Genomic DNA, 59,857 nt, shown 5'->3' on the forward strand with positions numbered 1-59,857 from the left:
AGTAATTGGAAGTTGTATTCCAGAAGACAGAAGAGGGCAAATTGAGTTACAGACTCGGGATAACAGAAAAACCATGAAATAGCGATATTTAGGTAATTCCTGCCTTCAGGTCAGATGTCCAAAAGAACAGATCTAATGGTGCTACAGGGAAGCTCCAATAACCCCTTTCCTATTAAAATATTCCTAGAATCTAAACATTTTTGAAAAGTTTCATTAATTATTCCATCATTTATCCTAGTATATTTGAGTGCATCTGATTTTATATCTACACATGGATCCCCATCTTTATGAGTTTCTTTTTCTTTTGGAGGATGCTCTTATTATATTATGTTCATTTTTCCCAGGCTGCTCATCTTTCTTTCACACTTTGATCATCTTTCTTTCCAGTTTCATCAACTTTCTCCCCATCTTGCTCAATTTTCTTTTCGACTTGTTCATCATCCTTTCCGTTTTGTTCCTCTGTCTTGTCAGTTTTTCTTTTTCTCCTCTCCCTTCCTATTCATCTTTGAGCAGCCCATACTTTCATAGTCAGATGTTTATGTCCGGCATTTAGTTTTATTTTCATCTTCATTTCGTGACCTCTGTATAAATTGTGACAACCTCTACATGTCATAGAATAATCAAGGACTTACCCCACATAAGTGATTGGCTTGTCCGGTGAGCGTAAATGATTCCTCCACAATCATCTCGGCCTTCAAGAAAATCAAAGTCTAGATCGCAAATCCTCCAATTCCATTTTTTGTCCAACCGACTTTAATTCTGAACTATTAAACTTTTTCAAGGCTTGTTCACCAGATTTAGTTCCATTCTAAGTTCACAAAGATACATGTACTCACCTTGTGAGCCCCTAACACTTCTCATCTCAGGAAGTTCACAAAAAAGATATGAATTTGGATCTACGTTTACCCGAAGCTATCAATTCACCCATATTGCAGTTGTTTTCAATATAAGATAAAAAATGGAAGGTGGTTTGACATGTTTAGTTATTTTTTTAAATCTCGGAAGGTTGTATCCTGATTCAATAGTTTTTATTTGGAGACATAAATGAACAGCAGTTAAATAACAGTTTCAATGCAATTAATTTTAGTAATTAGACTAAATTGAAACTTTTGTTGTAATGGTGCCAATCACCACCTAATGTGAAGTCTTATTAAAATCCGAATAAATAAAGCAAATTATGATGAACAGAAATGATTCCAGTTGTATGTGGACATGTTACAGAATAATTCGGCAGGTTAGCGATATATAAAACAAGCAAAACTAACAGAACCATTGTCTAGGTTCAGATGTGTTTGATAGTTTAGCGCCCTTTTAGTCCAAATGATCTTCCTCAAATAGGATATAATGCATGTTTTTTAACTGTTAAGCTGGCCTAATATGCTGCATAAATGCTAAGACATGAAGAATATGCCACAGAAGAAATGCACTGTAATTTACAGGGTGTGTATGACACAGCATTTGGAGAAAATATCCAGTAAAATCTTCAATTAGGTAAGCTCTGAGATCCACTGACTGACAGCCTTGTTTCCAATTGACATGGCCATGTCTTGACAATTTCTAATGATAAATATCTTACACAACAATGGTGCGGATTCCACACTTACTTATTTTACAAAAAAATCATCAAAATAGCCCTTTTTATGGAAAATGATACCTACACACTTATTGTATGATATAGTTAGTACTGTACATACTTATTTTTAGACAGTAGTTCAGTATTATCTAAACGCTCCCTTCGCACTGTCTTTGAAGAGCTAAATCATGTACGGAAGTGCTAAATTTAATACCTAAAGCATGATTTTTGAGTATTAAACCACTAAATTGAGCTAATTATGTATCCGCAATAATAAAACAATAATTCATTTACAATAATTTTTTTGCATGTGCAAATAAAAATATGGCTGCCCTACATTTTGCAGTGTTTGGTTAGCATTTGTAGATGTGATTGTTCTAAAAAAGCATTTGTTTGTTTGCATATATGAATATTATTTAATATTGTATTTATAGAAACAGCTTTAGCTTTATCCTATACAGCTATCTGTTAACACTTTGGCCTTCCAATCTGACATGATGATTTTTGACCTTTTGATCTTTCTGTTCATATGACATCTGACTTTTGACCTCACTATAATGATTTGACCTTTTTGATCTCATAGACATTTTGACCTATTATGATACAGTTATCCCATTCATTTAACCCTCAGTAAAGATGGGGTCAGAAAGGGTCCAAGAATTTTAGAAATAATTTCGCTAAACAAATATTTCATGAATTTCAAAACTAAGTGCTGTTTTCATATTAGTGGCACTAGCAAGCAAGAGCTTATATGATGAAAGGGAAGGAGCGGTATACAAAGCATGCATGATGATACATTTCATCCATTATCTAAATTATCCTATCTTTAACAAGTATATAGGTTTGTGATGATGGTCATCAGAATTAGGAGAAACAGTCACACTGCATTTCCACAGAAACTTGCATTGCCCAAGCAATCACAGGCATAGGAATGATTTCAGATTGGTACATCAGGAATTCTTGTTTACAAGAACAAATAGATTTTGTGGGTATATTTGGAAGATGATTGGGGAGATAAAATGGGCAGGAACAGATTATTTCACTCCAACTCACGACAATAGCAACACAACATTATCAATATCACCTTAGGTCAGCCACATGTTTAAACTTATTACTGTAATATGATCCTAGCATATGGCTTTGGTTATCATCGATACCGAGATAAAATATTGTTTTGCTCATAATCACCAAAGTACACCTGTTGCCAAGACAACAAGGGAGTTATATGAATTGAAAATGGAAAGTTATAAGAGCATTTTAATTCTGTAGATCAATTTATAGACCAGTTTGATACTCCGACGGTGACAGTATTACAATATAGATTCACTAGGATCACACATACACAAACACACACCATCACATGTTTTACATTAATTTCATATCAAAACCAACATTTCAGAAGTTACACTAATCCAAAGACTTCGAGGAGATCACTGTTCTTTATATTCTCTTATGACATACAACAAGCCAACAACATCTTATTTGAAATATTTATTCCAACATTTTGGAATCAGAATACACTGACCAACATGATCTGAAACAGGGATGTCCTTGTTACATTTACAACAAGCCAACAATATCTTGGACGAAAACATCATCCATGTTAACAATTTAGGAAAACATCAGACCAGTAATATCAGGACCTACAATGAACATGTTCAGGAACGGGAACCTGTCCAGGCTGTACACAGCTTCACAAACAGCTAATCCACCAAGAAGCAGAACAAAGATGGCAGAAATATAAAGCATATGCTTTCTATTATAACATTAAAGATGTTTATAGAACATGCCATTGAATATAACTAATAAAGATGTCTTAATATATGTATATACATTTTTTTTGCGCATTTTGTTGGACATTGAAATTAAATATTACTTATCGATATATATATATATAGCCATGGTAAAGTTTCATTTAGAAAAATAGAATAAATGTGCTGAATGAGAACCATATGTGATTACACTGCCACTTTATAGTGCTGCATTAGTTTGATTGGCCACATGCAATTCTAGTGATTTGTATACCAGGTACAAACACAAATTCTTACCATGTCATATACTCATTTACTTTCCTGAAACACAATGATCATTAAACTAATGTTATGTTTACATCAATAAACACTTCAAATATGTCCCTCAAAATCATAATCAGTCAATATGGGTAACCTTTTCAACACCAAGATTTAAGTCATCATTAATCTTTCCCCATTATCCACTCATAACTAATCTGGTTGCCCCACTATCTAGTCATCACTAATCTGGTTGCCCCTCTATCTAGTCATCACTAATCTGGTTGCCCCTCTATCCAGTCACCACTAATCTGGTTGTCCCACTAATCAGTCACCGCTAATCTGGTTGTCCCACTATCCAGTAACCACTAATCTGGTTGCCCCACTAATCAGTCACCACTAATCTGGTTGCCCCACTATCCAGTCACCACTAATCTGGTTGCCCCACTATCCAGTCACCACTAATCTGGTTGTCCCACTATCCATCAGTCACCACTAATCTGGTTGCCCCACTATCCAGCCACCACTAATCTGGTTGCCCCACTATCCAGTCACCACTAATCTAGTTGCCTCACTATCAAGTCATCACTAATCTGATTGTCCCACTATCCAGTAACCACTAATCTGGTTGCCCCACTAATCAGTCACCGCTAATCTGGTTGCCCCACTATCCAGTCACCACTAATCTGGTTGCCCCTCTATCCAGTAACCACTAATCTGGTTGCCCCACTAATCAGTCACCGCTAATCTGGTTGCCCCACTAATCAGTCACAGCTAATCTGGTTGCCCCACTATCCAGTCACCACTTATCTGGTTGCCCCTCTATCCAGTCACCACTAATCTGGTTGTCCTTCTATCCAGTCACCTCTAATCTGGTTGTCCTTCTATCCAGTCACCACTAATCTGGTTGTCCCACTATCCAGCCACCACTAATCTAGTTGCCCTACTATCCAGTCACCACTAATCTGATTGTCCCACTATCCAGTCACCACTAATCTGGTTGTCCCACTATCCAGTAACTATTAATCTGGTTGCCCCACTAATCAGTCACCACTTATCTGGTTGTCCCACTATCCAGTAACCACTAATCTGGTTGCCCCTCTATCCAGTCACCACTAATCTGGTTGCCATTCTATCCAGTAACCACTAATCTGGTTGCCCCACTAATCAGTCACCGCTAATCTGGTTGCCCCTCTATCCAGTCACCGCTATTCTGGTTGCCCCTCTATCCAGTCATCACTAATCTGGTTGCCCCACTATCCAGTCACCACTAATCTGGTTGTACCACTATCCAGTCACCACTAATCTGGTTGTCCAACTATCCAGTCACCACTAATCTGGTTGTCCCACTATCCAGTCACCACTAATCTGGTTGCCCCACTATCCAGTCACCACTAATCTGGTTGTCCCTCTATCCAGCCACCACTAATCTGGTTGCCCCACTATCCAGTCACCACTAATCTGGTTGTCCCTCTATCCAGTCACCACTAATCTGGTTGTCCCACTATCCAGTCACCACTAAACTGGTTGTCCCACTATCCAGTCACCACTAATCTGGTTGCCCCACTATCCAGTCACCACTAATCTGGTTGCCCCACTATCCAGTCACCACTAATCTGGTTGCCCCACTATCCAGTCACCACTAATCTGGTTGTCCCACTATCCAGTCACCACTAATCTGGTTGTCCCACTATCCAGTCACCACTAATCTGGTTGCCCCACTATCAAGTCACCACTAATCTGGTTGTCCCACTATCCAGTCACCACTAATCTGGTTGCCCCACTATCCAGCCACCACTAATCTGGTTGCCCCACTATCCAGTCACCACTAATCTAGTTGCCTCACTATCAAGTCATCACTAATCTGATTGTCCCACTATCCAGTAACCACTAATCTGGTTGCCCCACTAATCAGTCACCGCTAATCTGGTTGCCCCACTATCCAGTCACCACTAATCTGGTTGTCCCTCTATCCAGTCACCACTAATCTGGTTGTCCCACTAATCAGTCACTGCTAATCTGGTTGCCCCACTAATCAGTCACTGCTAATCTGGCTGCCACTTTATCCAGTCACCACAAATCTAATTGCCCCTCTACCAGTCATAACTAATCTGGTTGTCCTTCTATCCAGTCACCTCTAATCTGGTTGTCCTTCTATCCAGTCACCACTAATCTGGTTGTCCCACTATCCAGCCACCACTAATTTGGTTGCCCTACTATCCAGTCACCACTAATTTGATTGTCCCACTATCCAGTCACCACTAATCTGGTTGTCCCACTATCCAGTAACTATTAATCTGGTTGCCCCACTAATCAGTCACCACTTATCTGGTTGTCCCACTATCCAGTAACCACTAATCTGGTTGCCCCTCTATCCAGTCACCACTAATCTAGTTGCCACTCTATCCAGTAACCACTAATCTGGTTGCCCCACTAATCAGTCACCGCTAATCTGGTTGCCCCTCTATCCAGTCACCGCTAATCTGGTTGCCCCTCTATCCAGTCATCACTAATCTGGTTGCCCCACTATCCAGTCACCACTAATCTGGTTGTCCTTCTATCCAGTCACCTCTAATCTGGTTGTCCAACTATCAAGTCACCACTAATCTGGTTGTCCCACTATCCAGTCACCACTAATCTGGTTGCCCCACTATCCAGTCACCACTAATCTGGTTGTCCTTCTATCCAGTCACCACTAATCTGGTTGTCCCACTATCCAGTCACCACTAATCTGGTTGCCCCACTATCCAGTCACCACTAATCTGGTTGTCCCTCTATCCAGTCACCACTAATCTGGTTGTCCCACTATCCAGTCACCACTAATCTGGTTGCCCCACTATCCAGTCACCACTAATCTGGTTGTCCTTCTATCCAGTCACCACTAATCTGATTGTCCCACTATCCAGTCACCACTAATCTGGTTGTCCTTCTATCCAGTCACCACTAATCTGGTTGTCCCACTATCCAGTCACCACTAATCTGGTTGTCCTTCTATCCAGTCACCACTAATCTGGTTGTCCCACTATCCAGTCACCACTAATCTGGTTGCCCCACTATCCAGTCACCACTAATCTGGTTGTCCTTCTATCCAGTCACCACTAATCTGATTGTCCCACTATCCAGTCACCACTAATCTGGTTGTCCCTCTATCCAGTTCACCACTAATCTGGTTGTCCCACTAATCAGTCACCTCTAATCTGATTGTCCCTCTATCCAGTCACCACTAATCTGGTTGTCCCACTATCCAGTCACCACTAATCTGGTTGCCCCACTATCCAGTCACCACTAATCTGGTTGTCCCTTTATCCAGTCACCACTAATCTGGTTGTCCCACTATCCAGTCACCACTAATCTGGTTGCCCCACTATCCAGTCACCACTAATCTGGTTGTCCCACTATCCAGTCACCACTAATCTGGTTGTCCCCACTATCCAGTCACCACTAATCTGGTTGCCCCACTAATCAGTCACCACTAATCTGGTTGTCCCACTATCCAGTCACCACTAATCTGGTTGTCCCACTATCCAGTCACCACTAATCTGGTTGTCCCACTATCCAGTCACCACTAATCTGGTTGTCCCACTATCTAGTCACCACTAATCTGGTTGTCCCACTATCCAGTCACCACTAATCTGGTTGTCCCACTATCCAGTCACCACTAATCTGGTTGTCCCACTATCCAGTCACCACTAATCTGGTTGCCCCACTAATCAGTCACTGCTAATCTGGCTGCCACTCTATCCAGTCACTGCTAATCTGGTTGCCCCTCTATCCAGTCACCAATAATCTGGTTGTGCCTTTATTTTCATTGTAATTTTATCAACTGCTGATATGACTGTCCATCTTCCTGTCACCAATCTAGTATTCTTCACTCATATTTATCTTTTAAGTATATATTTGGATGAGTTTGTCTCTTGAATAACTGGTAACTGAACAATCTTCATATACTGGTATAAGTGTCCAGCCAATCTGATTCGATAGCTATGTAAGATCTTAAGATCATCCACTAGCATCATCAGTAGCTGTCATAATATATTCTCAATACATTGATGTGTTTCTTCATCCATGCTTGAAACTACATTTCAAGGCCTTAAGTTCAGTTCAAGTGCATAGGTTTTCAAATGCAGAAGCATTGTTATTTACATGGTAGAGTTGTCTGATAGGTCAGAGTTCATGCTGAAGACTTGAAATAAACTTACAAGGTTTGGCGTAAATCTGTTTATCTAAATCACATTAACCTCCATACTGTTAAGTACAATAATACTTGGTATAGCTCAGCCAAGTGATCATGCATTGAGGAAGACATTACACTGAGTTTAACATCTCTCTGTAGAGTGACAGTATGTCTGTTAAAAGAACAATTTTTGTTTTTTTCGCGCAGCAGCCATTGTTGGCAAAAGAAGTTCCACTCACTTGTGCAGGGTTACCGATTCTTTCAGCATTGCTTTTTATCTGAATTGTATTTAAAAATTTTGAAATGTATTCTATACATAACACCTTCAGCTAAAGCATCATTCATTAAGACCTTTGAAGAACCAGGTAAAAACTGTAATTATTCTAAAATTATCACAGGAAAAATGTCTACCATTTCCCTCTCCCCCAATTTCATCCTGAGACACTTAGTTAATAGATTTAGAAAGTTATACTGTATAACTTGTCAAAACCAGTTTCCTGTGTATTTTAGCATATTTGTATGGTCTTTTTTTTTTTTTTAGTGATTACAACCTGTTTAATCCGTAAACCTGACTTTATCGACCAAAAATTCTGGACCCGATTACATTCACTTATGACAGGTTACACTGTATTATAAATGGAGTTTTACAAGATTCCTCCCAGATTTTTCTGTCATTATATCTCATAGACACAGCAAAATGTTACTACAACACCAAATTGACATGAATGTATATCCTTGATAGGTCATCATCACAAGAAATGAGTAACAGACCCCTTAGGCGCCTCATCTTGTAAGACGTAATTTTACAATTTTTTGCAAATGATTGAAAATCACCATTATCAATGGTCAAAGAAGTTATATTGAACCTGATTTCATAAAATCTGTCCACAGAGACCAAGTCTCCACTCTGACATCACTTTGGAGGTAGGGCTGCCAGATGTTGTTATGACCCTATCACAAATATATATAATGAGTGTTATAGGGGTATGGTAGCCTCTTATGATTGTCACTAAGGAAAAGTGGAGCAAATGCAGAAACCACAGCACTGAACTTGATATCAGAGCAATGGAAATCATATCATAGTACTGGTTGACATCAAAATAACTAAAACAATATGAGGTTAGTACATAAAACAGTAAAACATTTTCACACAAATCCATAGTTAGGTAGCACACCAAATCTAGTCCGTAACATCTTTAGATATTATAAAAAATAATCAAACACCCTCCCCCAGAATATCATGCCTTCATATAAAATCTGAGCGGGACGCGACATGAAGGAATTTAATGTGAATAACATACTGAACAATATATGCCTCTCTTTATTTCATTGTGACACACACAAACAAAAAAAAATATATCGACCAAATATTGTTGTGTCTGAATTTCTTTGTAGATCAATATTAGTTGAGTAATACCCCAGTTTTTGTTTTTGCCAAGATCCCAATTAAGTAAATTATAATAAATCAGAAAATAATTGAAGACTGGTATAAAAATTTTAAAAAGTTGATCATAATTATAAACCTAGAATAGTGTTACATCTAGTGTAAAGGAATCCCTCAAGAAAACTACAGTCTGAAAATTCTAAAAAAAAAATTGATAAAGATTTCAAAAGTCATGTTTTACTGGTATGGTTAGTAGTGGTTATACAAAATGTACTAGATTTGACACTTACCCGTTTTCTTTTGAAAGATGCACACATAGAGTATGTCGACCACAAGTCCGACAACAACCAGGACAAAACCAACTATGGCTAGGATCAGGCCTGTGTTGTCTACAACAAAGAACGAAAAATTGTAAACAAATCAAAAATGGGAAATTTTAGTCACAATATTGCATAATTATCTCTTTCATTACTACTGTATTGACATTATCTTATTCTTATAATTTAAGATCCTGGATGCATCAAAAACTGGATGGAGCCTTAAATGAAAGTTTTATGCCATATTTTTCATGTTATTTTCATAACACTCCAGTATTGTACTCAATACATATAAAAGAATAAGGTGTAGGGTGATTTTCCACTTCATTGTGGAAAACTTAAAAACTCAAAATTGTGCCAGAAAAAAATAAACCAAATATATTTTCTGTTTTTTTCCCCTACATATCGAATATACCTTTAAATATATCTTTCTTTGATCTTATTTAAGCAATTTTGCTTCTAGATCACTGGACTGTTCATCACTGGTGTCTAAATTTAATACAAGTGTAATTTAACAAAAAAAGTAATATTACACAAATTCATAATGCCACATCAACATCTCATCTTAATTCTGCTTGTAAATAATTTCTTTGTATCATCATTACCATTACAACATTGCGCCAATAAAGTCTTAAGTTTTGAACTGAGATTTTCATACTGATCTGTAGAAATTTACCATCAGATGATGTACACTTTTGACAAATGCTCATGCCGACTGCACAGAGGACCATTCCAATGACACAGCACAGCGAGATAGTGATGGTGACCACTGAAAAGGAGAAATGACAAAAAATATTGTCAGGAAATAATGTCATGAAATTTATATAACTTACAAGAGGTAATGTCACGCTCACTTACAGATGATCTACCATATTCAATCCAATAAGTGTGCATGTCCCTAAAACGCACCCCTTGTCGTTTCCAGGCCTCAATTTCAATTGCCAAGGCATACAGAAAGACCAAAACTGTATATAGATTTGTAATAATTTTGTCTTATTAAGCACCTTTTTATTTTTTTTCCATTTTGAAATGACCTGGGTGCTTATTTGGTCAATTATGGTAACTGGAACAAGTACATTGAAGTAACTTGTTCAAGTACACCGTGAAATAAACAACACATGCTTTACAAATAAAACTAGTTTTTGAAGGTCTCCTATGGCCAGTTATATATAAAAAAACCTTTGACCTATGTAAAGACCAATGAATCATATAGGATCCTTGTTTTTCTTGGATCGTTTTTACAAACAGGTTTAATTAACATGTGCAAGTATGCAGATTTTGATCTGTCTGACAACAACGAAATATGTATATATAGTTTAATTTCATAATATGTTACACTCATTTCTATTGGATGGACCTTTGAGGTTATTTTTCCATGGACTGAAGGATTGTACGGCGAGGATTGATGATGTCATACATACAAAACGTTTTTGCGGGGACCTTTAAAGCGGCGCAGTCATTGTCAAATTGAATTATTGGATAAGATATCGATTTGCTACAATCAAATTTGTTTTATTGTAAAAGTAAATAAAAGTATGAAAATTAATGCCTAATTACTAGTGCCTCATTGAATTATTCAAATTAAACTATAAGCAACATTCTCAATATATTTAGGGTTCCCAAAAGATATTGATAATAATGCTTAAATACCTAGTCACTTCTGAAATTTTCTAATGAGCTGAGTAAATGAAGTCAGCTGCATCTATGGACTTCGGTGTGAATGCACGGCCTGAACTTCTAACGATAATGACTAAAACTGTAAGAAATTAAAGATATACTTACCAATGATATTTACTGGTGATTTCTCATTATCTGAAATAAAGGAAATATTATAAGACTCTTTCATATGTGGATATGAAGGATAGGGATGTTCTACCCGAGGGTCACAAAATGTAGTAAAACCCGAGGCTTGCCGAGTCAGAGCCAAAATTTATACAAACTCTGTTCCCCTTGCCAAGTGAGCTTAAAAGGGCAGAAACCATACATAGTCCTTTCAGTAATTGCTATGTATTTTCATTATGTAAAGCACTTACCACACTTGGACACTGTTGGGATATTCCATTTGATGATACCTGGAATTAGAATGAAAAGATTGACTTTACTGTAAGTTATCGTAGCATGTTACCATTAACCAACCTTTATTCCTGGCTACAAAATTTCGCAAGTTCCATTTCAAAAGAAGTTTTTGGAACAGACAAAATCTCTATTTTCATTTTATACCAATCGGAAAACCTCAGCACTTTCTCTGAAATAAAGTATTTGGAAAGTGTTCCAGATTGGATTTTGTGAAACGGACTATAGCCATTTACCTGCATATGTGATTCATAATAAGTGTTCATACGACTGAATTACTCACTCATAATAAGCGATAGATTCTGCCAGTATTGTCGATGATCAGTATGCAGTAAAAAAATACTTTATGTAATTTGATGATGGAATTAACGTGTTATATATGATACTATGATCATTGATAATAATTTGTGGCATTAAGCTTTCACAAATTTTAGTTGGTCACAAAGTTCACAAACGTAAATTTGAAAAACAAACAGAAGTTGGTTTACAGTCATGAAACTGTTTGGTATTCCACTGGTATCACTTGCAGCTTCATGTCACAGTGACCAACTACAATGTAGTTGTTTTTAGTGAAACATAATTTGAAGTTATATATATAGTCTATTTTATCACAGCATGCGTACCAGGTCAGTCGGCTGGACCACATGGGGATGCTGAAAAGTCTTTAGACCAAGTTTGGTAACAATACAACGAATCATTTACCAGTATGTATTAGAAATTAAAAGAAATGTTGACGGATAAATCAGGTGGAGATGGCTCAAGTTTCTCCAGTAAAGCTTAGCTATCAAACCTCCTCTTTCTTTGGAGGAAACACAGCAGCCGTTTGATGTAAATGTAAAGCTTAGCTACATAATCAAACCTCCTCTTTCTGAGTCAGAGGAACACAAGTTCTCCAGCCGTTTGGCTGAATGAAGTAGCTATCCTTCTTTTCGAGTTGGAAACACAAGTTCTCCAGCCGTTTTGGCTGCATGATGTAAAGCTTAGCTACAGTACTATCAAACCTCCTCTTTCTGAGTAAGAGGAAACACAAGTTCTCCAACCGTTTGGACTGAATGATGTCAAGCTTAGCTATCAAACCTCCTCTTTCTGAGTAAGAGGAAACACAAGTTCTCCTTTTGGCCGTTTAGCAGGTCACCTCTCTATCTGATATGAGTTCTCGCCAACTGAATGATGTCAAGCTTAGCTATCAAACCTCCTCTTTCTGAGTAAGAGGAAACACAAGTTCTCCAGCCGTTTTGGCTGCATGAGGTAAAGCTTAGCTACAGTACTGTATCAAACCTCCTCTATCTGAGTTAGAGAAACACAAACGGCATCTTCCAAAATGAATTAAGAAAGCAGAGTCAGAAAAATTGGTTTGAAAATCCAATGCAGATTATTGACAAAAATGGTTTGTTACCGTTATGAATGACATTAAAAGATTTTGTTTGAAGGAATATGACTTTGTGGATGGGGTTGTCATAAGTGAAGTACAGTGCACCTACCTTTGGTGAACAAGAACACCAACCAGGCGTGCATCAACACCATACACATTATAGCAATACTCAGGCTAAGGAGCACAGCTGTGGATAAAACAATGTGGATCAATGACAGAAAGTGAAATTACCATTCTATTCTGCATGCTGTGTTTGCATATTACAGAGTTATCTGCCCTTGAGGGTAGGTATCGATTGTGATGTCATGTGTTTGCGAGCGTAACGTCGTACTTTTCGGACGACATGAATTACGATCACAAAATAATCGATATCAACCCGCAAGGGAGCAAACTCTGTAATATGCAAAGACGAAATAAAAAGTTTATTTGAAGATGTACGGTACTTGGCTTAGTAGGCATGCATATATAAACCGTATTTGATCCAATAAGCGCCCATGTCCCTATAAGTGCCCCTCCCCTTTTTTGAGGGGTCATTTAATTGCCTTGCTCATTAAGCACCTTCTAAATTTTTCATTTTTTTTAAACGCCCTGGGTGCTAATTAGGTTGACCATGGTATATAAAATTTACTTGTTTATAGTGAAACTGAACAATATTTCTATTAACTATAACAATTTATAGTTAATGTTCTTCAGAAATCATGATAAAGAGCCTTATTAATGGAAATAAAGTTTCATAAATGATTACATATTAATATCAGTTATTAATACAAAATTAGTAAAATCAATCAATTGCCCATGCAACAAAACATTGCTAAGTGCCTTTTCCATTATCTCTTTGATAAGTAATTCTTTAGTGGCTATGTTTTAATTACTGTATTCGCTGTAATTAGTGCTCATTAATGATAATAAAACCTTCTAGTGGGAATGTTTTAATTACCATATTCACTGTAATTAGTGCTCGGAGTACATGAAGAATTATAACAAAGGGCTTATGAACTGGGAACCAAAATGTAAGTTATAGATGAAAAACCTCAACAAGAGGCCCATGGGCCTTAACAGTCATCTGACTATTGGCATAATACAACTTAGTCATTTAAAGATTTTAGCCATTTTGACCCCTGTGACTTTGAATGAAGGTCAAGGTAATTCATTTGAACAAACTTGGTAGCCCTTCATCCCAGCATGTTGCAGGCCCAATATGAGTATCCTGGGCCTTCTGGTTATTGAGAAGAAGTCGTTTAAAAGATTTCCAGCCTATTTGACCCCTGTGACCTTAAATCAAGGTCAAGGTCATTCATTTGAACAAACTTGGTAGCCCTTCATCCCAGCATGTCAACGGCCTAAAATCAGTGCCCTGGGCCTTCTGGTTCTTGAGAAGAAGACGTTTTAAGATTTTAGTCTTTTTGACCACTGCGACCTTGGATGAAGGTCAAGGTCATTCATTTGAACAAACTTGGTAGCCCTTCAAGCCAGCATGTTGCAGGCCCAATATGAGTATCCTTGGCCTTCTGGTTCTTGAGAAGAAGTTGTTTTAAAGATTTTAGCTTTTTGACCCTGTGACCTTGAATGAAGATCAAGGTCATTCCTTTGAACAAACTTGATAGCCCTTCATCAAAGCATGTCAAGGGCCCGATATCAGGTCTCTAGGCCTCTTAGTAATTCACAAGAAATTGTTTTTAAACGATTTTAGCCTATTTGACCCCTGTGACCTTAAATGAAGCTCAAGGTCATTCATTTGAACAAACTTGGTAGGCCTTCATCCCAGCACGCCTAATATCAGTGCCCTGGGCCTTCTGGTTCTTGAGAAGAAGTCCTTTATAAGGTTTCAGCCTTTTTGACCACTGCGACCTTGGATAAAGGTCAAGGTCATTCATTTGACCAAACTTGGTAGCCTTCCATCCCAGCATGCTACAGGCCCAATATCAGTACCCTGGACCTTCTGGTTCTTGAGAAGAAGTTGCTTAAAGATTTTAGCCTATTTGACCCCTGTGACCTTAAATGAAGGTCAAGGTCATTCATTTGAACAAACTTGGTAGCCCTTCATCCCAGCATACGACAGGCCAAATATCAGTACCCTTGGCCTTCTGGTTATTGAGAAGAAGTCGTTTGAATGAAAACTTTAAGGCGGACGGCGGACGGCGCACGACGACGGACAGCGCTTGATGACAACAGGTCATCCTGACCCTTCTGGTCAGATGACCTAAAAACTTGCCATATTTTAACTATATCTGTATTCTAGATGTACTACTCACGACCATGGCACATTAATCTGCCACAGTAAACATGCATATGCCTTCTTTCATTTGAGACGCATTATTATGTCGTTTGTTGCATGTGAAAGACTTTGAAGTGGGATACTATGCCATCATAATCAGCATCACAAAGTATTGAGTAATGTAAAACATTCTTACTAGTAAATCCATGGAATGGAAAATGGTGTTTTATTACCGTAGCTTTGATTCCATTTCTTGAAGAGGGGAGGGGTTCTTATAGGGGGAAGGGCACTAATTTCAGCGAATACAGTATTTTTAAAGTTTGGGATATGAATATTGATATCAATAAACCCAATTCCACATTTACTCACATATTACTTAATTTAAAATTGATACTTTGGCCAAATGTGTGTACATTCCTTAGTAAAATGTGGCTGATTAAATAAAGAACGTTATATTGAATGATGGGACATATACATTGACAAGTACATATAAGAATATCTTGATTCTAAAGTTACTGTACATTACTAATAGTTGCAATGGTTTTATTGGAGTATCCTTTTTTATCCTTACTGTTTTCATTTCAACATTTTACAAATACTTACTCTCTCCAGTACATGGGCAGTCTGGATTTGGATTTGGATTTGCTAAAAAGAAAAAAAACATGGAAAATTGTTAGAACAAATATGCTTCCAAACATTTTTTTTCAGTACAAGCTCAATTTTGAAGAAGCTCCACCTGTAAAAGAGAATTACACATCCAGTTCATGCAGGCATGTATTTTCCATTTGGTATTTGGTTCCCCTTTGTAAGGAATTTTATTACATTTGATTGAAATTCATTTATTACTATATGGCTTAAAGATGCTACACCGCTTTTTTTCTCTATCAAAAACAGACGCAGAAAATTTAGTATTTTTCTTCAGCTGCAAAAATTACTTACTTTGAAAAGTTTGAGTTTCTGATTTAAAAAAATATCAAAACTAATTAATTGCATCTCGAAAAAAATTCGTGGCACTATGTCCTATATGAAATGAAATACTTTTTGCAAACGCACCAAAGGCAAAATGAATTCTTTAACATTATTTTTTGTGTTAATTAGACATACATATCCGCGATTAAACTTCAATTATGATGAGTATCACGTATGTTCTATCGGTGTTGGAGCATCTTTCAGGAATTATAACTTTTCTAATGAGCCTTAAAACCAAATGCTATTTCGGAAAGGTAGTGAGTAAAAAGATTCACATCTAAAAGATTTGCTTGTAATTCTACTGATAATCTGTTTGCCTTCCCTGAGGAAGCTATTGTCCAACTGTGGTTGAAATCCTTTCAGTACATTATGATAAGAAGCAATTTGTAGCAAATGTTGATAGCTAAGACAGTTAACATACAGCACTATATGACAATAAAGCTCATCTTTTTGTGAGTCATATGATCTTACACTATCAGAGTGTAACCTGTCTAAACTGGATGTAACAGGGACCAGAATGGCCAGTAACTTGTACAGTCAGGATTCTGGATTATACAGGTTTAATTGCCATAAATTAAGAAGGAACATGCCGTATAATTATTTCGGAATAGACAGTGATCTGGATAAGACAAGGACCGGTTTTGACAAGTTATACTGTATATAATGATAAATTTTAGATTCTTATTTTTTTTATTAACAAAATGTCCATCAGGGATCTGTAGATATACACACATCACATTTCTGTTAGGATGGAATGCTATAAGGTTACCAAAGATCAAATTTCACTGATTGCAAATTTAACTTTTATTGCTCTATATTACCATGGAAAAAAAATTTAAACATAAATTGTGTTCTTAATTGTGTCTTAATTCACTTTACTTTACTAGTAAGGTTTTGTTAGGGAATATATACCATATAGCCGGGTTGATGTTTTCGCGATTCACGAGAAATCGCTATAATCAATTTCAGAAGGATATACAGTAAAATATTTTGTTTGTTTTGTTTACTTAGTTTCTTGTCTTATCAACAGCAAAGAAAAAAACAAATTGTGAAATTTTAGACAGCTAAGATTTCATTTCCTCATTGTTACTTAAAATCGCGAGCAATTTGATCCACGTAAATACCAGTCTATAAACTTATATCTCGTATACATTGCATTAATTGATACAATCCAAATTATTCCTGTGTCCGTAAAATCTAATGGAAGACTGAGCAGATGATTTCTTCTGTCAATCTCATAAATTGACCTTTTTTTATCCCAGTGCTGATGATTGTTATTTCAATGTTTGATAGTTAACATTTTGGTCAAAAATGAGCAATGGAATGCTGTCCAGAGAGCAGAGGTTTAGATGTCTTTGACAATACCATGATGAACCCTTATGAGTTTATAATTAATTTTTTCTTTGTTTCTGGCTTTCGATTGGCCTATTAATTTTTTTCATTCACGATGAAAAAATATCCGAGAAGAAACCTGACTACGTGACGTCACAATAGAAACATTGACGTTACGTATTGATTTGGAAAAAAATAATCCTTGGAAAAAAAATATGAATCGTTATAAAGTATTTCGTTTTATAAAGTAGCCTGAAATTAATTATAGCATTGAATCACTATTTTTTAAATCGGTATGAAATAAATTTGTTTGCAAACTTTTGTGAGAATCCGCTACGCGGATTCACACCGTTTCAAACAAATTTCTTTCAACCTCGATGAAATTAAAAAAAATACATCAGATGTTGTTTTTACTGAGTTGAAGGTTGATGTATGTTACTATCAATGTGGATATTTCTGCTTAAAAGTAAATATTTTACTGTTTGTATTGTAATGATTTTCGTGATGCATCTATATATATATATATAAATTCAAATTATTATGGAGTCAAAAATTGCACTTGCTGATTATGTTATTTGTGCATATAATACTCTCATAGATTTAATTAAAGTTAAATAAGCTGACATTTCAACTTCACAAATGATTCAAGTTATACAGGATGTTGAATCACAAAGGAGCAAACTTTTTCTTGAGGCAGACATACTGCTTCCTCCTTTTTTCAGTACACTATTGTCCAGTTTATATATAAATAGGGACCTTATGCTACTATTAAAATAAGCCCTATTCTTGAATGGCATGAGGGGACACTGTCAGAGAAAAAATCTTTCTTGATTTTCCATGATATTTGAGCTTGATACTTTCTCTAAAATCTCAAAAAAGCATATGTGTCATTGAATGTTTGACTCTTTAGAAGATATTATTACTCTATGATCAGTTTATCATCAGTTTGACATCATAATTTTTCCATCTTATGGAATTTGGAATGTTTACTTTAACTCCTAATTTACCCCTAAAATTTAATAATGAACTCTTCCAGCCTATGAATTAGAAGAGCTCAAATGTGTCTCCAGGGGTGGATGAATTAACTATGTGTTTCTCTTCCTTCAGTAAATGACACCAGTCGATCTTCAGGTACACAAAATATCAGTCAGGCAATATAATACTTAGACTGAAAAGGACCCACACTCGATCTACATGACTTGCTATATGTATATAACATGTATGTCATCATATCTTATTAATCATTTTCTTGGTGGTGTACATTAAGCTAACAGAAAACTGACATGTAACTATCTGTGTGTCAGTCAGCAGATGAGGATATTTTAGACTTCTGCAAAAAACAATCGTCCATTGAGGTCATTTTCCAACATTTCAAAATTAATATCGGATTCTGTAGTTTATCATTTTCATTTTTGGATTTTTTTTTTATATAATATGCACATACTACAGATTATATACTGTATAATAACATGTCTATATTTAGATAGTCTGCAGCCGAACTGTAGAATATACATGTACACAGGAAGTCGTAAGTGTAGACAGGAAGATATGGCTGACGCAATCTCATATTTCCTTCATCAACATAATCTCAGTGAAGGACACTTATAACTTACAAATATGAAATGTGAAATAAGTGCTAGTACACATTGGGTCCACTTTATAAAGTAAATTTTATTCAAGCACATATATACTAGATAGAGTATATCAGTTATAGGAGCACTAATGTATGTAAGGTAGAGTGCTGAATAAAAATATATAATAAAGATAGTGAATTTTTGATATGTTTCTTGGAATGCTTTTACAATTATACACACTTAATGCTCCTCAACAATTCTACTGATATCTATACAGAATGATTGTGTATAATATTAGATCTCAAATCATTACCGGATTACACTTGGACTTGATAAATCAATTCTCCTTTTTTGCTATGAAAGAAAATATATATTTGTATCCTAAATATACCGTAGTGTAATACTTGAATCAATTACATTAGTTGTATGTCACATTGATGATAAAACTCAATTAAATCTAAGGGTTGTCATCCTTCAAATAGTTACATTAATCAAAGAGGAAAACTTCATGAATTTTCAAACCTTTTGACTATATTTACTATTTGTTTAATAATTTGTGATATATTTGAACATGAAAATAGTGATTAAGTTTCCAAAGTTGAAGTTATGCTTTGATTTGTCTCTTACACACACAAGGCAGACGCATATATTCAGGTAAATTCAAGCCTTGATAAATTAGGTCCAAATATTACCTGACAGAACATTTTGTCATGCAGTTTGTGTATTTTTACTTGAACTTACAGATACAGTTTGAGGAAACCAACATCAAGGGTGCCAAGAACACAAATTTTCTTGGTGTTTGGCTTCAGGTCGCAGAAAAATGTACTGTAAGTAATGTTTTACTTGAAACCTGAGTTCATAGATCCAGAAAGAGCAAATTTCTATCAACACAATCAAGGTTTTTCGGGGCGTAGATACACTTGAACTGAGTAAAAATACAAATTAAAGATGACAATCCTGGCAATATGTATCCACATGTATCAAAGTTGGCCTAAAACCACATAACTTTGAATGAAATTGTTTTCCAGAAGGCTATTGCGGATATGATGGACTAAACTACAAATTTTTTTTGAAAATCAGCAAAACATACGTTTAAGCATTTTTCCATCGAAAGTGTGTCCTGAAATTTGTTGTTGTTACATCATCATATTTGATCACACTGCGCAACATGAAGTATATCTTAGTTTATGTAAGCTTTCAGCTTTTAAAAAACTCGCCAAACGTAAATACAATAACGCCAGAGTATTAATGGTGTCTTGGGACACAGGCCTGGCAAAAACATTTAGTCATACAAATTATATAATTCTGATATGACATTTACATACGTATAATTTATAAATATATGGTGTCTATTGAGACAGGTATTGCTTCACAATCATAATATGAAAACACAATAAAAAAAAAATCACAACAATTGATTTTAATAAAAACATATGTAAGCACTTATGTGTATATATATATATTTTAAAAAAGTTTTCAAGATTAAAGGATTTCAACAAACAATTTAAAAAAAAAAAAATTAAAAATTGGGAAGTCTGACAGAACAAAAAATGCTTTAAAATCTTTCAAGAATGATAATCACAACTCATTACCCTGTTGTACTATAATTTTTGATTGGGAAAAATGTATCAATTAGGGGCAATGAAATTAATTGTTATTTATAATAACAATTACCGGAAACACAATAATCAATGAAACTATAAATATATGATCTCATTATAATTTCAATCTCTATGATCTATGGATTTAATATCTTATGAAAATAGTTTTGACATGGAAAGCTTTATAAATGCTTCCATATTCTAGAAGTTGTAAAGTACATAGAGATATTCAGAATTGCATTGCATTACTCTAAAAACATCAAATATTGCCCACGAAAGTATACATCCAGACTTCCAGACATTCTTTCAACACTTATGTTAGTTTAAAACTTTGATGAAAAAACTCACAAGACAGGAAACATCTAAACACATGCTAATGGACCCATGTTTATCTCAAGAGTCAATTCTAACAAGATGAATCTGTTGTCAGTAATACAGTGGCTGAACACCAGGGTACGTAGTTAATCATTGATAATTTTTCAGGAGATCCAAATTTGCACTATAACCAATATAATGTAAATAGACTTTAATTCATGTCCAATTTTTTTGACCAATTTTGCCATCAATGTAAATTTGAAAAAGTTTCTCCTTGTGAAATAAATATGCTCCATATTTTTTGCACTTTTTTTTTTTTAAATTAAAAGGTATTTCTATTCAATTTTTATTTTATGAAGCTAAATTTGTATTCTCTGCAAAAATGCTTTGAATCAAAAATTGCGAAATTTAGTAGTCGTGAAAGGAAATTGGTTGACAGTATATATGCCTTCTTATGCATTTAGCTGATATTTAGGTGTCACACAATATACTTTAGCTGACAAATACTACTAGATATCCCTTTTACGGAAAATCCTGCTGTATATAGCAAGTTCAAATTTTATTATATCATATGTTGTGATGTTGTTTAAGTTATAACCAATAAAATACCCTGAATTAGACTGGTTGGAACTCTCCCAGGTTGCAATAATGGTGTTGAGATAACAAGGATCTCAACTGTATATCACTGATGCATAATAACTCAGGTAGGATTGAATGTATTAGCTTCTATTCTATCAGGAAAACAAAAACATGCAGTATATTCTTCACAGAACACAATGCAGAGTTTGAATCTAGTAAAAGGTTAATGACATTATGGTGAGATACTTTCAATTGGTTATTTTTTAGGTTAAAATAAAATCATGATGAGAAAAACTGAATTATGATTTCAAACACTAAGAGGTTTAGAAAAATATATTAATATATGATCTAGCTAACATTCTGAAGGTCTAGTGAACAAAGTTAATGGAAGATTAAAAATCAAAGCATGACCAACAGAGATGCTGGACAGATGAGATGATCAAGGTGCGCCGTCGCAGACACGGATGATACAAGCTTACAGTCAATGTTGGATTTCATGACGTTCAAAACGGTTAAAAAAAAAAATACAGATGGAAAAATCTTCTACCAATTACTACCAGAGCACAATTCCATCTATACCAAGTATATAATCCATGACTGAACAAGTCTGGAGTTCCAAGTTTATCCTGTGACTATAATATAAAGTTTAAAGCATATCCCACGTTTCAAAGTCCGCAACTGAAATTGTCTACAGGTCTACATTATGGTGCCTGAGTGGGCACAAATCCATGTGCATTGAGTATATCACATCACTATAATATCCTGAAGTTCTTCTGTTTAGTGCCAAAACTGCAAGTTCAAATTTTATCAAAATCTGACCTCATTTGGCTTAACCATATAGACTGCATGAAAAGTGCAAGAGAGCAAGTTGAATGTCCAACCTTAAAACCAGGTGTTAATCCAGGAAAACTCTTTCTTCTTGAGTTTCAGTAAAGCTACATATCTGGCATATATATCTTATGTCAATATCACATTTATATTCTTTTGGGAACAAATTTTGATTTCTCTGAGATCAAAATAGTATAAATACAATAGTTCAGAGTAGAATCTGTATGGAAAATGCTGAACACTTTTTCTTAGTCTTAACACATATATCATCAAACAAAAGAATGAGGCACAACATCTCAGCTCTCAACTTCCATGGCACTTCCCTTATATCACAATAGAGAGTCAATTCTGATATGAATATATATGTATTTCCAGTTCCTTCCTTGCATACTGAAGTTTAGTCCAAGATTATAATAATTATCCAATGGTAGATGTATATCCCAGGAATTCAGTTTGGTATTCCAACACAGTGCAGACCATTTTAATAATACATGTACCCATCATTGCGATGAGCAAGGTCTGGATAAATGTTTTGGCCACCATACGTTTGACCACCCGGATAATACACCCTCTGAGCCATTCTGTTATCATGGTACACACGAGGGGCTGTCCTATAGCCTCCTTGACTGTATGGGTTACCGGTGTGTCTATAAGGGTCTGACCTTTGACCTCCTTGACTGTATGGGTTGCCGTTTTGTCTATAAGGGTCTGACCTTTGACCTCTGTAACTCTCAGAGCTGATATAGTGATCGTTTGACCTTTTCCTCTTGTTGTGGTGTTGTTGTCGGGGATAGCCATTGTAAGGATTATGTTGGAAGGCTGGGTTGTGGTAAGTCTGCCATGTGCTTTCTTTGGAGTGGTAGCGTTCTGCTCGCGTTGCTTCAATCCGTCCGAAAGAATCCCTCGGATTCTGTTGAGGCCTATTTCTGTCTCTCTTTTCCATCGCATTCCTTTTCTGTCTATCCTTTGTTGGGGCATCTTTGTTGTGCACACGATAAAAGTAGAAGATTGCAAGTCCAATACAACAGAGAAGTAAGATGCCTCCTAAAGTCCCTCCTATGACGGCCCCTATCTCTTCATCAGTTAACTTGGACGTTTGATTTGTAATGATAGGTACAGTGGTGGTAGCTGGACTGGTGTTAGTAGTGGTAGTCAGAGTGGTAGTAGTAGTCGGATTGGCAGTGGTAGTCGGAGTGGTAGTGGTAGTCGGAGTGGTACTAGTGGTCGGAGTGGTAGTAGTAGTAGTTGGAAGTGGTAGTGGTAGTCGGAGTGGTAGTAGTGGTCGGAGTGGTAGTAGTGGTAGTTGGAGTGGTAGTGGTAGTCGGAGTGGTAGTAGTAGGTGGACCTACAGAATGAGGAAAAATTCTAATTACTAAGAGTGAACCATAAAACAGACTAATTAAGACAATAAAGGTTAAGAGGCTGTTGTTAATCTTTAGAAAGATATTTTGCAATGAGTGTATGAGGCATTGTAGTAAGCAGTGGTCAAGAATGAATAGATACCCAAGTAACAAATTCCAAGAATTCTATTTAGAAAAAAATGTCGAATAATCACACTTTATGTATTCTTTTTTTACCTTTATGTCACTGAATGACTTTTTTATTCTTTGATTTACCATTTTTATATTTGTAGTTATAATTTTTCCTCCCAGAACTGCTCCTCGGTAGATTGTTTTGAAGAATAATTAACAGAGGGCCTAGGACTCGTCATTTCTGATTTAAAGGAAGGGTTTTCTCCGCCAGTGCTATAGCCGCTATAGGCAGAGTTTGGTGGATTGTATGAAACCCGATGATCAGCCTCTGAATATCTAGGATTGTTTAATTGTTCTTGAGCACTTTTGTTTTGACCACGCTCCTGGAAGTCATCATTTTTCCCACCAGAATTTTCAAAGGCAGCATTGACTTGTCCTTTGCCAACTGCTGCCAGCCCTGACCCAGATTTTGGTTTTTTCGTCTTATGTTTCTTCCGCCAGACTACTACGATTATTACCAGTATTATGATAACTACCACAGCCGACGCACTACCAATAACAGGGGTCTGCCAGTCCGAGGACGGGCTTTTGGTCGGGGGAGCAGCAGATGTAGAGGATAGACTTGTATGGTTAGTAGAAGCTTGAGTGTTAGTAGATGTATGTCCAACACCAGGGGTTTGGGTCGTCGTCTGTGTCGTAGATGGTGTTGTCGGTGCTAATTTAGAAAACAAAATGAAAGAAACAAACTGAAAGTACAGAAGAAAAAAAGTCAAAGTTGCAAAAAAAATTTGATGAGTAATTGAGAAAAAAAAATGTTTTGGTAATAATTTAATTTAAAACAAGGAAAATGACTAATTTACTACTAGAATAACTATGAAAATAACATTGGGAAAACATGTTGATACTAATTAGCAGAAAATGAAAATGATTTACAGGTAAATGACTACAATCATTTGAAAATGATGTCCTGATTGGTCTGCCAGCATCACCAACCTGATGTAGGTTGTAATGGGAAGAATAACATCCAGCCAAGTTACATTAAGTTCAAATGAAGGTCAAGGTCATGCATCAGATCAGTAGTTCTTCTCCATAAATGACTGACCATAAATCAAGTTTCTGAGTTTAAGTGGGAAGTCATTTAATAAATTCAAGTCCTATTTAAATGAAAACTAAAAATGTTGTTTAGACCTCAGTGCCCCAGTTGATGTACTATTGCTTATTGAAAGGTTGCTAAATAAAAGTAGAATCAAGAGAAAAGAAATGAAACTGCAGCACCACAGCGAAATGGAGGTGAAATGATTATGACTTGGATGCTTATATGTTAGTAGAAGTTAGAATATAATAATGCATCAGTGAATTCATAAAATTACACTATTAGTGTTAAATAATTAAGCCATTATGTCTAGTTCTATCCAATTACAAACATTATATGATGTGTAATGAGACCTTCTTTTTAACATATGTTTTGTGCAAGCAGCAACATATATGAGATTATCCACTGGTATAAGCAATAATTACAAATTAATTGAAATTAAGTAAACAGATTGTGCTGAAAGAAAAACAAAACTTGAATAACTATGACAATGAATATTAAACAAAATAAAAATGAATATTAAAATAAAAATTCAACAAAACTTGAATTTGAATTAAAGTGGAATTAAATTTCAACAGGACTGAATGTGGACCTACTTGTGATATGGGCATGGGATTCTGCAGCTTGGTCTGTCGATTTTAGAAGTCAAAAATGAAATAATTAATTATCCCTAATATCCTCTATGTAAAAGGAATTCAGCTCATATGGCAATTCAAACTGATTCTCATAACATTAATATTACGATGTCACAATTTTCCCCTGGAATTCTTGATATAAAGCTATTGCAAAAATATCTTTGGAATTGTGACATATGTTCTCTTTCAGATAATATGATGTTTTTATTTTAGTTACTTTGAAATTATGATAATTTATGTCATTCATTCATCAAACTCATTTAAAATATTCCAATAAAATCATCATCTGCAGATATGAACTTTGAACTGTGTTTTCAGTTGGCAGTTATGGCCTAACGAAAACCAATTGCAGACAAAGACATGAAATACTGTCTAGCAGGTATCACTGAATGTAATTACCTCTTTCTAAATGGCATTCATAATCCCATAAATTGTCAACTCAAAGCAAGCTCAATGCTGTGACATATATCTAACCTAACTATAGTAAATGATAGTCTGCTGATAGACTATATATGTGTCAGTGATTGGAGAAGTCAGCTAATCCCTAAAGTACCTGTGTTTAATACTTAATGTAATTGGCACTATTATCTTGAATATCTTTTGACTCAGACATTATTATTGCAATAGGTTAGGTGTCATCAAGTTATGACATATACATGGGTTGATAAATCATAAGTGTAGCAGCTAGGGAATAGAGGTCATGTGATTACAACTCATAATGACATAATCGATCACTGAACAAGAACGTGTTTTGTTTGCTTGTTTACAGACAGGATGGGTTGTCAAGTGTAAGTGGTGTGGAAAGCTTGGAAACGTGGAGTAAAACAAGTGACCCAATGTATGACAAAGAAGCCCAATAGAGGCCTCAAACTGGGGATCCAACAGTAGGGAATCCGGGTGATCAAATGTTGGACACACTAACAAATATGTTCCTTTTTATCATGAAGTTCCAGAGACACCAAACTGTTGACCTATTCTGTTTTTACATAGTACAAAGTTATCTGTCCTTGCGGGTAGATATTGATTGAAAGGTTTGCGAGTGAAACATTATACTTTTAGAGAAAACTAAATATGTTACGCTCACAAAATAATAAAGCCACAATGGATACCTACTCACAAGGGAGGTAACTCTGCAATATGCAAAGACGAAATAATGTCTCGATCATCATAGGTTATATAAGCTTCATCCTGATTCACACCCGTCAACAAAGACCTTGTATACATTAGCAATATTAAGTCTTGTTTATAAAGGCAGAGTTATCTGCCCTTGGGAACATTTGACAGTCATATTTAAAATTGTCTTTGAGAGCAACCTCATGGCTTTGTCAGAAAAATGCATGATCTCCTTACCAACACTTCAAGGACCAACATAACAACTCCTTCAAACCAAAGACATCTGCATACTTACTTATCATCTCTAAATAACACTTATAATATATACTTGTACCATAAAAAACAGCACTCTCTATATTTTATATGTAGAGGAAATGATATAAGTAATTCAACAGATTCCAAACAAACAGGATGAAACACATAATGGATATAACTGAGACATCTTGTTAATTTGTATCGGATATAAAACAAACTTAAAAATTCTTGTCAATAATCGTCATATCTTCAGGAAAAAGCAGGAAAGATTCAACTTAAAGCAGGTCAGCAGTACAGACATGTCATCTTACTTATTTACCCCTCAAGATTACGGAATGAACTCTTCTGAAAATCGCAGAGTTCATTATGAAATTCTAGAGGTGATTGATTTAAATAATATCTTATACTTCACTTTAAGTTACAGTAGTTATATATATATAATATTAAACAAAGGAAGAGGCATAATTTCCAGGATTTGAAAAATTGTACTAAAAACACAAATGAGCCTTTGATCAAGAGGTTTCCTACCTCTGATTTTATCTTGATTGTAGTAGCTTTAATGGTATCTCAATTCACTAATAAAGACATTACTAAAAAAATTAGTTGCCATCATAATCTCCTTACAAACACCTCAAGGACCAAAATAACAACTTCTTTAAACCAAAAATACCTCTGCATTTTTTAAATACTTAAGTTAAGAAATACTTACTTATCATCTCAAGATAATACCGTCGTATAAATTACAGCACTCCGTATATTTTATATGTAGAGGGAATGATGTTAGTAATTCAACAGATTCCAAACAAACAGAATAAAATACATAATGGATATAACTGAAACATCTTGTTAATTTGGAGAAGAGATAATCCTGTCTATGATAATCTTATATATTAAAACACCACTTTTTAATCTTATGTCAACAATCATGATATTTTCAGGGTAAAGCAGGATTAAGGAATGAACTCTTTTGAAAATCACAAAGTCCATTATGAAATTCTAGAGGTGACTGATTTAGACAAGATCTTATTCTTCACTTTAAGTTACAGCAATTATAGATATAATTATCTGATACAAGAGTCTACATATTATCTAATGACGAATTGGGAAAATGTATGGCAATAAAGTTAAGGTTTTTCAATTAAATATAATCACAATTGATTTTTTTCTTTAAATTAATGATATTCCAATAACTGATAAAAGATAATGAATGATGAGTACTCAATTCAATTCAATCTTACTGATCCTAATATTTACAGAGATGCATGCGCAGCACAAACAAGTTTTAATTATCTTAATTGATAAAGATAATTCCTTAAAGATGCTCCACCACTGACAAATGGTTATTTTTCACTATCAAAATCAGACGATTAAGTATTTTTCTTCAGTTACAAAAGTTACTTACTTTACACCATTACCACCACTGAAAAGTTTGAGCTTCTAATTTTACTTCTAGTTAAAAATATGAAAAATAATTAATTGCATCCCGAAAAAATTCCGGGACACTATATCCTATATGGAATGAAGTACTGATTGCACATGCACCAAAGGCGAAATAAATTATTTTATATATATTTTTGTGTTAATTAGGCATATATATACACGATTAGACACCAATTAATGTTCAAATGACGATTATCATTTTTGCTCTGTCAGCGGTGGAGCATCTTTAATTAATTCAGACCCCTCCGATATAGACTATGTGCCACAAATGTATCTTGTATACAGATAACTGTGTATTTGTAGCAAGAACACTTATATTTCAACAAAGGACGAAGCATGACTTCCAGGATTTGACAAATTGTACTAATAAAAACACAGCTGAGCCTTCAATCAAGAGTTTTCCACCTTCTGTTTTTATTGTGATTGTAATAGCCTTAATAATACTTCAATTCACTAAAAAAGACATTACTAAAATATTTACTTTCTTCAAAATCAATACATATAAAAAATCATAGAATTTGACATCATAAGCAAATCCTTCAACAAAATGAACGAAGCTTGTAAAAACACTCTGTGAAACAAAATCTTGAATGTCATATTTCTATTTCACTGATGTTCAAGAGAGGAATAAGAACATTAATTGGAATTTAATGATACCAAACATTTTCTAAAGAAATTCAACTGTCAGAATTCTGATCTATATGGCTCAAAATTCTGATCTATATGGCTCAACTATGTTCTATGTCCAATGTCATACCTGTAATTATAAGTTCACAAAGGTTCAGGTAGATTAACGAGGAATTGGTGACAGTACCTACCTGGGGTGGTAGTAGGAATACTAGTGGTTGTGCCTAAATATCAACATTCAGACAAAATAGGTCAGAAAAATCATAAAGACTATTATTGGGCTAATTGACTCTTTCTTTAACCATAAAAAGTGAGTTTACCTCACTAAATAATGACGTCACAATGATTATCTACCTGCAAGGGAAGTAACTCTGAAATATGCAAAGACGAAATATTGTCTTGACTATATATCATAGTTATGTATAAGCCTCATGCTGATTCAAAATCATCAACAGAGACCTTGTATATATACATGTATGTAGAAATGTTGAGTCTTGTTTAAAGATAGAGTTATCTGCCCTTGAGAAAATATGACGGCCATATTTGAAAATTGAATTTCAGAGCCATGTCAATACTTTGCCAAAACAAAGCATAGTATCCTTAAAGCATCTCAAGGACCAATACAACAACTCCTTCAAACAAAAAATAACTCTGCATATTTAAAATACTTACGTAACGAAATTAATAATAATTACTTATCAACTTAAGATAATACATGTACTTATGATAATATATACGTATACACTACAGCACTCCATATATTTTATATGTAGAGAAAATGATATTAGTAATTCAACAGATTCCAAACAAACAGAATAAAATACATAATGGATATAACTGAAACATCTTGTTAATTCAGAGAATAGATAATAATTTCTTATGATAATCTTTTATAAAAAAACACACTTAAGAATTTTATTTGTCAATCTCAATATCTTTAAGAAAATGCAGGATAGGTTCAAATTAAAGCAGATCAGCAGTACAGACGTGTCATATATAACTTATTTACCCCCAAAGATTAGGTAATGGACTCTTCTGTTTTGAGAATCCAAAAGTCCATTATAAAATTCTAGGGGTAACCGATTAAGACCATATCTTATTACCTATTCAATTTATTTTAGAGAATTTATACAATAAAATATATTATGCAAGAGTCTTTACAGATTATCTAATGATGAATTGGGAATATATTCAATTAAGGATACTGATATTTGAAAAGTTTTCTAAATTAAATAAATTCATATTTCAAGGTTAACTTTGTCAACTTATAAAAGCTAGCTAATGAATGATGACTATTCCTCTCGGAAGATGTTTTATAGAGCCTAATATTCACAAGGATGCAGTGCAAATAAGTTTACCTTGAGAAAGATAATTCCTTAATTAACCCAGCCCCCTCCCAATAGACAAGGTGTCACATATAAAGCTTGTATACATATAACTGTGGATTTGTAACAAGGAAACTTGTACTTAAACAAAGGATGAAGCATAATTTCCAGGATTTGACAAATTGTACAAAGAACACAGCTGAGCCTTCAATCAAATGCAACAATTCATCTCCCTCTAATTTTGTTGAGCCTTTTGATATCTCAATTCGCTAAAAAAGCATTACTAAAATAATCATTTTCTTTAAAATCAATACACATTCCTATTTCATTTATGTTCAAGAGAGATATAATATGAACATGAAATTAGAAAAAATATCAAAATTTATATTAGGGATCCAACTTAGAATTCTGACCTATATGGCTCAACTATGTTCTATGTCCAATGTCATACCTGTAATTATAAGTACACAAAGGTTCAGGTAGATTAACGAGGAACTTATGACAGTACCTACCTGGGGTTGTAGTAGGAATACTAGTGGTTGTGCCTAAATATCAACATTCAGACAAAATAGGTCAGAAAACATAATGTTATTGAACTAAGTTCTTAAAAAAATAAATAAAAAAACAAACAAAAATATCTGAAATAAATGAAAAATGAAACCATCAAAATATACAACAAATACCTTAACCATATACTGGGTAGGAATAAATAACTAGGTATACATGTCCTTGATCACAGAAATGACCTCAATTAACTGTCTTCATAATAACAAATTACAGATTTATCTGCCCTTGTGGATCTTCAAGTATCAATTTTGATGTTTATTATATGAGTACTAATTATGTATCATAACAAACCATATTAAAATATTAGATTTATCTGCCCTTGTGCATTTTAGTATCAATTTTGATGTTTAATATGTGAGCACAAATTATGTGTCATAACTTTAACCAAGCCAAAAGGACAGATAACTCTTTAATATGGAAATAGAAAATACATACTACTACAAAGTCAATGTATATACATCCTAATGTTTGTTTATTGTGTCACCTTGCCTGTTTTGTTACTGCATAAATAAAACTAGAGACAAAAAGATAAAATATTTTATGTGTATATGATAGACTGGTTGTACTACGAAGTCAACAAACACGTTACAATACTAATGAGTATAATATAAAGAATGGGAACATATCTAGTTATACCATACTGGTGCAGCGAGGAATAAATATATCTTTTAGCTAATTCTCAGAATAATTTCTTTTTGTGAGGAAACTTGATGATGTACCACACCAAATATGTGGTACATATATTATGAATGCTTCAATAATTGGCATACAGATATGGCTCCTGTCCCAGGGTGTATAGGTATACCTATAAATAGTTGGGATACGTGCCAGTCACCATCGGTTTTGTTATACCTGTATCCAGGTAGTAGGGGGTTCCCCTTCCATACCAGGAAGTCTCGTCACCAAATCAAACGTAATTATATTACACCTTATCAGACTTCCCAGACGGTAGATCTCTATACCGTTACGTATCAATACATTTATATCTTAATCATTGGACCTCAATACCTTTATCACTACTCCTTAGCTGAAAATACCCTTTGTCTTGGCAGTATTAACCACCTCATGAAACTCCTTAAAAAGTATTGAATTGGAACAGATAGGAATGATTTGTACCTTATAAACATTGTAAACCTTGTAACATTTCTACCTACAAGACTAATGCCCGCACAAAATACCTTCTACAATGTACATGTATAAATGACAGTCCCTCCAATTTGACATCCATATATAGTTCTAAAGCAAGGGGACTATGTATAGCATCAGCTTAACCTTGGTGTTTCTACTGAATACTTAAAATTGCTATTAGTTGACCTCTGAACTTTGGGTCAAGGCCAAACTATTGAATTCAGTACAAATGATGCACTGATGAACTTCCCTCCAAGTGATTAAATTATACGACACAATTAATTGTCACAATTTGTCGCTATGTCTTAAACAGCTCTATCAATGGTGAAGCGATTGCAAGGATGTCCTTGAACTGTCCTGGTTATAACCGAGCCTTGAGGATGCAAATTTTAATTTACATTTGCTTGATGTAGAGGTCAAGGTCATTGTGAACTAGGATAATATAACTTGTAAGATGAAAGAGGAGTACCATGCAGAACTGATAGACAGATTTTCTCTTTCTTAGATTCCTTTTACAAGCCAGTATCGATGTTAAATACATGTGCACCATAACATGTATATATGTGATCAAATACATATGCCGTGCAACATCATAATAACCTCAGAAAATGTCTGATATTGACCATCTTATCCTCAATTCTACCACATCAGAACAGTATAAATATCAAACTCCAAAATAAAGCATTTTTATATTGCATAACAATTTTGTTTGTTTGTTTGTTTGATTAATTATAACGTCCTATTAACAGCTATGGTCATGTAAGGATGGCCTCCCATGTATGCGGTGTGTTGCGTGTATGTTGTGCGATGTGCGTGTTTCGGGAGACTGCGGTATATTCATGTTGTGTCTTCTTGTATAGTGGAACTTTTGCCCTTTTAATAGTGCTATATCACTGAAGCATGCCGCCGAAGACACCAAGCAACAAACTCCACCCGGTCACATTACACTGACAATAGGCGAACCAGTCGTCCAATATTCATAAAAGAAACTCAGTTAATGTACTTTATATGTTCATTGGATAAAATATGTCTGGTCCTAAAATTTGTTAGTGTATGCCAAATTCAGGTATTTACACTGCAACAAAGGAACCATATCTCAACTGATGTTTTGTGGAAACCACAAAATTGGAAAATGGTTTCTATCAGCTGTTAAGTTTCTTCAGTTTCTAAGCACCATGTGGCCTTGTTATGTCAAAATTGGAATAGGTATTTATACCTAGGTAACTTCCCCTTAGTATTATACAGGACTGAGATCAATATATAAGTAACAAGAGGCCCATTGGCCTTAACGGTTATCTGGCTATTGGCACAAAACAACATAGTCACATAATAGTAGTAATATAAGACAACAGACTCCTTATTTGAAGTTTTCAAAATATTTGATGAATTTGACCTTAAATGTTAGTAAAGTTTATCACTTGAATAGACTTGAATAGATATTAAAGGCCCAATATCAGTACCCTAGCTATAGGCCTAATAATTCACAAGAAGTTGTTTGAAGATTTTAGCCTGTTTGACCCCTGTAACCTTGAATGGTGGTCAAGGTTATCCATTTGAACAAACTTGTAGCCCTTCATCCTAGCATGCTACAGGGTCCAATATCAGTACTCTATGCCTCTTAGTTTTTCATTAGAAGTCTGAAGTTTTAGCCTAATATATGACCCCTGTGATCTCAAATGACAATCAAGGTTATTCATTTGAACAAAATTGGTAGCTCTTCATCCTAGCATGCTGCACGTCAAGCATCAGGTCTCTATGCCTCTTAGCTAATTTTTCACAAGATGTCATATAAAGTTTTAGCCTATTTAAACCTGTGACCTCAATGACAGTCAAAGTCATTCATTTGAAGTCATTTATTTGAACAAAATTGGTAGCCCTTCATCCCAGCATACTGCAAGCCCATGATTACTATAGGACCTAATATTATATTGTACATCACAGTTCAAATTTTCAAACATAAACATTGATCTTCTTTACAAATATAAAATGAAATTCTTCATATTTTAGATAAACCAAAAACACTCTTCTGTCATAGAATAACCATTTATTAAAAATATATGATATATAGATATACATATATTGATAGAATTCTGTGTGAATATTAACGTCAACAATTTTTCCAACAATCAGTATGATAAGCAGCCATTCAATCATTAGTCAACACTTAAAAATATTAAAGATGCTCCACCGCTGACAAATGGTATTTTTTCACTATAAAAAAACAGGAGTAGACGATTTAGTATTTTTCTCCAGTTACAAAAGTTACTTACTTTACACCATTCCCACCATTGAAAAGTTTGAGCTTATAATTTTACTACAAATTAAAAATATGAAAAATAATTAATTGCATCCCGAAAAAATTCCGTGACACTATATCCTATATGGAATAAAGTACTGATTGCGCATGCACCAAAGCCGAAATAAATTATTTTATATTATTTTTTGTGTTAATTAGGCATATATATACACGATTAAACACCAATTATTGTTCAAATGATTAACATCATTTATGCTCTGTCGGCGGTGGAGCATCTTTAAGTTTTATCATTAATATATTCTTTTTAAAAATGAAGCTATACATGTAAAATCTGTCTATAATAGTTTTGATACTGATATGATAACCCTTACAGAAAGCTTAAGTGTGCAGCAATATTGCTGCAATATAGCAGCTATATTGCGGCACACTGATCTGTGTGCAGCAAGTTATTGCAGCAATTGAGCAGGTTAGTGCGGCTAGCCGCACCGTTCTGGCACTATTGCCGCACTAACATTTTGTTGCAGCTATATTGCGGCAATATTGCGGCTTTCGTGCAAGAAACTTTTCTTTAAAAACCTGTGTGCAGGAATAGTGCCGCAAAATGTACTAGGAGCATCCTACACAGAAAACTTTAGGAAGGTTGCGGCAATATTGCGGCAATATTGCTGCTATATTGCGGCAGTATAATAAAGAATTATGGGTACTCCCATAATCCTTTGCAAAGGTTAAAATCAGTTGACCTTCAATTCAACATTGATTCAAGAGGTTGTGGTGTATGAAGGACAGAGGAACAGGGCCCAATAGTATAGAAACTTCTTCCATTGGATTTATGATAAGTTACAAGTGGATGTAGTCTGATAGTGTTTTGGATTTGATAAGGTTTGTTGGTGAAATTTAAGCAATATAATATATTAATTGTTTTTATTGGTTTATAATCATTTTATGTCACAAACACTTAAATGCAGGTACATGTATCTATAGCTTTATATATTTACTTCATGTGTCCTGGAACAATAATTTTCATTTGATGCTGACAAGGTAATTCTTTTTCAAGATTAAGACTTATTTCATGATCATCACCAAATGAATTCAAAAGGTCATTGCATAATGTAGGTACCAAAAATCAAAAGAATGACTCATGTGATTTTTCAAATTTTTCTATTTATACCTTTGTACTTATTTAAATATAAACCAGGAAGCTAACGGCTATGGTGCCACAACTATGTGCGGCTTTGGTGTGGCAAGTGTGTGCAGCTATGGTGCGGCAAGTGTGTGCGGCAAACTCATTTGCATACGAAAAGTATGTATTGCAGCAATATTGCTGCAACTATGTGCGGCTTTATTGCGGCAAGTGTGTGCTGAACGAAAATAAAATAACTTTTAAATGAGCATAATTTTTGAGGTTCATTTGAATTAACAGTGATCAAGGAACAAACATATTGAACATGAACTTCCAGTTCAAATTAACAAAGTTCCAGTGAATTGAATTTAATGGTACAATATAGAAGGAGAACAAATCCTCACAACACAGAATAATTAAAGTGAATAGTCGGGCAAAGAAAACCAGTCTAAATGCGTTCATTGGCCTTCCAAAAGTTCTCACATATTAATACGACGGTCAAGTTCTGCTTAGTTTCCCAGTTCTGACCATTAAAGTAAAGAAAAGTTGAAAGCATTGAAAGCGAGGCTGTGTGGAAATGTAACCACGGACATAGTGAGCCGGGAGGACGTTTTAGAATTCCCATACTTTAAATTAATTTCTTCGTACGCAGACATATTTTGACGAGAGATTTTTATTTTTCCATTTCATAAGAAATTATACTGGATACATTCACACCATTTTTACCGACTTTAGCCATCCTTGCCCGACTGTTCACTTTAACATGTAGCCCTTCCCCTATAGAAGAGAAGAACTTTTTTTTTCTTCACAACCAATGTCTCTCTCACAGTGAACCTCAGATGTCCCTGTTTTTTTCATCGATAACTACAAATCATACAGGAATGTTAAGTCTATACCCATGTTACCTGATCACAAACTTATTATTCAAATTTTTGCATATTATAATTAGTATAAGACTTTGTTCTTTTAAATTTTTAAATACTATACGGGTTCTAGGGTAAATACATTTTCAGATATGTTAATGAATTAATTATGCTTTTCTTCAAGGTCAAATTATGATTATATAATCTAGAGACTCTGTTTTTCTCTAAATCTGCAGATAGCAACCAGTTTCCATATAAAAATCTCCCATAAAGAATGGACATGTCATCTGCATGTTAGTTAATATCCTACATTTTGAAACAATGACCTTGACCTGTAACCTTCTAAACTGAGAAATGGCTTCAACAAAACACATTTGGCAAGAAATAAAGATGTTTGAATTTGAGCTTACTCTGACCAAGGAGAGTTATGGAAATATTTTTTTTTTTTTTAATTTTTAGTGACTGTGACCTTTGATCTTTAAACCTTAAACACAATTCCTAAGCAATTACTTTTGATAATTAAGATGCCTATGAAGTTTGAGCTTGATTAGTCCAGGGAAGTAAGTTTAAAGCATATTTTTTTTTATTAAGTAACAGTGACCTTGACCTTTGACCTCAGCAGATACAATGGTCACACAATATATAGAATTTGATTTTCCCCATTTAACTATGTTATGCAATAATAATATATTTTATATCTGATTAAGAAACATTTTAAATTATTAGTTAACATTATGTACACAGACCCTTTTGATATTGTGCCTAAAAATGGAATGGTTTAACTACATTAATGTACAAATACAACCCCCTACTGAAAAATAAATGCCCACATTTTTTTTAAAGTGGCAGACCTGCTAATGTCTCTGTCTTTATGAAATTATGAGGCTAATTTGGTGGCCATCTTGGATGTCTGATCTAGAAAAACATATGAGTTGTACAAGTAGACACCATACAGGTTGTGTTTAGGTAGAAACATTTAGGTGGTTCATGAGAACAAGTCAGATTTACTGAATTGAAACATTATGGAAATAAATTCTATCATTATATCTGTACGCGTCTCTGTTTTGGTGTAGTTTTACTCAGGACTTATAACCAGATAATCCCAGGCATGTCACATTGACTTACAATAAAGCAGTGATAGTCCATTAGTCTTTAGGGTCAAAAGACCGCAACCTTATATAATTAGAATCGGAGATCTTTTCAAAATCATAAAACATATTTACATCAATTATCAAATTCATTCACATTAAAATAAAACAATACAGGTATGTATGGCACATAAAAATTTGGAATGGGAACAAAGAGAAGCAATGTGACACAATGAATGTACATATTACATTATATTTTTTATCATTTCATGGCAAGGAGATAACACATGTATATGTACATATGTCAATAACTTCAGCTGCCTGAAGCAATAAGTTTTGCACATTTCCATTCAAAACTATAACCTGAATGTTTTGTGTTTGTTCTTGTTTGACAGAAATCCAACATGATGACATAGTCTAAACAATGAAGTGATAGACATCATAATTTGGTGTAAGAAAATATCTGCCTCTATTTTAATTCCATCAAAATTTGACTATGATAAATTATGTCAAAATGAATGTTTTTCAGATATGTAACTTACAAAATAACAAAACTTAACAATATCATATAAAATCAAATCTTTATAAACAGCACTTTTTGAACACTAAATCCTCTCCCCAATTTTTGAGTAACAACATCATACAAGGCACACTTGAAAGTCCTGTATGGAGGAGTAACCACAACCTCTAAACCACAATCTGGAGCAAAGGACTTAGATTTGATGATGATTCACATAAACTTGCAGACAACTTCTAAAGTCCAAATTCAATAATTGATCCAATGTACCAGAACACAACGTAGGATAGCTTTACATATCTGTTCCTTCTGATTCAAAATAAGCTGGGTTATTATGGCAAGGGCTTTCAGAAGTGACTTCCTTTCCACTTTCACAAGGATTGACCTGTCTTCCATTTTCAGAAGATCTTGGAACATTCTTTTGTCCATTCTCATTTTCATTTAAGTTCACACTATCCTTACACAATTTTCTCTTACGCATACAACACACACAGGCTTCTGCATCATCGTCACCGCAGTAACCGTGGCGACAACAACAGCACACCCCGACCACCAGGAGAAACACCACGACCACTACCACAGCGGCTATGATAATGTAAAAGTAGTAACATTCCCAATCACAAGGCAGCCAGTCCCAACCACAGCGACATGGACTTGGTGCGGGTGTAGTGGGTGTACCTGTGGAATACAACCCAAAAAACACCCTGTTAGACATGGATCCTTTCTCTCCCTTTTAGATTGAAGTCTATATAGACTTTAATTGTCAAATTTTCAAGAAGAAGCACTTGCATCCTTAAATAGACAACACAACAAACGGTTCAACAAAGTGACCAAAAACATTGATTACTAACAAGAGATCCAAAAGTGAAGCTAGTGCCACATAATGTAATGTCTTTACCATCTATGTTAATCATTTGAAAGAAGGGTCTCTTCCTGCTTTCCTTCCTTCCTTCTTTTTTTTTTTGAGAATTGGTGACTAACAAACTTCAACTATCAAAATCTAAGATAGATGCCTGTAGGCCTTCTTGTATTCTGCATCAGCGTTCTATATTGCAATTTACATATCTAGAGTCCAAGGGGATAGATTCATGAATTTTGTATTAAAGAATTCCTTTCTGTACTTTCTGTGAAATACTCGCGATAGCCCAAATTAGTTGTCAATATCCAAGTTGAATTGACGAAGTTCGTTAGCCTTCTTCTTTTTCTGAATCTATTCCAAATACAGCAATATGGCAATAAAACCAAAGCACCAATAATAAACTTTGGTAGCATTAAAACAAAGATCAAAAGTTTTTGAAGAAATGATTATATTTTCTTTGACTAATCAGTTAACGCACATTGTACATACCTGAGAAGTTTCTGTATATTTTTAACAGGTGATAACTTGACTGTATAGGTCCAATGTCATTGGATTTGTAACTAAATTGGTAGCCTTCATCAAGCATGTCACAGGAACATATTTCAGGTCTAGATAGGCCTCCCAGTCATTCAAAAACAAGTTGTTTAAATAATTTCTGGCCTATTTGACCCCTATGGACCTTGGAATGAAGTTTCAATGTTATCAATTTGAACAAAACTTGTTATTAGCCACTTACATTTCCAGCAGAAATTGTTTTAATGATTTTGGGCCGACTTTAAACACACTGTGGACATTTGAATGCATATGTCAAGAGTTCTTTCATCCCAGCATACTATAAGGTCCAATATCAGGTTATATTAACAGTATACAATTCTAATTACAAGTGATCCCAGATGGGTACTCTTGGCGCCACAACAAAAAATGATTCTTATATCTGACAAACAGGAATGATGGGATCTATTTTCTCTACTTTTCAAACTTTTTCAAACATTACTACTTATATATAAAATTTTGTGTAGAAAGTTTGCGATTCAGTACCTATTTAGAGAAAATCGCGGTAACAAAACTTCATCTATCAACAATCCAAGATGTACTAGCCATTTGGCGGCCATTTGGTATACAAAATCACAATAGGTCCCAAAACTTTGGCCCATCTGGGGAAACTACATGTGACATTTGGTGATAAGAGTCCTTTACAATACCTTTCTGAGATATATAAGGGAAACCATAACTTTGAATATCAATGTCCAAGATGGCTGCTGGCAAGCAATCTTGTTGGTCCAATCGATTCCCAAACAAAATATGGCACATACTAGGGCCTAGTGGAACCTACATGATGAATTTGAGACAGATCCCTTCACAGTACTTTCATGAGAAATTTCGAATATCAAATTTTGAGTAACAATATTCAAGATGGCTGCATTGCAGCCTTCTATGATGACGCGTCGGTCCCAAATCAAATGCAATATGCACAACTAGCGGCCCTAGGGGAACCTTATATATGATTTTTGAGACAGATCCCTTACAGTAACTATCTGAGAAATGGACTGATAACTAAAATTTATCTTTCAAAATCCAAGATGGCGGCATGGCGGCCATCTTGTTCACAGATTGGTCCCCAAAATTGCAATATGCACAAACTAGGGCCCTAGGGGTAACATTACATATTGAAATTTGAGAAAGATCCCTTCAGCACTTATCTGTGAAATAGCACGATAACATACTTTTATCTATCAAAATCAATGATGGCGGCTCCTGGGCCGGTCATTCTTGTTTTCACCGATCAAGCCTCAAAAATTGCAATATGGCTCAACTAGGGACCTAAGGGTACCTACACTATTGAGTTGAACAAAAATCCCTTCATGTAGTTTATCAAGTACATTAGGGATAAAAACACTTCAAGTGCCAAAATTCCAAGATGGGCCGGCCTAGCCGCCATCTTGTGTTTTTTCCGAATCAGGCCTCAAAAATCTGTATGGCACAACTAGGACCAAGGGTAACTCCCATGTGAAGTTTGAACAAAATCCCTTCAGTAGTTCTCAAGAAATATCGATAACAAACTTCAAGTGCCAAAATCAAAGATGGGCTGCTAGGCGGGGACACATCTTGTTTTTCCGATCAGCCTCAACAATCTTGTATGGGCACAACTAGCAACCTAGGTGTACCCTCCATGTGAAGCTTTGAACAAAATCCCTTTTGTAGTTCTAAAGAAAATATCGATAACAAACTTCGACTTGCCCAAAATCAAAGATGGCTGCCTGGTGGGCCATATTGTTTTTTTTCCGATCAGCCTCAAAATTTGTATGGCACAGAACTAGGGACCAAGGGTAAACCTCTATGTAGAAGTTTGAACAAAATCCCTCCAGGTAGTTCTCAAAGAAATATTGATAACAAACATTCATTCTTGCCAAAATCAAAGATGGCTGGCCTGGCGGGCCATCTTGTTTTTCCGATCAGTCCACAAATTTATGTATGGCACAAATATGGACCAAGGGGACCCTCATGTGAAGTGTTGAACAAAATTCCTGCAGTAGTTTTTCCAAGAAATCAGTGATAACTAAGCAATTGTTTACGGACGGGACGCCTCGGAGGGACGGAACACGGGACGCAGGGCGATTTGAATAGCCACAATCTGATGCATGGTGGGGCTATAAAATCCATTTGTAACTTCTTGACACAGTAGTGTTTTGAAGGGCCTAGTTCACACTCTGCCACATGGGGGTCAACAGTAGGCATTCTGCAAAAGGGGCTATGTATGGGGGTTTGGACCCTATTTGGCCCCAAATATTCATGACAATTATCCAATAACTGTTTTCTAGTCGATTTATGTGTGTTGTACTTTAGATTATTTTAGTAAATCCTTGATTGCAACTTTAATGACTGTTTTCTAATTTTTGGAGCTGTTGTCTTGTAATTGTAACACATCCCAAAATTTGCTTAAATTATGATAATATGAAGATTTTGACATAAATTTGGGCCAATTAATGAAAACTATAGATTTTGAATGCGTTCTATGGGTTTGTAAAACGAGAACTGCAACAATCACATGGGCAACTGTAGACTGCTATAAATTAGGGCAATCTATCTTTACACTTAAACCATCATAACCGTTTTGAAATTTTGATGGTTTTCGGGGCACTAAAATGGGCCAAAAACACACTTTCGTATATACATACGTCCATACTATTCTGTATCTAGATCTTTGATACAAATTCATAAATAAGCACTTTGATTTTTAATTTTCCTCTAGTTAAATATTAAAAAAATCTCCCATATCGAGCCCTGCAAACCTCTTGATCCCAGAAGGGTCAAGAGTTCAATGTTTATAAAAAATCTGAATTATGCCTAAGGCATAATCTTCATGATCAAATATATTTCACACAAATGCATTTGACGAATATTATGACAAGTTGAATTTTAAAGGTATTATCACTTCTTTTTCCCTTATCAGTTCCTGACCCTCCAGCTGCAGGACTATATGTACAGTCACCATTTTATGTGAAATATTGATCCCCCTCCCCAAGGAAATAGATGTACCCAATTGGTGTTATTCAATCAACCATGATCTTAAGACAATTGAAGACGTTTATAAGGGAATCTCATTTTATTTAGCCTAATGGGCACACATCCCTGCGTGCCGAGAGAGGTACTTAACCATTTATGTCATTATCTCATCCAACTCCCACAAGTTGATTCTGATACAAAATTTGGTGTACCGGTAAACTCAAAACCAAACATCTTACAATAGACTAGTAGGCATTTAATAAGGTGTTCCTCTCAATATTTCCTTAATGGACCCTTAGAAAAGGGGCTCTTTTTCTACACAGCACTATATCAGCACTTGCTTACAAAACTTTCATTCAATAAATAAGATTATAGACATCACTAAATTAGTTATACGATATACATGGTGTTCAGATGATTGACCATGGCTACACCAAATCTAAATTATAGGCATTATTACGAAAAAGAGCAGGTTTCATCTTTCGTGAATAATTTTCACAGGAATTTCAAATAAATCTATTTTTGAGACAATACTACTTATAAAAATAGATACATGAAAATCATTTAGTTTACTTGTTTATGGTCATTGCTATGTCTAGGTGTAAGTTTCCAAACAACTAGTGTAAGGGTAAAGTATATCTCCTCAGCAATTCTTGTCTCAGGGTATATTTATCTAGCACCAGGTACTGGTTATTTGTCCTGCCATTCAGCATACATTTGCACATAGTTGTCTTTAGCAATTTCCATAATTTGTGAAATAAGATAGTTTAATTATTTTAACGAATACATCTTGCTATTTTGCATTTATTCAAATGGTATATACCACAAGGGTCAGTGTAACTATAAACATGTATATCTTACTGTAATCACCCTTCAACATTTTCCCCTGATTTTACCACTTATTTTATTTACTCTTACCATCTCCTTGGGGATGTGTTCTATTCCTTGCCACAATCAATGTGTTACCCAATATCTACACCTGTGAACTCTTTAAGCTCTTGTAACATGGAGCAACCAAGAAACCAAAAATACAAAATATTTAATATACTGTGAACATCACTGAAACTGTAAGCAAAGAGGGCCCACTGGGCCTCTTATATTCCACACTTCACTTGGCTTGCCATTGCCAAGGTTTTTTTCAAATTAATACTCTAATTATCTCCCATTTTGTCCCTGGTCAAATTCCTGTATACAATCCCATTAAGAAATCTTTGCTAGTAGCAATTAAAAAGAAATTTCAAGATTTGCCTTAATTTGCACCTAAGGGTTGCTTCAAAAAATTAGTATCATCAACAAAGGGGCTCTTATTGGAGGAACCAAAATGTAATGTTGAGGATGAAAACCTCTCAAATACAAGAGGATCCATTTTGATTACCCGGTGTTCAGATAACTGTATGAAACAAAGACGTGATACACCACTATATATTGGCCAAATCAGGCCCTTGCAGGGGGGGGGGGGTCCAAGTTTTTACACGTTGATTATTATAAATTGGACTCTTTAAATTATTTGGGTTCCTCCAAAATTCTGTGAATTCAGAAGGACTGATTTTTTGATATTTTTAGCCATTTTGACCCCTTTTTGGCCCCAACACTATAGCCCCTGTGGATCACGCCAGGACCCATATCATTAAGATGTTAAAATAGCGATCTCAGGCTCGACATAATTACTAACCCAAGTTTTGATTCAATTTTCCTCTGAAAACATAATAGCAATCATCAAATGTTCATCAATGTGTTTTTCCGTCATACAAACCTTCAGTATATATTTGAACCCCTCACTAGGGGAAAAATCAGAGATCCCTGGGCCATGATATTTCAACCTTTCAATCTATGAAGTATCTGTTTCCAGCAAATCTGTTATTTTCAGAAGGATTTTGAAATTTTAAGATATTTTGTACCCATTTTTGGCACCTGGGTGTAGGGTCCAATATGGATTTTGATTTTTAAAAATGCTATTACAGCATAATAATTCTATACCTAGTTTTGACTCATGTCCTATGTAAAATAAGACATAATCAAATGTTTACATAATATATGTTTATTTTTTTTAAGTATTGTAAACTTTACCACCTCCCCAGGAGAAAACGAGAGGACCCCAGGGTCAATATAATTAATAATTTTGTCAACAGGGGACTTTATGCCTTTCTATATATGAATTCAATGAGCATTTCGATTCTTCCACATCCGTGAGTGGAGAAGAAGATTTTTGAAATTTTAATCAATTAAAATTACCCCTTTTGGTCCCTCCACACATCCCCCTGGCGAGGGTTGGGGCAATACCAATACACAAATTTTTATTGGCCTTATGCCTTAGAAGGTTTGTGCAAAAATTTCATTGAAATTGCTCAGGCAGTTTTGGAGAAAAGAAGTCGACAAATATAATTTGTTAAAGGGACCACACGTCAAGCCAATGACAGATAAAAAGGCGATGCAGAAATAGGTCACGAAAGGTCATAAAAAAACCAGTGCAGTTGCACAAAAAAAGGTTATATATAAATGGATTGCTGAATTCAGAATGCAAGAGATTCGGGAAACTTTCAACATTTATTGTAGCGTGATGTTCATGTAACCTTAGGACATGAACTCCCTTTGCATTTGTTTCGGTTTGACTTTTGATTTATATCTTTCTATTCACTAAAACAACATATATTTTATCACAAAATAGGATCACGGCCTATGTCTAACTATTATAAAAATTTGAAAAAGAATCCTATGATTATGGGAAAACGATTGTGACTTGCACGTGTCACGCAACTTATTGTTATTATAATCTTGTTTTCAACGCTTTCGTTTTATGTTCCAAAAATTTAATATGACAGTCTATTTTTAAAATATTTAGGTTGGTTATTTCCACGTTTCTGCGTTTTGTATGGTAAACCAATCATTATAATATGAAATCCTTCAATAAACATCTGAAAATCATTCTATAAATATAGACTTTTTTAGGGTTCATATGTCCCTTTTAAACCAAATTTTGAAGGGATGGGGACAGGTCTATACTCCCTTCGATGAGCGAAAGCCCTTACATTACCGTATTTGACCTAAGAGACACGGCTGTAATAAGGGCGCCCCTGCATTTTTTTCTTAAAAGATAATCATATATTGCTGCATCGTCCAGGAATATTGTTGAAACATTTTTTTTAATAAAACACACACCACTTACCTTTCTTTAGAATTTAATTTTCCTATATCATTTTACAAGAATAAAAATAACAGACACATATATTATCCGATATTAAATAATTTAATTGTCAATTGACCTGGACTGCACCGTTGTTGTACACTTGTAGTCGTCAGCCATATCATCAATAAATCACTATTTTAGAGTCGATGCTATCAGATTAAAGCTCAATGTTAAACATTTTACACATTTCAACAAACTGCTCTTCTGAAACATGAAACTTCGCTCTGATTAATAAGACAACTTTCAAAACATTGGTCACTCGTGACAACTGACAGTTTGACTCGTACCTATAACTCCAGTATTTTGTATCGACAATCAGGGGTCCACATGATAGAAAATCATCAAAGGATTTCTGCGGGAAAACTCGTTATAGTTGTTTCAAAGTTTCAAGTTTGCTAGCAGTTTCGTTGCAGTGAAAAGAATGTCTTGCTTCAAGCTTTTGGGCTATAGCCTTTTCAAAATAACTTTAGAACTTAATGAAACTTAACTAAGTGTGCGCCCCCATCGACAGTTACTAGGCCCTGCGCCATCTTTAGGTCAAATACGGTATAGTCAGTCGTTTTTGATATTTTTTATATATATGATAAATATATATATAACTTCATCTCTTTCTTCAGGAAAGAGAAGGGGTGAAAGTAATGAGAGGGACCCCTTCATAGGGGCGTTTATGGCTAATTATGGTGAATAGGGTAAGCTTCTATTTCAACACCTATTTGGCCCATCCTGTGCACCTTGGGGGCATGTTTGCAGAAGCCAGGTTTTTTTACAAAAACTCTGCATGTCTCCCCCAAGGATGTTTCTGGGCTGATATGGATGTTTGTCTGGTCATCTTGCATTCAAATCGCTTTTCAAATGCAAGGCACCCATGGGGGAACCTACTTAGTGATGAAAAGTGGAGACGGATCTATTGATTAATTTTCATGATCAATAAACTTCAAACTTCAATTATCAAATTCCAAGGATGGCTACTTTTCTATTCCCTTCTTATTACATGATTGGTTACAAAAATGCTATATGCATACAGGGACAAAAAGGATAGATAGGACAATGTACAATCAGATAAACAGTAATTTGATATAGCTCTCCTTCTCGATGATGGTGACTATTAACCTACTGTTCTGTGTTGATTGGGACCAGACGTTATGTTGTACAGATGCAGTAGCCGAAGGTCGTATCCACTGACACAGGAAAGTCAAGTCCTGATTTCGTCAACTAGCTTCCTAGATTTCGTCTGCAGTAGAAGAGGACGGGTGCGCTGAAGAAAAATAAGTATTGTTCAGTGAAAATGATGATGAATTGAAATGGGGGGAGGGGTGTGTTAAATACAAGTGGGCCTGTGGGTCTTAAAGGTCATCTGACTATTGGTGCATTATACAACACCTCAAAGAATATTATGTGAAAACAGGACGATTTAAAGCCAAGAGGCAAAGGGTTTTAACAGTCATCCGACTACCTTGGGCAATAGTCATACAGGTAATTAACTATATATGATAACATGGTAGCCATCTTCGATTTGGGATCAATCTGAGATGTAACAAGGACATAGTCAATTCAGAACCCCCGCCAATGGAGATATTCAAAAGCTGAGGTATAGTTTGTTGTGGAGACTTATGTGTATGAAAAAAAAAACAGGAAAAAGGAAGTTGGAGCTTAAAGAATAAGTCTGGAGTATTATAATTCATGTAGAGCGGGGCTGCAATTGTGAATCTGGTATACAAGCCTTGACAATTTATATTTGACCTATATACAACAAAGATGGGTGGAGTTTTGCAAAGTAACATTTAAACCATTTACCATGATATTTTCAGCAATGTTTCCATGGTAACGAAAAAGTGCAAAAAATGAAAAAACCTAAAAATAGCAAAAAAGGTACTACTAGACCATAAAAAGAATGTGTCTATGAAGTTTCGTGGAAAATATCTCTGCTGGTAGTTTTAGAGTTATTATGCCTCCAGAAATGACCTGCTACAAAAAATATGATATTTTCAGCAAAGTTTCCATGGTTACAGAAAAAAGTACAAAAAGTGAAAAACCTTAAAATAGCAAAAAGGCACTACTAGACCATAAGACTAATGTGCCTATGGAGTTCCGGTGCATATATCTCAACCGGTTTTCCAGTTGATGCTGCGGGGAAAAATAACCTGGTACAAAAATATGATATTTTCAGCAATGTTTCCATGGTTACGGAAAAAGTGCAAAAAAAAATGAAAACCTGAAAATAGCAAAAGGCACTACTAGATCTAAGAACCATGTGTCTATGAAGTTTCATGGAAAGATCTCTGCTGGTGTTTAGAGTTTGTGCTCCGGAAAACGATTCTTACACAAAAATCTGCAATTTTCAGCAATGTTTCCAAGGTTACAGAAAAAAGTACAAAAAGGGAAAACCTTATAATAGCAAAAGGCACTACTAGACCATAAGACCAATAAAATTGTGTCTATAGTTTCGTGGAAATATTTCATTTCTGTGTTTGAGTTATACTCCGGGAAACGAACCTGGTACAAAAATACGATATTTTCAAGCTTCATGGTTTCAGAAAAAAGTACAAAAAGTGAAAAACCTTAAAAATAGCAAAAGGTTACTAGTCGGACCATAAGTCTAATGGCCTATGGAGTTCCATTGTTTTATATCTCAACCGGTTTTCCAGTTATGCTGCGGAAACTAATACAAATATTTGATAGCAAATTTGCATTAAGGTCCATACTAGACCAATAAAGAATGTGTCTATGAAGTTTCGTGGTTATCTCTGCTGGTTTTGGAAATTGCTCCAGAAATGAACCTGCTACAAAATATGATATTTTCAGCAAAGTTTCCTTGGTTACAGAAAAAAGTACATAAATGTGAAAACTTTAAAATAGCAAAAGGCACTACTAGACCATAAGACTAATGTGTGCCTATGGAGTTCCGTGCATTATATCTCAACCGGTTTTTACCAGTTATTGTGCGGAAACTAACCCTGGTACAAAAATATGATATTTTCACGCAATTGTTTCCATGGTTACGGATAAAGTGCAAAAAAAATGAAAACCTGATAATAGCAATAGGCACTACTAGATCTAAGAACAATGTGTCTATGAAGTTTCATGGAGATATATCTACTGCTGGATTTTTAGCAAGTTGTGACTCAGGAAACGATTCTTACACAAAAATCTGCCATTTTCTAGCAATGTTTCCATGGTTACAGAAAAATGTACAAAAAGGGCTCAAAAATCCTTATTATAGCAAAGGCACTGTAAAAAAACAACATACTAGACCATATGACCAATGTGTCTATCGAAGTTTTCCTGGAAATATTTCTTCTGGTTTTTGTGTTATGCTCGGAACGAACCTGGTACTTGGCGCCCACCAAAGTATGGATCCTATGGATGACAATGGAAAGAGGGATCCTATTACCCTGCTTTCAAATTACTTTTTCAAACACACGACATATAAAATTTTTGAGACAGATCGCTATAGTACCTTTCTAAAGGAAATAGTGGTAACAAACTTCAACAATGAAATCTATGGATGGCGGGAATCGCAGGCGCCGTTGGCCATTTCGTTGTTTTCAGATCAGTCGCCTGAAAGGCTTTCTTGCTATCAGTCCTAATTGGTAGCATATGGCACAAACTCGGGTAACAAGGGGGAACCATACATATGGAATTTGAGAATGATCCCTGTCAGTACTTTTTGAGAAGATAGCCGGGTAACAAACTTTAACTATCAAAATGTCCAAGATGGCCTGACCTGTTCGGCCATCTTGTTGCCCGATCGGTCCCAAAAATGCAATATGCACAAACTAGGGTCCCTAGTAGAACCTGTTTATATGAAAGTTTTGAGAAAGATCTCGCATTCTGTAGCCTTTTAGAGAGAATTAGCGGTAAACAAACTTTAACTATCAAAATCCAAGATGGCACGATTTGCCTGATCGGCCATCTTGTTGGCCGCCGATCCGCGTCACAAATAAATGCAATAATGTCACAACAACTTAGGGGCCCTAGGGGAACCTAATATATGAAAAATTTTGAGAAAGATCCCTTCAGAACTTTTTTGAGAAATAGCGGTGTAACGAAAAACTTTAACTATCAAAAATCCAAGATGGCACGCCTGATCTGGCTGCATCTTGTTGAGCGATCGTCCCAAAATGCTAAATATGCTCACAACTAGGGGTCCTAATGGGGGAACCTAACATAATGAAAATTTGAGAAAGGATCCCTTCAGTACTGTCTAATGTGCTGAGAAATAGTGGTAACATACTTTAACTACCAAAATTCTAAGAGGCGCCCTCGTCCGGCATCTTGTATTACCGATCGGAGTCCATAAATGGTTTCAATTTGCCACTAACAAGGGGTCATAGGGGAATCTACATCATGAATTTTGATAAAGATCCCTATCTGTACTGTGTTTCTGAGGAAATAACGGTAAACAAACTCTTAACTTTCAAAAATATCCAAGATGGCCGCCTGTCCGGCCATCCATTGTTTACCTGATCCGAGTCTCAAAATGAATATATGCAACTAACTAGGGCCCTAGGGGGACCTATTTATGTGAAATTTGAGAAATGTTCCCTTCAGCACTTTTGGAGGAGAATAGCTGGTAACAAAACTTTTAATATCAAAATTCCAAGATTGCCGCCTTGTCTGCCATCTTGTTTAGACCGATCGGCGCTCCCAAAATGCAATATGCACAACTAGGTTCCTATGGGAACCTACATATGAAATTGGAGAAAGATCCCTTCATGTAACTATCTGTGAATAGCGGGTAAACAAAAATTGGTTAACGGACGGGACGGACGGACGGACGCGGACGGACGGACGGACGGACAGAGCGCGGCCATATGCACCATAAGCTCACCAAAGGCTCTTCGGGCCAGGTAGAGCTAATAAATGGAGGGTCTTGGTGTCCTTTTTTCCATTAATCTGGAGGGGCTTTTGTCCCAGGGGCATTTCGTCTTTAGAAAGAGGACAAGGGCATTTTAGTGTTACTAAGGGTAGTCTTTCGTCGCGGTGTAGGGGCTTTTGAGTCCGAGTACCCCGAGACATTTTTGAAATAAATTCTATATCTGCTTTTTTATGATGAAAATTCTTTGCAAAAATAAAACACAAACAACGTAAGTTTCATGTTCTGAAACAATTTTGTCTTTCATATTTGGTAGCATTTTCACTTTGACTTTTGCTTTCTTTCTGCATTTAGGAATATAGCATTGGGAGTCAGACGTGTTAGACTTGAAACAGACTGCATTCATAAAATTTTTTGATTTTACCGTGAGAAATAAAGGGAATGAGTGGCGTTTTTTAATATAGTCTATCACAAATAACAGGATGGATTAAACTGTACAATAAAGGTTCTCCAAATAAAAAATCAACTTTATTATAAGGAAAAACAGAGGAATCTGTTAGGCGTAGTTTTGAAAATGTGAATTTTTAATACTGAAGGAGAGAAAAAAAGTAAATTTATCTTTTAACTTGATGTTGATCTAACGATTCTGGTTACTTAATGATAATTGTTTTATTAATTAATGTATTTTTATATCTAAAAAATAGTTCACACCGAAATTCTAAAATATAGTATATATACCATGTTACATTTGTTACAAACGCATAATATTAGAGTAAAATCTGGAAATTTCTTATAAAAGTCACGGATTCATCAAAATACAAAAAAACCCAAAAATGGCGGTCTTAACGATTGCAAAGCTTGTGACTTCCATCAGGATATCGTATATGGCCATTATTTTTAACATCTTTAGACTGTGTAGTCTAGTAAACTATTTAATAGATTGTAAGCATGATTTTGTATTTGATAGTAATGCACTCTAGCCTGATAGATCATTAAAATTAATTGTGCGGTGCCAGTCTGAGGTATTTTCTAGGGCAGCTGAATTGGCTGCTTGGACTTTCAGTTTGATGTATTACACAGCCGTGAGTGAAAGAGGTCACCGAGCAAGCAGGAACGGTGAAAATTGCCGCAAGGCTGCTAATTTAGGGTCAATGGGGGTGTTGGTACAGTTGGTGTTGGTGGGGGAGGGATGGGGGGTTGTTGGGTTGGTGGGGGGGAGGGGGGGGGACGGGGTGGTTGGGGTGGGGGTCATGTGAGTAGGAGTTACTCTCAAGCATAAGATTTAACACAAGCATGGTACACATAATATTTCGGCGAGGCATGTATGTGTATGTGATCAGATTACATAGTGTTTTAAACAATACAGAAAATGAGTTATAAAAAAATCAAACAGAATATTAGCAGTATGAATCAAAAAACTTTCATTTCAAATAAGTCTTGATTTGACGTACGCTAGGCTTACTTGAAAATGTTCCCTTGACATTTGTGGTATCCAAAGAGTCGTGAGGAATAACGTTACTGAAGAGTGAATACTTGCTAACAAATATATTGCAAATGATTCCAGAAATTGCAAACTATATTGGATAAAAATTGAACTTGCTAACGACAAACAATAAATGGATGAATGATACAAACATTTGCAATCGTATTTGGTTTTAGGAGGAAAATAATCGCAAATCAGTGATAGTGTATGCACTACATTTATAGCTAGCGTACGTGTAGAAATGATATAGGGTACGAAAAGATAAGTGTATAAATATTTATTAATATATTAATTGTAACCCAGAATCAAATAAATAAACTGTTCTTTATATAACATTAATTTTATACCTAAAGTTAAGTGGTAATGATTTGTTCCCCATGCTATTTCTTTCCATGAAAAGCAATTGTCTACCCTGGTTTATTATTATTTGATCGTATCAAAAATTACAGAGCAGTAGTTTACTATAAGTAATGTTGTGTATGAGTGTGGCTTTAGCTCAGTGTGATAGGTTATCAATAATTCAAAAGGTTGTTGCTGTCTTGTGTATTGTAATAGAAGAAGAAAGAGATGTAAGGGTTGTTTTTATAATTACAATAATGAAATATGGAAAAATTATAAGTGAAAGATCCTACTACAACGAAAGGTTTATAAATATGATATAAGATATGAAAAATATTCATTTTGATATACAAAAAAAAAAATGAAAAAGCAAACGCAAACGAAATTGTAGCAATTTTATGGAAAGGATATTGATAAGTGAATATGATTCCGGGCAAAGCGAGACACCAATCCCAACAGATGCTGTTCATTTTGCCATACAGAAAGTTCTCAGCATATTAATAGTCGAAAGGGTCAAGTTCAGCATTGTTAATCCAAGTTCTTGACCAATAAAAAGGGTAAAGTAAAATGTGAAAGCAAAGCAAGCGAGTCGTGCGTGTAACTGGTAGACCACGGCACATAGAGAGTGCCGGGGAGGACGTTTTAGAATTCCCTATACTATACTTTAGATGTTCTTACGTGATACGCAGACAGCACTATAGTTGTAGAGGGCGATTATTATTTTTCCATTCATCAGTATGAAGATTTATACTGGTATTCATTAACACCATTTTTTATACCGACTTTTAGTCAACCTTTCACGACAGTTCACCTCTTATACGGTTTCTGGTGCTATGATGTTCGTTTCATTAAACTTCATTGTTTCAAATCTTGCTGTCAGGTCCCAATGTTCAGATTGAAATTAGAGTCTATTCATTTATTAGAAAGGAATTTGATTGGAAATGAAAAGTTTACCACACGGTGGCTTTATGAAAGATTAGTAATAGGTGCTACGTCAACACTCAACACCCATTTAAGGTTCAGATGACCTCCTACAAAAAATTGATTTAATTCTTACCTTCAGTGGTTCGTTGGTTATGAGCAGGGTAAAATACCATTTTGATTATCTGGCAAAAACCCATTTATCAACATTGATAATCCTTCTTCATTACCTGGATCGTTCGAGTATATTTAAGTATTGGTCATTTGAATAACTGCCTTGTGGCCGCTGTATTAGTTAATATCTTCTGCATATATATTGGCATTTTAGTTGAGCATCCGCATTATGTGTAAGTCACAGGTTTTAATGTTGCATGGCCAATATCCATGATACACATTGTTGTTAGGTTCCATGCAGCAGGTGAAGTCACACAAATAATGTTTGCATTAGAATTTTCTACAAAAAGATCCTTTTCATTGATCATGGTAGCTATAATTTAAACGCAATCCAAATTCACCTAAGACGACATTATTACAGATGGAAAAGTTAAAGTTGCCTAGCTTATGAATGGTAAATATGCCCAATGCTAGCTATCTGTGGATACTAGAACCAAATTTGAAAACATGCAGGGCTGCACATTGTACGCACGATTCAAATTATCAGCGGCAGAAGGTAGGATAGTAATCATATGCTGAGGTGATACAAATTTTGATATTTATCTCTGTTAATCGATTTGGACAAGGCTCTACAATATTCATTTTTATTCCCAACATTGGGTCACATTCATGGATATTAAAAACCATTTGAATTTGTCATACAAGCAAATCCACCTGGTCCCAAACTTTAAGCCACTAACTTATGCAGAGAAACACAAGAGGCCCAGAGGGGCCTGTATCCTCACCTGGTTTGTAATGCACAAGTATATTGTTCTGATAGTTACACAGTTCATTGTTTCTTTTTTCTGAAGGAATTTTAATATTAAACCTCTAAATCCCCTATTGGTGGCCCCGCCCCTCAACGCTCCCCAGGGGGGTCAGAGCCAAAATTTATTACAAGGTTCTGTTCCTCCTTCCTTGCCAAGGATGTTTATGTCCGAATTTGGTCACTAATCCAAACAAAAACTCGTAGGACAAGAAAGTGATTTTATAGGGATTTACCTCTTCCCTAATTTCTACCTATTGGGTCCCCACCCGTTCCTGAACCTCGGGGGGCCAGAGTCAAAATTTAAACAAGTTTGTTCTCCATTCCCCCTTAAAGGATGTCTGTGGCCAAAAATTTTGGTTACATTCCATACAGAACTCTATGACTAGTAGCGATTTAAAGGATTTTACCTCTATTAACTCCTATTGGGCCCCGGCTCCTCCTGCCCCCGGGGGAACCAGAGCCAAAATTTTCAACAAGTTCTGTTCCCCTTCCCCAAAGGATTTGTTTGTGGCCAAATTTGGTTACATTCCATTCAGAACTACTATGACTAGTAGGGCAGCGATTTAAAGGATTTTACCTCTATTTACCCCTAATTGGGCCCCGCGTCCTCCTGCCCCCCGGGGTGACAAGAGCCACAAAAATTTATACAAGGTCTGTTACCCCCTCCCCTAAAGCGATGTTTGTGGCCAAAATTTGGTTAGCATTCCATTCAGAACTCTATGACTAGTAGCGATTTAAAGGATTTTTACCCCTCTATTACCCCTACTTGGGCCCCGCCCCTCCCTGCCCCCGGGGGACCAGAGCTCAAAATTTTATACAAGTTCTTGTTCCCTATTCCCCAAAGGATGTCTGTGGCCAAATTTGGTTCCACATTCCATTCAGCAAAACTCTATGACTAGTAGCGATTTGAAAGGATTTACAACCTCCTATTACCCCCTATTGGGCCTCGCCCCTCCTGCCCCCGGGGGACCAGAGCCAAATTTACTACAAGTTTCTGTTCCCATTCCCCAAACAGGATGATCTGTGGCCAAATTTAGGTTATCATTCCATTCAGTATACTCTATGACCTAGTAGCGATTTAAAGGATTTACCTCTATTACCTGCCTATTGGGCCCCGACCCTCCTGCCCCCGGGGGATCAGAGCCGAAAAATTTTATACAAGTTCTTGTTCTTCCCATTCCCCAAATGGATGTCTGGTGGCCAAATTTGGTTACATTCCATTTTCAGTAACTCTTATGACTAGTAGCGATTTAAAAGGATTTACCTCTATTCACCCCTATTGGGCCCCGCCCCTCCTGCCCCCGGGGGACCAGAGAGCCAAAATTTATACAAGTTCTGTTCCCATTCCCCAAAGGATGTTCTGTGGCAAAATTTGGTTACATTATCCATTCACTAAAACTCTATGACTAGTTAGTCGATATTTTAGGATTTACCTCTATTTCCCCTATTGGGCCCCGCCCCTCTTGCCCCGGGGGACCAGAGCCAAAATGTTTATACAAGTTCTGTTCCATCCCCACCAAAGGATGTCTGTGGCCAATTTTGGTTACATTCCATTCAGAACTCTATGACTAGTAGCGATTTTAAGGATTTACCTGACGGCCTATTACCTCCTATGTGGGCCCCGCGACTCAAACCTCACTGCCCCCCCGGGGTCTCCAGAGCTCAAATCTTTTTTATACTACAGTTTCTGTTACCCATTCCCCAAAGGATTGTTTGTGGCAGCGAATTTGGTTACATTCCATTCATCCCTGTACAAACTCCATGAACTAGGTAGCGATTTAAAAAGGATTTTACCCTCTATTACCCCTATCTGGGGCCCGACCCCTCCTGCACCCTGGGGGGTCAGAGCCATAAATTTATACAAGGATCAAGTTTATGTTCCCCCTTCCCCAAAGGATGTTTGTGGCCAAATTTGGTTAACAGATTCACTTCAGAAAACTCTATGACAAAGTAGCGATTTAAAGGATTTTACCTCTATTTCCCCTATTGGGGCCCTGCCCCTCCTGCCCCCGGGGGGATTCAGAGCCAAAATTTACGTACAAGTTCTGTTCCCATTCCCCCAAGGATGTTTGTGGCAAGAATTTGGTTTACAATTCAATGCAGAAACTCTATGACTAGTAGCGATTTAAAGGATTTACCTCTATTCCCCCTATTGGCCCCGCCCCTCCTGCCCCCGAGGGGGACCAGAGCCAAAATTTATACAAGTTCTGTTCCCATTCCCCAAAGGATGTTTGTGGCAAAATTTGGTTACATTTTCCATTCAGAACTCATTCATGACTAGTAGCGATTTAAGGATTTTACCTCTATTACCCCTATTGGGTCCCCGCCCCTCACTGCCTCCCAGGGGACCAGAGCCAAAATTTATACAAGTTCTGTTCCCATTCCCCAAAGGAATGACTGTGGCCAAAAATTTGGATTTACATTCCATTCAGAACTCTATGACTAGTAGCGATTTAAAGGATGTTACCTCTTATTACCCCTATTGGGCCCCGCCCCTCCTGCCCCCGAGGGACCAGAGCCAAAATTTATACAAGTTCTGTTCCCATTCCCCAAAGGATGGTCTGTGGCCAAATTTGGTTACATTCCAGTTCAGAACTCTATGACGAGAGTAGCGATTTAAAGGATTTACCTCTCAATTACCCTATTGGGCCCCGCCCCTCCTGCCCCCGGGGGACCAGGAGCCAAAAATTTATACAAGTTCTGTTCCGATTCCCCAACGGATGTCTGTGGCCAAATTTGGTTACATTCACATTCAGAACATCTATGACTAAGATAGTCTGCGATTTAAAAGTAGATTTACCTCTCTATTACCCCCTATTGGGCCCCGCCCCTCCTGCCCCCGGGGGGACACCAGAGCCAAAATTTATACAAGTTCTGTTCCCATCTTCCTTTCAAAGGATTTCCTGTGGGCCAAATTTGGTTTACATTCTATGATTAGAACTCTATGACAAGTAGCGATTTATAAAGGATTTACCTCTATTTACCCCTATTGGGCCCCGCCCCTCATTGCCCCGGGGGACCAGAGCCAAAATTTTTACACAAGTTCTGTTCCCATTTCCCAAAAGGATGTCTGTGGCCAAATTTGGTTACATTTCCATTCAGAAACTCTATGACTAGTAGCGATATTTAAAGGATTTACCTCTATTACGCCCTATTGGGCCCCGCCCCTCCTGCCCCCGGGGGACCAGAGCCAAAATTTATACAAGTTCTGTTCCCTATTCCCCAAAGGATGTCTGTGGCCAAATTTGGTTACATTCCATTCAGAGCTCTATGACAAGATGGCGATTTAAAGGATTTACCTCTATTACCTCTATTGGGGCCCCTCCCTCCTGCCCAACCCCCAAAGGGGGACCAGAGCCTTTATACAAATTCTGTTTCCCCTTCCCCCAAGGATGTTCGGTTGTGGCCAAATTTAGTTTCAATCCATTCAGAACTCTACGACAAGTAGCGATTTATAGGATTTACCTCTTTTTCCCCTATTGGGGCCCTGCCCCTCCTGCCCCCAGGGGACCAGAGTCAAAATTTTATACAAGTTCTGTTCCCCTACCCCCAAAGGATGTTTGTGGCCGAATTTGGTTACAATCTCTTGTAGAATTCTATGACTAGTAGCGATTTAAAGGATTTTACCTCTATTTCATCACCTATTGGGTAACCCCGACCCTCCTGCCCCCGTTGGGGACCAGAGCCAATATTTATACAAGTCCCTGTTCCCTTCTCCCCGAAAGGATGTTTGTGGCTCAAAATATTGGTTACATTCCATTCAGAGCTCTATGACTTGTAGCGATTTAAAGGATTTACCTCTATTTCACCCAGTTGGGCTCCACCCGCTCCTGCCCCCGGCGGGATCAGAGCCAAAAAATATACAATTTTCTGTACCCCGTTCCCCAAAGTGATGTGTTTGAGTTCGGCTAATTTTGGTCTTATCACAGCGTGCCATGGCTGAACTCAGAGGGACAAGTATCGATTTTATAAAGGAATATTACCTCTATTACCCAATATTGGGCCCCGACCCTCCTGCCCCTGTGGGACCGTCCAGTGGCCAAAATTTTACAAGTTTCTGTTCCCCCTCTCCCCAACGGATAGTCTCTAGCGTCTGGAACAAATTGGGGGCTACTTATCCATTCAGAACTCAAGGACAAGGTAGCGCGAATTATAGGATTTACCTCTATATCTTCCCACTATTGGCCACCGCCCCCTCCTGCCACGGTGGGGACTGATGCCAATATTCTATCTACAAGTTCTGTTTTTCCCCTCCCCACAAGGATCGATTGTGGCCCAATTTGGTTACAAATACATGCAAACAACTCTATGTCTAGTAGCTGATTTAAAGCGCCAAAACGTTAGACTACTGTGACGGACGACTGACGCCGCGCCATGACCATATGCACACCCTGCCCATCGGACGCGCCACAAGGTTAGCTAAAAAATTGTCTTTGCGTAATTGTCATGTTACTATTGAAATAAGTTTTCTGCTCGTCCAGTTGTCCCATTTATTATTATGATGTTGTATTATTGATTATTGCACTTCACACTTTGTAACTTAAGTTACAAAAGTAAATGATCCTTTTCTCGTCAAGATACATCATCAGGTATTTTTTCTTTTTCCTGCGACGGTGAAGCCTCAAACAATATATGTCATTTCAAGCGCTTACAATAGAGCAACCTTACATGCAAACATCTAACAGTGATCCGAATTTCTTGATAGGAAACACATCTGGCTTTTAACCTAATGTTACCAGTGACCGTACCCCTGGGTAATCATTGTAGTTTAATTTTGATCTTTTTAAATTCATATATTACAGTCAGAACCTCGATGATATTCGAACTTCGATGAATCACAATTTCTCGTCTGTATCGAACTTTTTGTCTGGTCCCGAGATTTCTTCACTATATAACATATACTAACTATCCCATGTAATGAAATCGAAGAATTTTATGAATCGAAGTCCTCGATGTATAGAACTTTTTTCATGACCATTTTGTTATAGAATCATAGGTAACTGACACTCGATGATTCGAGGATAATAAAAATTTACGCTGTACAGGATCAGGTGTTTGCCGATACCCGCTGTTCACACCTAGCTTGTCTCGCGACGGCCCTTCGCCGGACAATAGGCGGATTATGACAGCTTGTGTTGCTTGCTTGATATCATCCAAGATAATTAATATCACTAATCAGGCCGATACCTGGATGCTTTGTTTTTACAAGCTCCTCCGTTATTAAATCATCAGTAGCCGGCAAAGATACAGTTAGTCGTTTTTGGTGTTCGCCGCCGCCCATTGAACAGCGGTTTGTAGAATTAACAGGAACGGTAAAATAGCAGAGCCACATATTAGTAACTCATACTCCAAAAATTGTTTACATTGCACAACTATATGGCATAATTAATACTGGAGCAAATCGACGTCATTCTAAATCGAAGTATTTTTGTAGGTGTTGTAGCGCTTTTGGTTCCTCCTTTTTAGTTTCGTTTTTATATTCATTCCGTAATGTTAACCATCGCTTAAATAGTCACCAAACGAACACTTGTACATGGTTTAGGCCACAGGCTTCTTTGTAATATATAATGAATATTAATGATCAATAAAAAATCAGATCGAATCATATAGAAATTCTATATGATTCGATCCGTTTTTGATTATCATTAATATTCATTATATATATTCAAGGTTCAGTACAGAAATCAAGATATGAAAATTCCAGGCTTTTCAGGCTTTTCTCAAGCTTTTGCGATGATAAAGTTCAACGCATTTATAGCCATAGTTTAATAAGCATAAGAATTTCAATATTGACAAGGAAATAAAAATGTATTCTTTCATTCTTCTCACATTAATCCCCATAATGCTGATATCGTGATGAATTTTCAAGACATTTTTTAAGTGAACAAATTATTTGAGAAATTTTTCAATCTAATCATCACAGATCATTGTCAAATAAAAACTAGACAAAGCCATACTCTTAGTCTTTCGTTAATAGACTTCATTATTGAAGACATAAAACATTAAAACTAATC

At 36.0% G+C, this 59,857-nt stretch overlaps 1 protein-coding gene across 5 annotated transcripts; it reads right to left on the reverse strand.

Moving 5' to 3' along the window:
* Positions 1-3,083: 3,083 nt before the first annotated feature.
* On the reverse strand, positions 3,084-30,836 carry LOC138312598 (uncharacterized). Of its 5 annotated transcripts, none has more exons than XM_069253409.1 (8): positions 30,788-30,830; positions 15,721-15,762; positions 13,012-13,089; positions 11,491-11,529; positions 11,240-11,269; positions 10,134-10,226; positions 9,431-9,529; positions 3,084-3,645 (listed from the first exon to the last, which is right to left on the reverse strand). In XM_069253409.1, exons 3-8 carry the CDS (start codon positions 13,058-13,060, stop codon positions 3,638-3,640), a joined length of 318 nt encoding a protein of 105 aa, XP_069109510.1. In that variant the 5' UTR covers positions 13,061-13,089; positions 15,721-15,762; positions 30,788-30,830; the 3' UTR covers positions 3,084-3,637. The 5 variants fall into 5 exon arrangements, with proteins under 5 accessions (XP_069109510.1, XP_069109508.1, XP_069109509.1 ...); XM_069253407.1 differs by lacking the exon at positions 3,084-3,645 and adding an exon at positions 7,109-7,827 and having other exon boundaries at positions 30,788-30,831; XM_069253408.1 differs by lacking the exon at positions 3,084-3,645 and adding an exon at positions 8,003-8,034 and having other exon boundaries at positions 30,788-30,831.
* Positions 30,837-59,857: the final 29,021 nt, after the last annotated feature.

The sequence above is a fragment of the Argopecten irradians genome, unplaced genomic scaffold (assembly GCF_041381155.1).
Source record: "Argopecten irradians isolate NY unplaced genomic scaffold, Ai_NY scaffold_0385, whole genome shotgun sequence".
Classification (NCBI taxonomy): Eukaryota; Metazoa; Mollusca; class Bivalvia; order Pectinida; family Pectinidae; genus Argopecten; species Argopecten irradians.